The sequence below is a fragment of the Dendrobates tinctorius genome, unplaced genomic scaffold (genome assembly GCF_039654945.1).
Source record: "Dendrobates tinctorius isolate UK_male_01 unplaced genomic scaffold, ASM3965494v1 ptg000011l, whole genome shotgun sequence".
NCBI lineage: Eukaryota > Metazoa > Chordata > Amphibia > Anura > Dendrobatidae > Dendrobates > Dendrobates tinctorius.
The window spans coordinates 36,335,845-36,396,792 of record NW_027361679.1 but is presented as its reverse complement, the minus strand read 5'-3'; the positions used below and the strand labels follow the sequence as shown (position 1 = coordinate 36,396,792).

Below are 60,948 nucleotides of genomic sequence, written 5' to 3'. Positions count from 1 at the left end.
GTCTATCCATATATCTATCTCTAACTATCCCATATTTATCTATCTATTTATCTATCTATTATCATCTGTCTGTGTGTAATGTAGTGTGGGTTGGACAAATGTAAAAGAGGAGGTTGGACAGAAATGACATCACAAATCTTTTTTTTTTTTGTTGTTGTTAAATAACATATCTTTATTTAGCTTACAAAATCGCATACAAATCCGTAGGCAAAACCGCACCTGCGTTTTTGGGGTTTTTGTGCTGAAAAATCGCGGGAGAATCCTCATTGTGTGGACATACCCTTAGAGATCACAGAACTTACAACGCTGAGGAGTGGACTGGATGGAACGTCATTCAAAGGAGGAATGTCAGAGCCAACAGTGTCAGTGGGTGTAACCATGCCTTCAGCACCATCACTGGCCGAGCTGAATCATAGGGGATTGTAGTCCGAGCTTGTCTGTGTGTGCACGCATTTTCACATTGAATATGCCATAATGGGTCCAGAGAAAACAGGTGAAGATGGTATCAAGATGGTGCTGGCCACCTCTACTGAAATGGTTTTGAAAGCGATAACAGAATCAGAAAAAGAGCTGAATCTTGAATAGTTTTACAAATATGATCCCAAGACAAGCATATTTACATAAAGAAGCACTCCCATATTTTGTTTTTTCAAGAATAGTATTTTTTTTAAAATTATTTAATGGTTTCTCATTTGCCTAATATACAGTATATTCTTGCATACAAAGATAGTAAAAAATAATACAATATGTACAATATACAATTGAAATACACCTAATATTGATGACCACATAGATGGGTACAAAAATCTCAGTAAAAGAAAAATGATTCTAATATAAATTATAGAAGAGAAATTCTATCCATAGAGTGTACAGATCTCCGGAGGTTATATATAAGGCCAGACTGCGAACTATCTCTGAATGCCCTCGATGTAAGAATGAAAATGCTGGAATGCTCCATATGTTGTGGATGTGTCCAAGGTTGGCTGCTTTCTGGTTGGTGGTTTTGAGCCGGATAGAAGGGGCTTATAGGTGCATGGTCCCAAGGGAACCGGTGGTTTATCTGTTGGGATATGTGGAGGAGATAAAAGTGGATAACTCCCTCAAAGTGGCAATTGCCAGACTGCTATATATGGCTAGGAAGGTGATAGCGAGGAATTGGATAAAGGAAGATCCACCTTCAAAAGAGGACAATACCTTCATTATGTGAAGCATGTCATTAGTCTGGAGAAGGGGGGGTCTATAAGAAGAGGGGAAAACTGGTGATGTTTGACAAACTGTGGACGCCATGGCTGGAATTAGGTTAAGAGACGGATGTATGGGGAACGGTCTCTGGGATATTCATGTGTGGGAATGCTTGTCCATACTGCTCTCTTAGTTAAAACTGTATGTCTCAAATTTATATATTTGTCCAGATCATGCTGTTGAGAGAATGAGAGCTGTCTAGAGGGGGGGTGGGCTTTCCTTGTTATGTTGGGGTTTGTTTTATTTTGTTAAAAACTGAAAATGATTATCTCTGAATAGGTATTTTGCTGTATTCTTAATAAAAATTTATTTGAGTTAAAAGAAAAAGAGAAATTCTATCCATTCCAGTTTGCCTCGGAGTTAATGTGGGCCTGTTTCTGCACTTGTATTATGGCACTTTCCTGGCCTGACATTGCACTTATTTCTTTGAACTGATGCTGCCAGTTTTGGTCATTAAATCCATGATCAAGCCAGGTCACTGTTAGTAATGTGAGTGCAAAAATGAGCTCTTTCTGGATATCTGAAAAACTGCCAAAGCCTAAACTAGGAAACATGGCCAATTCTTCCGTTGATGTTTATGAAATTGCATAATGATGTATGGTCCAAAGGGCAAGACATTATTATGGTTCATAAACACTAGAGACACAGGGCATCTGGAAGATGGCCGTGGGAAAGATAATTAAAAGATATTGATTATCAGTCAGTATATTTTTATAGATATCCATATTATTGTTGCATTTTTTTTTTATTCAACCATACAATAGTGTTTATTCAGTAACTAAAGTCCGCAAATATAAGACACAGGAATGGGCGCTAAGATTGGGACATCAGGGTCACTTACTGACAAAAAGTTTCTTTATACTGAAAACAGCTTTGCAGATCTTCCAGTGCCATACAAAATCCCATAAAGGGCCCGATTCATTAAGACCAACTTTCTTCACGCCAGTCTTGATGAGGAGGCATTGTGAAGTCAGATGCTCTTGATTCATGAAGCGGCACACACCTCTTTACAAATCAGGATTGCCGGACAAGTGGTGTACACCTGTGTACGCCTTGCCACAAATCCTACTCTAGTCCCTGCTAAAGTAAGATTTGTGCATGGCAAATGCCGCCTATCGTCAGGAGTTTGTCCCCACCCTATATCCGCCTACTTTGTTCTGGCTGAGCGAAAATGGCGTAGAATGGCAAAAGTCACATAATGTTAGCGCAGCTTTGAGTTGTGCTAAAATTAGGCAACTATGTTGTATTATCATAGAGAGATGAATGTAAAGATTAAAGTGGTGGGATCTAAGTTTGTCTACCCAGTTTATAGCTGGACTTACATAAATGCCTATGATATGTTTAAAGAACATTGTTTGCCTGTTCTCTCCCCTTAAACATAAAATATGACCCTATCCTACTCATTTTGTACACAACTAAAATATCACGGTTATAATGTTTTATGACATTTTCTTTAAGATGTCTTTTATAAAAATAAGTAAAAATTTTTTTTTAAAAATGCCCTTTCGATTCTAAAAATATTTAGTTGCAAAAAAAAGGTAAAAAAAAAAGAATAAAGAAATGTAAAATGCACGCAAACTATATATTTAAGATCATGAAAAACATTTAGGCCCAAATTCATCAGGACTTTTCATCCAGTCTTGATGAGGGGGCGTGTAGGAGTTAGACACTCCAGATTCATTAAGAGGCTCGTGCCTCTTAATGATTCAGGAGTGTCTGACGAGTGTCGTGCGCCTCCATGATAGAAATCTTACTCCAGTGACTGCCTGGAGTAAGATTTTTGACATAAAGAATGCCACATTTCATCATGAATTAAACAAGCTGTGGCATCCATCATGCCCCAGCTCCGTCAAACTGGCATTAAAAAGTCAAAGTTTTTAGGGCAACTACACGTTGCTCAAAAACTATGAATTTTCAAAGCAGTTTATGCCACAATTCTGGCAAATTTGATGATTCGGTGCCATAGGATTTAATAGATTAACCTAGAAAATCTTAGATAACTGAAGCGGTGCTTGGGAATTGGCAGGTCAGTGGCGCAAAACTTAGTGCAAGTACATTAACGTTAATTGTAAAGGCGAACCAATAAGGCTGCCCATATCCAACACCTGGTGCCAAGTTAACTATTGTTTCATTTTTCACTACAAATCCTCTATCAGTAATATCACGGAACAGTTCCCAAATCATATAAATTGCTACAATAATATCCTATAACGGTAGTACAAGCTGTAAGCTAAAGCCATTATATACTTCATAGTTGACACCAGAGTAAATATTTTAGATTTCATATCTTTCAACAGCTGTTTTGCCCTATGAAATAAGGGAACCGAACAAAAATCTCATACTTGTACACTATCCATGGTTCAAAGACTGATACATGCAACGTATCTGAACTCTGATGACAATGAAGATTTCAATGAAGTTGCTCGTGTTAGTTCTTTCGTTGCAGCTTTACTTTGTTCTTGATGTCCTGTTAAGGTGAGAATAGAAGGTGTCATTACTTGTTAGGTATTGATATATTTTCATGATTGTAGCTAGAAATATGAACATATTTTGCATATCAAACAGGTCCATTTTAAAAATATTAACTTTTGATGAAGTTCTAATATGATTTTTATTTTCAATTCTTATTTATTTCAATGCCCCTTTCTCTGTTTATGTGTCGGCCATGATAGAAAAAAGGGGGTTGGCTTTGCTAGCGAAATGAGCCTGTGAATCAGCCTTTTACACACACACACACACACACACACACACACACACACACACACACACACACACACACACACACACACCCAATGCCCTGGCACAGGAAACATCTCAATTGATGAGCACAGGACTTAACGTGAAGCTATTGGAATCACAGTGACACCTGAAAATCAGTAAAATAAAAGTATATTTTTAAGTTCTATAACAGAATTAGTTAAATTTTTTTAATGTGGACGACTCCTTTAAGCATTGTGTTAGTTGAATATTTTACTGTAGAATTAAAAAAATAGGCATTAGACCTACCGGTAATTATGTTTCCAGGAGTCCATCCTAACCGCACCAGGGAGGATGTCCCTCGCCTCCTTGCAGGGACAGGAAGAGCACATAAGAGGTTAAAAACAGTCTCCACCCCCATTCCCTCAGTGTTTTTCCAAGTACCACACCGTGGATGATGCAACTGAACACTTTATTTACAGAATCATATTACGACATATGACATCATTAATTCAGGAAGGGAACTATCCGTCCTGTCAGGATGGACTCCTGGAAACATAATTACCGGTAGGTCTAATGCCTATTTTCACCAGGGATAATACCAAAGTATCCCCTTAGGGTGGGATGACTGCCTGGAGAACCATTCTCCCGAAAGCAGTCTGTTGGTTAGATAACACATCTAATTTGCTAAGGCTGAGTTCACATGTGGCGTTTTTTTCGCGTTTCTGCGGCGGTTTTAACCGCGAAAAATAAGCATCCCATGCATTCCTATGGGATTCCGCAATGCTGTGCTAATGCTGCGGTTTGTACCGTGGCAGAATCGCTTCGCGGTAAAAACCGCAGCATGCTCATTAATTTTGCGGAATCGCGGCGATCCCGCACCCATAGGAATGCATTGTTCCGCTTACTTCCCGCATGTGGCTGTGCACACCATGCGGAAAGTAAGCAGAACATTTGCGGATGGTACCCACTGTCTGGAGGAGGGGAGACTGTCCTCGGGGCTTTGGGTACCATAGCCCTGTAAAAAATAGAATGTAAAATAAAAAATATTGTTATTCTTACCTTCCGGCGTCCCGCGCAGCCTTCCCGCCTCTCCACGCTCTCGTTCCCAGTAATCCTTTGCGAAAATGCCCGCGATGACGTCCGTTCTCGCGGGATTGCGAAGTCTCGCGGTCATTCGCGCGACGTCATCACGAATTACCGTGAGACATCGCGATCCCGCGAGAACGGACGTCATCGCGGGCATTTTCGCAAAGGATTACTGGGAACGGATGCGCGGGACGTCGGAAGGTGAGAATAACACCATTTTTTTTTTTTTTTTTACGTTTTATCTTTTACTACTGATGCTGCATAGGCGGCCTCAGTAGTAAAAAGTTGGTCACACTTGTCAAACACTATGTTTGACGAGTGTGACCAACCTGTCAATCAGTTCTCCAAGCGATGCTACAGATCGCTTGGAAAATGCTAGCATTTTGCAAGCTAAATACGCTTGCAAAATGGAAGTTTTTCTGCGGGAAAATCGCAGGAATTTAAAATGCGATTTTTCCGCGGAATGGAATTCCGGAATTCTCGCGGTAACTTCCGCGAGAGTTCCGGTACGTGTGAACTTAGCCTTACAGAATGTGTCCAACCTGGACCAGGTTGCGGCCCTACAGATTTGGTTTACTGAAGCCCCTGCTCTTTCCGCCCAGGAAACCAGTGGCGTATCTAGGGGGGGGCAGCCGGGGCAATTGCCCCGGGTGCAGCCAGCAGGGGGACGCAGACGGGCCGCCTAATGCAGCGGTCTGCAGTGTCCTCCCTGGCGGCTGCGTTCTGCCGCCCCCCCGCCTGAGAGTCAGCGGTTCTCTGTGTCAGCTGTCAAGCTGACAGCCGGCGCAGAGAAGGAGGCCGCGCCGGCTCCCAGGGAGCAATTGTACTGGCGTCTATACAGACGCCTGTACAATTGAAGCTCTGACCGCCGGGCCAGAGCGACATCAGCATCGTGATCAGGTCATGTGATCACGCTGCTGACGTCACTCCCCGGCGCCCAAAGCAAACGCTGGTGGTAAGTGTGCTCCACTGTGTGGAGCTGAAGAACCACCGAAGATGGGAGATGAGGGGGAGTTAATGAGTGGAGATGGGGGGGATTTGTAGAGGGGATGGCGGTTAATGTGTGGGGGTATTTAGAGTGGGGATTGGGGTTAATGAGTGGGGATGCCATGGGGGTTAATGTGTGTGGGGATTTGGAGAGGAGATGGGGGTTATTTAATGTGATGGGGTTAATGAGTGGGGATTGGGTTAATGTGTGCGGGGGTTAATGAATGGGGATGGGGATTAATGTGTGGGGGCGTTAATGAGTGGGGATGGGGGTTAATGTGTGTGTGGGTTAATGTGTGGGGGTATTTGGAGTGCAGATGGTTATTTAATGTGTGGGGGGATTTGGAGTGGTGATGGGGTTAATGAGTGGGGATTGGGTTAATGTGTGCGGGGGTTAATGAATGGGGATGGGGGTTAATGTATGGGGGCGTTAATGAGTGGGGTTGGGGTTAATGTGTGGGGGTATTTGGAGTGCTGATGGGGGTTAATGTGTGGGGGGATTTGGAGTGGGGATGGGGGGTTATTTAATGTGTGTGGGGGATTTGGAATGGGGATGGGGGTACTTAATGTATGTGGGGGATTGGGGATGGGGGGATTTAATGTGTGGGGAGATTTGAGGACACAAAATAAAGAGTATGTATGAGGAAACAGTATGGGGGATTGGTGCAGACAGTATGGGGAGCGAATGGGTTAATGTATGTGGATGGACACAGTATGGGGAGTCGGGGATATGTGTGAGCAGACAGTATAGAGAGTGAGGGGGTAAATATATGAGGAGACAGTATAGTGAACAGGTGGGATGCTAGAGGGGAATATCGTGAGGCGACAGTATATTGCAGATATTTTTATTTAGGAGCATTATAATGACACTTCTATCTTTAAGGGCGTCGTGTGGAGATTTGCTGCAGAAGACCGGAGAAGATGGAAGTCTACAGAGACGAGATGTGGATGAGAAAACTCATCATGGGGTCTAGAAGAAAAGGTGACTGACTGCAGAGACGACGTCATCTATAAGGTACTTGGATGTAAATGTTATTTGTGACACTGACTAATTCTCATGTTTTTATTTGTTAGGAACATTAAAGGGGTTGTCCAGGTTTGTGCTGAGTCTGCAGTCATTCTATGTGACTGCAGACGTCTGAATTCTCACAGTGCTCACTGAACGCTGTCAGGATTCTCTCAAGCCGGTAATTTACATACATGCGGTCACATGCTGACTAGACATGTGTGGCCTCATTCAATGAAAATAAACGGAGCGAGGCCGGGCACGTCTAGTCGGAATGTGGCCAGAAGTATATAAATCACATACTTGTGCTGACATGACTACATCGGCAAGGGAGAATCCTAAAAGTGTGCAGTGCATTCGTTGTGAGAATTCAGAAGCTGCAGTGTCAGGATTCAGCTCTGCAGGTTGCCGTAGTCATCACATGGACACTTCACTCATATGCGATTTTCATAGGTATGGTCCTGTGACAACGAGTTTCTCTTCCTGTGCTTCTCTCAGTTTTTTACTGAACATTGAGAGCATTAGGAGGAGCAGCTCGTGGGTACATGGCTAAGTGTGCAAGTCGCATATGTACTTGGGGGGCGCGCCGAACCGAATTCTTGCCCCGGGTGCCAGAGAGCCTAGATACGCCTCTGCAGGAAACTGATAAAGCTCGTGTTGAGTGAGCTTTTAACCCTTCTGGGGGGGGAGGAACCCCCTGAGAGACATAGGCTAAACTGATTAGCGATGTTATCCATCTCGCGATGGAAGCTTTTGAGGCTTTTCTCCCTTTGTTTTTCCCCCAAAGAGTAGAAATAGGTTATGGTCCTGTCTCCAACCCTGCGTGGCCCTGATGTAATCAATAACTGCCTGGCGTACGTCTAATTCGTGCAGGTCCCTTTCTTTGTCATTTGAGGGGTTCTCACAAAAGGAAGGTAAAATTATTTCCTGGTTTAAGTTTTGGACTGATGCAACTTTGTGCAAAAAGGTGGGGTCTAATCTCATGATTATTCGATCCTCCCAGATTCAGAGATATGGGTCTCGGATAGATAGCGCCTGTATCTCACTTATCCGTTTTGCAGTGGTGATCGCCACTAAGAATGCTACCTTCATGGTTCGATGTGAGATGGGCATCTCCTGACTCTGGATAAAGGGATCTGAGCAAAGGGACCGCAGGACAAGACTAACATCCCATGGGGGGACTGACCTCCTGACTGTGGGACGTAACCTCTGAGTTGCCCTGATAAATCTTATTACCCAGGGATGGGAGGCCAAGGGGTAGTCCAGAAAGGCGCTTAATGCCGAGATCTGGACCTTCAGCGCGCTAGGCCTAAGTACTTTATTAAAGCCTGCCTGAAGAAAATCCAGTATCTTTGGGATGTCTGGCTTTCCATCCGCCGAGTCGGGCCTGCCACAATCCAGACAGAATCTTTTCCAAATTTTGTGGTATATCGCAGAAGTTACTGGTTTTCTGCTGTCCTGAATAGTCGATATGACCTGGTCTGACAGGCCTCGAGCCCTCAGGATCTGCCGCTCAGGATCCAGGCTGACAGGTGAAGTCTCCCTGGATCTTGGTGAAGCACTGGCCCTTGGTGAATGATGTCTTCCCTCTGTGGAAGCAGGAGTGGTCGATCTTCTGCCATAATCCACAGGAGTGGAAACCAGCTCCTTTTCGGCCAATAAGGTGCTATCAGTAGCACTCTTGCCTGATCCTCCTGAATCTTCCTGAGGATGGATGGAATGAGAGCTATCGGGGGAAATGCATATGAGAGAGTCTGCCCCCACTTTTGGCTTAGGGCGTCTACCCCTTCTGGATTGTCCAACGGATTCAGAGAGAAAAACCTGTACGTCTTCGTATTCTTTCTGGTTGCGAAGAGGTCTATCTGCGGTCTTCCCCAGCGCTGGCATAAGTTCTGAAAGATCTCTGTGTTAAGCTCCCACTCCGTAGGACAGATCTTCTGCCTGCTTAAATAATCTGCCACTGTGTTTTGCGACCCTTCGAGATGGACGGCTGTTACTGACAGAACCGTATTTTCTGTCCAGGAAAAGATCTTTTTTGTCAGGTCCTGGAGTGCCCAATGCCTTGTTCCTCCTTGATGCCGGAGGAAGGAAACCGCCGCCACATAGTCCGATAGAATCTTGACGTGTTGATTTCTTAGTTTGTCCTGATTTCTTCTTAGGGCCTCCCATGTGGCGTAAAGTTCCTTGTAGTTGGAGGAGGTGGACTGCATGTTTGCCGGCCATTCTCCCTGAAGAATTCTGCCTTCTAGATGAGCCCCCCAGCCCCATTTCCTGGCGTCCATAGTGATTATGACGCATGGGGAAGTGATCCAGGGGACACCTTTCCTTAGGTTTTGTCGCTGCATCCACCACACCAGGGATCTTTTTACTGCTGGAGACAAGGCCATTTTCTTGTCTAGGGAGGTCTGGTGACGATCCCAGGCGGCCAGTACTTCTTTTTGAAGGGTTCTCGCGTGGAACAGTGCCCATTGGACACAAGGGATGCAGGATGTCATGAGGCCCAGAGCGCATGGCTATTCTGATGGAAACGCGGCCTTTTTGAAGTTCCTTCATGCTGTTCTGGTATCCTTGTCTGTTTTTCTGGTGGTAAGAAGGAAGTTCTGCTTCTGGAATCCAGTAGTACCCCCAAAAAAATCTCTTCTTTCTGGTACTAGGTTTGATTTTTCTTTGTTTATGATCCAGCCCAGAAACTCTAGAACTTCTATTGTCTTCTCCTTGTGTCACCGTAGTTCTTCTGCCGATCGCGCCACCAGGAGGAAGGCGTCTAGGTATGGAATGATTATTCCGCGATTTCTTAGGAACGCCACCACTTCCACGATTAGCTTCGTGAAGACTCGAAGCACCGAGGCCACACCAAAAGGAAGACACTGAAATTGAAAGTGGCAGGTCCGATTCTGAAGTCTTACTGCAAACCTCAGGAATCTCTGTGACATTGGGTGAATTGGCACCTGATAGTAGGCACTTTTCAGGTCCAGGGCACACATCAGGGCATTCTTGTCTATCAAATGGACTGTGGATCTGATTGACTCCATTTGGAATTTTTTGTATGTGACCCAGGCATTTAACCCCTTTACCCCCAAGGGTGGTTTGCACGTTCATGACCGGGCCAATTTTTACAATTCTAACCACTGTCCCTTTATGAGGTAATAACTCTGAAACGCTTCCATGGATCCCGGTGATTCTGACATTTTCTCGTGACATCTTGTACTTCATGTTAGTGGTAAAATTTAATTCATATAACTTACGTTTATTTGTGAAAAAAACGGAAATTTGGCGAGAATTTCGCAACTTTCAAACTGTGATTTAAGGGCATACAAATTCAAAGAGATACGGCACACAAAAAACTTAAGTAACATTTCCCACATGTTTACTTTACATCAGCACAATTTTGGAACCAAATTTTTTTTTGTTAGGAAGTTATAAGGGTTAAAAGTTGACCAGCGATTTCTCATTTTTACAACACCATTTTATTTTTACGGACCACATCACATTTGAAGCCACTTTGAGGGGTCTATAGAAAATACCCAAAAGTGACACCATTCTAAAAACTGCACCCCTCAAGGTGCTCAAAACCACATTCAAGAAGTTTATTAACCCTTCAGGTGCTTCACAGGAATTTTTTTGAATATTTAAAAAAAAAAAATGAACATTTAACTTTTTTTTCACAAAAAAATATTTCAGGTTCAATTTTTTTTATTTTACCAAGGGTAAAAGGAGAAATTGGACTGGAAAAGTTATTGTGCAGTTTGTCCTGAGTACGCAGATACCTGATATGTGGGGGGGGAACCACTGTTTCCGCGCATGGCAGAGCTCAGAAGGGAAGGAGCGCCGTTTGACTTTTTCAATGCAAAATTGGCTGGAATTCTGATTGGACGCCATGTCACGTTTGGAGAGCCCCTGATGTACCTAAACAGTGGAAATCCCCCACAAGTGACCCCATTTTGGAAACTAGACCCCCCAAGGAACTTATCTAGATGTGTGGTGAGAACTTTTAACCCACAAGGGCTTCACAGAAGTTTATAACGTACAGCTGTACAATTAAAAAATCATATTTTTTCCACAAAAAAGATCTTTTCACCCCCAATTTTTATTTTCCCAAGGGTAACAGGACCTAAAGGTTATTGTGCAATTTGTCCGGAGTACGATGATACCCCATATGTGGGTGTAAACGACTATTTGGGCGCATGGCAGAGCTCGGAAGGGAAGCAGCGCCATTTGACTTTTTTTGGCTGGAATTGAGAACGGACACCATGTCGCGTTTGGAAAGCCCCTGATGTAACTAAACAGTGGAATCCCCCCACAAGAGACCCCATTTTGGAAACTAGACCCCCTAAGGAACTTATCTAGATGTGTGGTGAGCACTTTGAACTCCCCCAGTGCTTCACAGAAGTTTATAACGCCCGGGCGTGAAAATAAAAAAATCGTATTTTTTTCCACAAACATGATCTTTTAGTCCCCATTTTTTTTATTTTCCCAAGGGTACCAGTAGAAAATGGACCCCAAAAGTTGTTGTCCAATTTGTCCTGAGTACACTGATACCCCATATGTGGGAGAAAACTACTGTATGGGCACACGTCGGGGCTCGGAAGGGAAGTAGTGATGTTTTGGAATGCAGACTTTGATGGAATGGTCTGTGGGTGTCATGTTGCCTTTGGAGAGCCCCTGATGTACCTAAACAGTGGAAACCCCCCACAAATGACACCATTTTGGAAACTAGACCCCCTAAGGAACTTATCTAGATGTGTGGTGAGCACTTTGAACCCCCAATAGCTTTACAGAAGTTTATAATGCTCGGGTGTGAAAATAAAAAAAATCATTTTTTTCCCACAAAAATGATATTTTTGCCCCCAATTTTTTATTTTCCTAAGGGCAACAGGAGAAATAGGACCCCAAAAGTTGTTTTGCAATTTGACCTGAGTAGGCTGATACCCCATATGTGGGGGTAAAACACTGTTTGGGCGCATGGTAGAGCTTGGAAGGGAATGAGCACCATTTGACTTTTTCAACGCAGAATTGGCTGGAATTTAGATCAGACGCCATGTTGCGTTTGGAGAGCACCTGATGTGCCCAAACTGGAAACCCCCCAATTCTAACTCCAACCCTAACCCCAACACACTCCTAACCCAAATCTCAGCCCTAACCCTAATGGGAAAATGGAAATAAATACTTTTTTTAATTTTATTATTTTTCCCTAACTAAGGGGGTGATAAAGGGGGGTTTGATTTACTATTTATGGCGGTTTTTATTTTTTGCAGCTGTCACATGCTAAAAGACTCTTTTTATTGTAAAAATAGTTTTTGCATAACCACATATTGAGAGCTATAATTTTTCCATATTTTGACCGACCGAGTCATGTGAGGTCTTTTTTGCGGGATGAGTTGACGTTTTTATTGGTATCATGTTCGGGCACGTGACGTTTTTTGATCGCTTTTTATTCTGATTTTTGGGACGCAGAATGAACAAAAACCAGCGTTTCCTGAATTTCTTTTGAGGGATGCGTTTACACCGTTCCGCGTGAGGTAAAATTGATAAAGCGGTTTTATTCTTCGGGTCAGTATGGTTACAGCGATACCTCATTTATGTCAATTTTTTATGTTTTGGCGCTTTTATGCAATAAAACAATTTTATATAAAAAATAATTATTTTTGCATCACTTTATTTTGCGAGCTGTAACTTTTTTATTTTTTCTCTGATGATGCTGTGTGGCAGCTCGTTTTTTGCGGGACAAGATGACGTTTTCAGCGGTACCATGGATATTTATATACGTCTTTTTGATCGCGCGTTATTGCACTTTTTGTTCGGCGGTATGATAATAAATCATTATTTTTTGCTTTGTTTTTTATTTTTTAAGGGGTTCGCTAAAGGGGTTAACTAATGGGACAGTTTTATAGGGCAGGTCGTTACGGACGCGGCGATACCAAATGTGTACTTTTATTGTTTTTGTTTTTTTTTTTATTTCCAAAAAATGAATTTATTAGGGAATATTTTTTTTTTAAATTAGCCATTTTTTTAAAAATTATTTTTACACTTTTTTTTATTTTTTTTTTTAAACTTTATTAGGTTGTCCCAGGGGGGACATCACTGTCCTGTGACAGATCGCTGATCTGTCACATCACAGATCACTGTGACAGATCAGCGATCTGTCACAGGCACCTGCACTTGGCTTCCTCGTGCCTGCGCTTTGCAGGCACTGAGGAAGCCAGCTCCCTGCAGGCCCCCCGAAGGTCCCCGTCACCATCTTGGATCCAGGGACCTGCAGGGAAAGAGCACCCCGCAGAAGCGCTGCATATTGCATTGCTGTGGGGGGCTCAGGGAAGCACAGAGGGAGCCCCCTCCCTGCCGATGCTTCTCTTTAACCCCCGGTACGCCGCGATCGTGTTTGATCGCGGTGTGCAAGGGGTTAACGTGTTGGGGGCGGTCCGTGACCGCCCCTGACACATTGTGCCGGGTGTCAGCTGTGATAATCAGCTGACACCCGGCCACGATCAGCGGCGCTCACCACGTGGGCGCCGCTGATCGCGCTAGACGTACTATCCCGTCCATGGGCACAGGGGCCCGGGTTCCATGGACGGGATAGTACGTCTGATGTCAGAAAGGGGTTAAGAAGGGTTTCAGATTTATAATGGTACGGGATTCTCCGGATGGCTTTGCGATGGCAAATAGGGACGAATAGTGGCCCGCCCCAATTTCTGCCCGGGGAACCGGAATTACCACCCCTAAGATTGCCAGTTCTGTCATATCGACCCACATCTGGGAGTCTTCTTTTATCCTGCGGGGAGAAATGGACCATTTGGGGGAGGGGATGAAAATTCTATTTGGTAACCCTCTGCTATTGTCCTCAGTACCCACTGATTTTTTGTGATCTGAGACCACTGGTAACTGAATTCTCGGAGTCGACCCCCTATGTTGGTATAGTCATGTTCTCCTGGATCTAGTACGTGATCCAGAAGGGGGGGGCTCTAGATCTTCCAGCTCTAGAGTGGGTGCTACCGTAGCAACCCCTCTGAGAGCTCCTCTGGTACCTATAGTACTGCTGCCTTCTATATCCCTCGGGTCTACGAAAGGGTTGGTCCCTAGGTTTCCTTTCCTCAGGGAACCCTTTCTTTACATCGGATACTTTTTCTAATATATCATCCAATGCTGGGCCGAAGACTTTTAACCCAGAGAAGGGAAGGGCACAGAGCTTGTTTTTAGAGGCTCCGTCCCCCGTCCAGGTCTTTAACCAGATGGCTCTGTGTGCCGAATTTGACAAAGAGCCATTCCGGGCGGCAATTCTAACAGATTCCGCCGATGCATCGGCTAGGAGGGCTGTGGCTGACTTCATGATTGGAAGAGAATCTATAATTTCCTCCCTTGGGGTTTTATTTGTTAAATGTTCCTCTAACTGGCCCAACCATAAACACAGACCTTGCTACCGAAGTAGCTGCTACGTTTGTTTTAATTAAGGCTGCTGATGTTTCCCAGGCCCGCCTTAGTAGGTTATCCGCCTTCCTATCCATGGGGTCCCTCAGACTAGACGCATCCTCAAAAGGGATTGTTTTCTTGGCTACTTTTGCCACAGGGACATCAATCTTGGGAACTACCTCCCATTCTTTAATGTCCTCGGGGTCGAAGGGGAGCCGTCTCTTAAAGTTCCGGGATATCACGAGACATTTTTCCGCCTCCTCCCATTCCTCCAGGACCATAGCTCGCACATGGTCGTTCACTGGAAATACTACTTTCCTCTGCGCCCTAAGGCCCCCGAACATCATGTCCTGCTTGGACTGAGGTTTCTGGACCTCCTCAATCTGCATTGTGTCTCTGACCGCCTGAACCAGATTGTCTGTATCATCCGAGGAAAAGAGGTATCTTTTCCCATACTCCGGTTCGCTAGTGCCCAGCTTGCCTTCTTCCTGATCCGACTCTGAGGAGTTGGAACCTTCCTCCTAACTAAGCTCCATCTCCTGTCTGGTTCGCTTAGCACTGGGGCCTGGACTGGCTGGCTGTGCCTGGGGCAAGGTGGCCACGGAAGCCTGGACCTCCTCTCAAATCAGCGATTTCATCTCAGATAGGAGGGACGGCTGTACGCCTTTCATTACTTTGGCCGTACAAGTGTCACACAGCAACTTCTTGTGCTTGCTGGGGAGCTTAACTCTGCATACGGGACACTTATTGGGCTTCCCTGGGTCTTTCTCCGCCTGTTTGGTCGTGGGAATGGGCGCTGTCAGTTGTGCCTTTTCCTGCATAGTGCAAGAAAGGGACAGTCAGGCTCTGATCTGGGCCTTCCGGGTGTCAGTCGGTCGGTCTGCTCTATGCCACTTACCCCATCCGGGTCGAATCTGCCCTGGTTCTCCATCGCTGTTGAGAGTCTCTGCGAGATCAGGACAGGAGGGTGCTGCCTGTCTCGCTGATACCACACTCTGCTCCTTCAGAGCGCCTGCCAGCGGCCTGTATTTCCGGCGCTCTGACGTCACCGGAAGTGCGTCACGGTCTCTCTGCACGCGACTTCCGTCCCCGCGCTGCTGCCGGCGTCGGAGCTGAGAGCCTCCGCTGCGGGACGAAGCAGCTCTACCCAGGGGGCTCGTCCTCCCCTGGTCTCTGTGGCTGAGGGACCCCACCCAGGAGGGTTTCAGCGCCGGGGCCATTTCACAGGAGGAAGGATTGGCAGGGCCGCCCGATCCCCCTGGACCCCTCCAGTAAGCCGACTCTTCTTGTGCGTCCCTCCGTGCAGGGACAGGAAGAAACACTGAGGGAATGGGGGTGGAGACTGTTTTTAACCTCTTGTGTGCTCTTCCTGTCCCTGCAAGGAGGCAAGAGACGGCCTCCCTGGTGCTGTCAGGAGGGACGTCCTGGAAAATACATTTTTAAGTATGGATGAGAAATAAAAATGTAAGATTTTTTGCCATCGCTTTATGAGGGGCATGCATGAAATAATGAGGTGAAAAAGACAGGTTTACAGTATATGTCCTGGTATGCATGGCTCTCCCATCCTGTCCTGGTATGCATGGCTCACCCATCGCTGTCCTGGTATGCATGGTTCATAATCTTCTATCCTTGTATGAATGGTTCCTATTTAAAAAAAAAACAAACAAAAAACCTCCTACTCACCTTCCACGTGCCCTTGCAGCATCTTGTTGGTCCCAATGCCAGCAGCTCTTCCTGTGCCGAGCGATCACGTGGCACCACTCATTAAGGTAATGAATATTCCCTCCACGCTTATGGGAGTGGAGAGGCGTGCACATTCATTACCTTAATGAGCAAGGCCATGTGATTGCTTGGCACAGGAAGAGCTTCTGGCGCCGGAACCAATGAGATGCTGCGAGGGCACGCAGGGGGGTGATGAGGATGTCTTCTGGAAGCTGGCGGCTGCGGGTGTCACTGTGCACGCTATAAGAGAAATGAATATTAATTTCTCTTTAGAAGCAGTGTTCTGTCCCCCCATGAGGCGAATGAAGATAAAAAAAAGAAAATAGACCAGCAGATGGCAGCAGAGCACATGCGAGACTAGATTGTATTATTTTTCCATGCTGTGTCCAATCTATGGAAACCATAGAAGCATAATTTACACGGAACAGCACAAGCTTTAGCCACAGCTGCCGCCTCCTGCCTCTGTCACCCACCGCTCCTCCTCCCCCCGCCGGCTTTCTTGGACAACCGACTCGTGTATAAGCCAGGGAGGAGGGGGGGGGGGCGGTTCTCAGCACAAAAAAAATGTGCTGAAAAACTCGTCTTATACACGAGTATATACGTTATATCTGTATTTATTTTGAGGTCTCATATGATCTCATGTTCTAACTCTGTACTGGCCACATACAGTATATGACCCCCTTATGATTCTTTTCTCGTGAACTTTTGTTCTGTTTTGCTCCTCACATATATTATTAATTTTAGCATTATATGCTTAGTAAAATTATATTGATATTTATAACTGTGCATGTGCCTACATTGCTACTTGTTTTTTGAGTATAGTCCATGAAAAAGGAATTATTTTCCAGATCAGATTCTGGCTGGCCATAAAATGTAAATGAGAAATTTAACACAATTTTTTGATAGCCTTATCTCAGATACAACCTGCTTAATCTGATTGTAGTCACAATCCTGTGTGATGAGATTATAGGGATATGTACGTTTTTCTTTATTGAATATAATTTTCACAAACTGAATATGTTGAGAGAATTTTAAAATACCTTTTTCCTTAACATTTTTTTGACCATGCGTTTCACCCACTTGACTTCTGGATTTAGGCAGTCTTTGCGCCCATTTTTTAATGTCACACTGCAAAAGACAGATAAAATCCTCTTAAAATTATACATTTTTATAGTTTTATTTCTTTATTATAAAATATTTTTTTTACGGCAAAAAATGTCCTCATAAAAAAAATTAATATAAATATTAATTTTCAGAACTGAAGTCAGAGGCGCCTGATTCATTAATGGTGTTTTCTCAAGTTGTCTCTTGAGCACCTCAGAACTATGCAATCTCCTAACAGTTTCCTTCATGGTTTCTGGCTGGGCAGATTCTCTTCCTTGAATGACCGCTGTGGTAAATAAAACTGTAGTGTGACGCTGAGTCACTATCAGACAAACCGAGTGTCAGGAAGTCAAGAAGTCTGAGGTCAAATGCCAGGAGGGTACATCATAAACAGAGGGATGAGACAAAGGCATAGTCAGGTAACAGTCCAGGGTTAGAATACTAGGAGGAAAGCTGATGACAGCAAAGGGAGCAGGCAAAACAGATGGTCAGAACAAGGTCCAAGGTCAGGCAGCAAAAAGATCCACAAGCAGAACACTAGGCACAGAGAAACAAGCCACACAGAGCTAAATATACAACTGGCAGAGATCTGGGAATGACAGCTCAGCTAAGTAGCTGGGCAATCACCTGTGACAGGGAACACCAGAAGGCAGTCCTGAACCTCCCAGTCTCAGATTGGCCAGCCAAGCTGTCAATCAAAGTGCTGACAAATTCAGCACGCCCTGCACCAGACTGAATGGCTAAGCTGTCAGACAGTAACTGCATCCCAGACACTACATTTCACGATTCTACCCTTCAATGTATTAGTAGAACTATAAAGCCCAGCACAAGTTCTGATATAATACATACAGCTATTAGTGATCTGTTCTAAAGGGCCTTTTACACATAGCGAGATCGCTAGCGATATCGCTAAAGCGTCACCGATTGTGACGCAACAGCGAAATCGCTAGCGATCTCGCTACATATGACACGTACCTCCGCTGGATATCGCTGATCGCGCTCGAACGTCCTGGGCCATTTTCTCCTAGTTGGCGCCGACTAGCGACGCATGGACACAGGCGGAAGTCGTCATCATCGCTGCAGTGTGACAGGTAAGAGGGACCGCCGAGCATCGCTGGATCGTTGCTGCGTCGCTGGTGAGATTTGCCTGTTTGGCAGCTCACTAGCGACCATTTCGCGATGCACCAGCGATCCTGACCAGGTCGCATCGTTGTCAGGATCGCTGGTGCATCGCTAAATGTAACGGGACCCTAAAGCCCCCGTCACACTAAGCAAGTATGCTGCTGAGTCACAAGTTTTGTGATGCAACAGCGACCTCAGCAGCGATCTTGCTGTGTGTGACACCTATCGGCAACTGCCCCCCCTACCAGGTATCGCTGATCGTGCAGGAATGTCCTGGGCCTTTTTTGATCGTTGGTCACCCGCTGGCCAGCACGCATCGATCAGCGAGCTCCCAGCGCTGTAAGCAGACGCTGGGAGCTGGTATCCAAGGTAAACAGCGGGTAACTAAGCGCGCGTCGCTTAGTTACCCGCTGTTTACCTTGGATACCAGCTCCCAGCGCGTGCACACTGGAATCCAGGGTACACAGCGGGTAACTAATCGACGCGTGCGCTTATTTACCCGCGTCCTCGCTGGTCCTGATCTCTGGTGAGTCTGCCTGTTTGACAGCTCACCAGCGATCCTGACCAGGTCATATCGTTGTCGGGATCGCTGGTGCGTCACTGTGTGTAACGGGACCCTAAAGAGCCCCTTTACATTTAGCGATGCAACAGCGATCCCAACCACGATACGACCCGGTCAGGATAGCTGGTGCATCGCTAAATGGTCGCTAGTGAGCTGCCACACAGGCAGATCTCACAGCGATGTAGTGATGCAGCAGAGGTCATTACTTACCTTTCAGACGTGACGATCCTGACGTCCTCCCACCCGCGTCCACACGTCGCTCGTCGGCGCCAGCAGGAAGCGCCCGACGAGAAATGGAGCTGCGCGGTCAGCGACAGACAGCGGGGGAGCCGGGCGGAGGTAAGTATCACACATAGCGATATCGCTAGCAATATCTCTGCTGCGTCACAAAATCGGTGATGCTTCAGCGATATTACTAGCGATATCGCTATGTGTAAAACCCCCTTAAGTCTACACTGTTATAACTATTTACACACAGAGATAACAAGCACACAGGTCTGGACAGCCAAACCAGAAAGCCATGATTAGGAGACTTGCTGTGAAATCTGTGGGTTGGTGATTTATAACTGCATCTCTTCAGAAGATGAGGGAGAAGAGAGAGATGAGAAGCTAAATTCTATATACAATTCAAAGTACTGGAGAGATCTGGCTGAGATATTAAGAATTAATACCTCTTCTGGAATGTAACTTGCACATTTTGGTCCAGCACAAGACAACAGGCTCTATGGAAACGAGCTGAACCCATTAAAAGATAAAATTGCTTATTGCAGGAAAATAACAGCAGATAGAAAAAGCAAGTCAATTGTAAACTTGCTTATTTCCATGCTAAGTAAGCTAAAGCATTTTAAAAACTTGAGAATACCCCTTTAAGATGCACATGCTTCATAATGAATCAGGCACGTCTGAAAAGGGGTGGGCATCTTGCCACAATTCTTACTCCAGTCAGAGAAAGGTTGCATCTTAGATTAGATTACACTGTTTGGAAATATCATTTAGAGTGCTACTTCATTATTTACTATTTTTTTATATTCATGTATGGTGGTCTTTTGGGACCATGGTTTCCTGGGTTTGCACGCACCCAGTTTTCTCACAGAAGGACTGAGAGTACTGTTCATGTGACTTTTTTAATGTCAGAATAAGTGACTATTGAAAGGGTTAACATCTTCTGTAATAGTTCAATGAAGTTGGTTCATTCTGGTTCTGTTAGATGACAAAGTCAACAAGATTGGGAATATTGTAATGAGGGAGTATTTTAGAGGGCTTTTTTCCATGTGTTAGGGCATATGTTGGGTTACTCTCTACACTGACCTTTTCTATGAGTGAGCGAAGAGCCGCTGAGTATCAGTGGCTTCCACTTTAACAAACTGGATCATGTATCAATTAAATAGATATCCATTCAAACCTATGACTGACTGACAACAACTTTTTAAAGGAGTGGACCATATATATCCAACATCCAAACAAGTGACAGCAGCTGAAATTATTAACTGGTGTATTAACACTCACATGAGTTCCACTCTGGAGCAGTGAGGACCGCTGCTGATAAGCTGCATATTCATAACTTGTGTCTTTTTAATAGGTTTTGATAGCGTAGCACTTTTTATACATTGACAACGCAGTTCAACTGCCCCAGTCATACCTGTAAAAGAAGAATACCACGTTTAGTATGTATAATTTATTAAAACTGTAGCATTTAAAGTGGTTTAACCCTTTCACATCAGAGCCTGTTTTCACTTTCATGACAAGGACAATTTTTTCATTTCTGACCACTGTCACTTTATGTACTAACTCTTGAATGCTTCAACGGATCCCACTGATTCTGAGATTGTTTTTTTGTGACGTGTTGTACTTCAGTTAGTGCTAAATTTAAGTAGATGTTTTTTGCGTTTATTTGGGAAAGTATTGTAATTTTTGCCCAAATTTTGTAATTTTCAAACGTTTAACCCCTTCACGACATGCGCCGTACATGTACAGCGCCTGTCATGTCTCTCCATTTGATGTGGGCTCAGGCGGTGAACAGGGAAGATATGTACGCCTGTGCAGGACCGCGATGCCGGGGAGCCTGTGAAGCAAGCAGGAGGGCGACATCACAAGAAGATGGGAGACGCCGGACCAGGACCTGCAATACTCATTGGACCGGACCGCCCAGCAGGTGAATATAATAAAAGTTATTTTTCTTCTCTTACAGGTAGGATCGGGGGCTTATCTACCGCATTATACAGTGCGGTAAATAAGCCCTGAAAGGCAGTGGTCGTAACTCGTATCGGCCAAACCTGGTGACAGGTTCCCTTTAAATGTTGTGCTCTTGTATCAGTAATTAATCTATAAAACGCCTGAAGAAGGAACCTCTGTGGTCTGTTAAGCTTACAAATATAATTTCTTTGGTCCAGGGGCGATCCTATCGTTGATTGACAGCTTTCTCTTTATGCACATCTATACATAGAAAGCTGCCATAGGAACACCCACTGAACCAAAAATCTCAGAAAAAGCAGAGGTTTAATTGTTTAAAATAAAAGTTATACTGAATCTTTCCCCACAAAACTATATATCAATCTGTTCCGCTCCCCCTACTCTATAACCTGTCTGTAGAATAGACTGCATTTGTATGGTGACAGGTTCCCTTTAAGACTTAATCTGTCTATCCACATAAGCCAAGTACAATGGACAACCCACAAAACTCGTACAATCAGGAACGAAAATATCTCTTACAACAGCCGATGAGCAGTAATGCGGAGAGTTGAAGCAGGATCATAAATGCAGATATGACTTTGCAGTTCATTTTGATGTCCGTCTGAGTCCCCTTCTGTCTGCTGCAGGTGTTACTTCTGCATAGCTCCACTTTCATTTATACTCCCAGCCTGATTCTTGTCAGATGAGAATAGATTTCCCACAGATTACAGAACCCCGCCTTCTACTCAAGAGCTTACAATTTAGATTTCCTGAATCTTTACTAAGGAAATTCAAGTAACGCTAATTTACATAAGATAGGGAGAAGAAACGCTGACAGACATCTTTCATCACGTTCCTACCATGGCAACAACTTTCAGATTGAGCAACCAAAAGAACGTTGTTGTCTCTTTTGTAAAATTTATAGTGGAGTAATGAACTTTTTTTTTTTTCTGTCAACATTGCCATATGGCTTTTATTTTTTAAGGGATGAGTTGTATTTTATAATGTATAGAAAAATTAAAAATTTGGGGTAGGGTATAAAAAGAATAAATGGCAATTCTTAGAAGGCGTGATTACATTGTTGCAAAATGTATTTAGTTTTTTTTTATGCTTCACTAGTGTTGCATAAGAAAAACACCTTTAGGGCTCGTGGACACAAGGGTGTAACTAGTCAGCGTGCTGTTCGTATGCACAGCACTCTGAGCAATGTAAAGTAATGTGGTCTGCGTGTAAAAAGATTGCAGCATGCAATGTTTGATCCATATTTTGGATCAGACTCGCCCGTTATAAATATTTTATAAAAAAAAGGCACAGCAGCATTCTGTAAGGACCAAGATATATACAAACATGAGATCTAAACTACATTGTTGCTGAATAAAATGTACTAAGAAAAAAAAAAAGTACTTAAAAAAAAAAAGTGAAGGTTCTTAGCGTATAAATTGGCCAATTCATGTGTGCCCATCAACCACGGCAGGGTGACACTTCTCTGATGGGTCCTACCATCATTGGGTTGCATTGGTCACTGACTATATGCTATCAGTCATATTAAACACTCATTAGTGTTAATGAGTGTTTAATATGTCCTTAGATTTTACATTGCCACCATGTGTAGGCCATAACTTTTCATTTGTAAATAGGAATTATTGATAAGATGCGCACCTCTTAAAATTTTGGTTCCCTTGGAACTGTCTGACAGTGAGGGAAATCTACGAGCAGGCAATTCTTTGTGGAAGAAAATAATACAATTCTGCTTACATTTTTGCAGCACTGGTTATGCCAAACACCAAGTGAAAAATGCACCATAAATGTGAACTATTGTCCAGGTAAGCATTTGGCTTCTCCCCAGTGGGGCTCACAATCTAAACTGTGCACTTCACAAATAAAAAGCCAATAAATCAGATTAGTCTTTTTTGGGGAGGTTATGGGGGGTAAGTGAGATACCAATGGTGTGTCTGGCTGAAATCCATAAAACCAAGGAGAGAAAGTACAAGCTCGATATTTCTCAACCTCAAAGTCACAGTTACCTTAAATTCCATTTCTTTTATCCATTGTCAAATTAAAGTCATGCTAAAATTGGTCCTGGGTTCAAATCCCACCAAGGACAACATCTGCAAGGAATTTGTATGTTCTCCCCGTGTTTGCATGGGTTTTCTCTGGGTACTCCGGTTTCCTCCCACATTCCAAACACATACTGATAGGGATTCTAGATTTGTTAGCCCCATCGGGGCCAGCGATAATAATGTCTGTAAAGAGCTGTGGAATTAATGGCGCTATATAAATGAGTAAAATAAATAAAAAATAAAAATGATGTTTTAAGTGATAGTGTGTTTGAAGTTATACTATCACCACTAGATGGAGATGAAGGCTGAGATAAACGTTCTACTATGGAGAAGTACCATCAGTAGTAAGACCATACTTTAGGGAATTTTCAAACGTAAAGGTTGTGTTGCGGTTTCTTGACGTGACTATAGCAAAATTAGGGGAAAATATTGAGGTTTTGTTAATATTTTGCAAAAACAGGTACATTTTTCTGCAACTTGTGGTGTCATGGCAATAAACCGTACATTTGAATGTACCCAAAGATGCATGCTGAAGCCACTCTGGTACCATGAGAATTTATATATCTTACCAATTATCTGGAAAAATATATGTCCCAGCAAGTAAAAATAGCTTCACTACATCTGCCATAACCTATAGTTCATGCAAAAAAATGCGAAAGAAAAGGTTTCCAGTATTGCTGTAATATGTACATAATATCTGATAATGCTTATCCTTCGTACATATTGGGTTTCTCTTCTTCTGAAAGTGCCACTATTTTGGCTCCTGACACTGGCCAGTATAAACCACTATGTCTTTATACTACTGGAGTAAGGACTCGATGTGCAGCAACATATGGAGAGGAAGAGGAATTTGGGGTGAGGAGTGTAAGCATATGGAGAGGTCTTAAGGAGTCTGATATTTTTATGAATCTGGGGTGTTATTCTATTTAGTCTGAGATTTAAATTAATTTTTGTTGCCAATGACACAGCGCACATTATTCTGAGGCTGTGAACCAACAAAGACAGATAAAACTGTTTCTTGCATGAGGTAGGTTTTCATTCATTGCTATGCTCACGCGTAGTCTGTCACTAAGTGACTGGCCCTGTGTGACACTGCCCAACAATAGGTCGGTCACTAAATGATAAAACAAATAAGGGAACACCGGGGAAATAATTACAACAGTGGGCCCTGCGATAGGGAACAGGGAAATGGACACCTCCTGCACTCCCCTGAGGATGTGCCCTGCTCTAACTAGCGTCCCTATACAGGTTCTTTCAATCTGTAGCCGAGCAGGATACCTTAGCCCTCGCTTGCCCTGCACCTATCCCTAAGCAGGGAATTGGCAAGTGAAGACACTGGTCCCACCACTGCACTAATACAACACAAGGTAAGGATAGACAGACAGCAAAAGGAACAGGGTAACAAAAACCACACTTATCTTTCTCTGCTGCAATGCACCGCACAGCAGAGTAAGGCACCAGATAACAGCATTCAGCTGCAGCACTACTGCACCAGCAACCTCCTGTCTTCAGCACGGTTGGTACCCAAAAGGACCTGTATAACCAACAGTCAGCTGATGTATCAGGTGACTTTTTAAAGGAAGGTGGGAGTGGTCACCACCTATATCAGCAAAGTCACCAGCAATGTAATTACACCAGCGGCAACCGGGGGGAAAACAGACATTAACCCCTGATGGCCAGAAAGGAAAAAAGTTTATATGTGAGAATCCAGATCTGCCACGGATCCAAAAATGGATCGTGACAGTCACCACACATTCTATTTTTTTCCATTCTTTGCAGTTAGTGTTAGTGTTATGAATGGGTCACCGAGGAGGAAAACTAAACAAGCTAAGTCACAGAAAACCAGAGAGGTTGGTAACTATGCAGATTGCAGACCCCCTGATCCTAACCACACAACTAGCAGCAGCCGTGGAGCGTTCCTACGATGAATCTAGATGCCTCGTCACAGCCGGAGGACTAAATAAGCCTAAAGCAAGAAAAGGGGAAACTAACTGCCCCAGAGCAGACCCTAAAGGAATAGACAGCCCCCACACATTTATTGACGGTGAAACAAGATGAAAACACAAGCACAGGCAGGAAAATAGGCTGAGCAAACGATCAGGCCCAAACTAACTAGAAAGGACAGGAAAGGAAAGACACTGTCTGCAATCTGCCCAAAAAACCCTATAAAAATAATGTCCAACACTTCTGATAACAAAATTAACCCTGAAGTCACTAGACTTCTCCCACTATATCAGCACTCTGAAATATTCTGAGACAGAGCAAAAAAGAGGCCAATCTAATAAGGGACAAAAAGCAAATTGGCAAATACAGATAAATAAGAGTGGAAATTCGGCACAGCCCCAGCCGGGGCTGGCTGACCACACAAAAAAACTGAATAGACCAACAAAATCAAGTGTGAACATTAGCAGAAACACTTAGCTTGAGATGACTGGAACAGCTGAAAACCAAGACCTGAAAAGCCAGAAGGAATCACCAGCACCAGAATAGGGCGTCGGCTGTCTTAAATCCAGTATGAGATTCCAGTGATCCAATCGTTATCCTCATCATCAGGTGGCAGATCTCTACTAATTAAATCAACCTCACTACCTCCTGTTACCACCAGAGGGAGCCCAGAAGGAGAACTCACAACTGGTAGACCAGAAAATGAGTTCACAACAGTACCCCCCCTTGAGGAGGGGTCACCGAACCCTCATCCACGCCACCAGGCCGATCAGGATGGGCCCGGTGAAAAGCACAAACCAATCTATTGGCATGAATATCAGAGGCAGAGACTCAAGAATTATCCTCCTGGCCATAACCCTTCCATTTGACCAAATACTGGAGTCTCCATCTAACCAAACGAGAATCCAATATTTTCTCTACCTCATATTACACATTGCCTTTAACAAATACAGGGTAAGGAGGTGCTGCCATAGGAACTACTAGCTCAACAAACCTCTTCAACAGTGATTTGTGAAATACGTTATGGATCCTGAACGTAACTGGAAGAGCCAATCGAAAAGAAGCAGGATTAAGAATCTCCAAAATCTTATAAGGTCCAATAAATCTTTGCTTAAGTTTTGGAGATGCAACCTTCATAGGAATATTCTTAGACGACAACCAAACCATATCACCCACTTTAAACCGGGGACCAATGGTCCTATGCCGATTGGAAAATCGCTGGGCCTTTTCCTGAGAGAGTGGCAACTTATCCACCACTTGGTCCCATATCTGCTGCATTCTCTCAACCACAGTGTCCACACCTGGGCAGGACGAAGATTCCACTTGAACTGAAGAGAATCGAGGATGAAACCCAAAATTACAGAAAAAGGGTGACATCAAAGTGGCAGAACTAGCTCTATTGTTCAGCGCGAATTTGGCCAAGGGCAAAAATGAGACCCAATCATCCTGATCAGCAGATATAAAACATCTTAAATAAGACTCCAAGGTCGGGTTTGTTCTCTCAGTCTGCCCATTGGTCTGGGGATGAAACGCGGAGGAGAAGGATAACTGAATTCCCAGATTGGAACAAAATGCTTTCCAGAATCTGGAAACAAACTGGACTCCTCTGTCGGACACAATGTTCTCAGGAATCCCATGTAACCGAACCACCTGTTGTAAAAACAAGGGCACTAGTGTTGAGCGACTTTTGGTTTTTAGGGTCGAGTTTCGTTTCATGAAACCCGACTGGAAAAGTCGGGTCGAGCAAAATCGGCCGACTATAGGGAAAAGTCGGGGTCGTCCCGAAACACGAAACACAATGTAAGTCAATGGAGAATTAAAGTCGGCAGTGAGAGGAGGACAGGAAACACACCAACAGTGTCCATTTGAATGCCAAAAGCATAAATTCTTTTTACTGAAGCTTGTCAACCTTAATTAACTTCATAATTCTAGTTACGCACTGAAAAATGGGGGTTATTTGGCTACAGTTGTGGGGGGGAGGGCTGGCTCCAGGTTTTTGTGGGCCCAGGGCCAAAGAGCGCCCCTTTAACACATACCACAACTCATGATGCTCCGATACGGCAGAGAAATAGCAGTATACTACAATGAAAAATACTTCACTTCTTACATCTCATGACTGATATCCATTTTAAATTCTCCAATACCTCCAAAAACGGACAGTATATAACTCCATACAGTATTATGGCCATCGCTTAGTGCGCTATACAGAGTAATGAGGCCCATATATTTCTCCATACGGAATCATTATTCCCATATAATGTTTCAAACCGTATATGATGAGCTCCACATAATGCTACAGTATATGTTGGTCCCAATGGATGAAGCTCCACTGTCTTATGGGCCCAAATAATGCTACATATATAATGGGCCCCATTTCTACTGCTCTAGTGTATAATGGCCCCTGTAAATGCTGCTCCAGTGTCTGATGTCCACCTTTGGAATGCTCCAGTGTATGGTGGGCCCCATATATCATTCACCAGAGTATAGTGCTCCCCAAAAATTGCTGTCCCAACATTGAAAACAATTACATAAGTCTCCTTGCTAGGGAATCCCTGCACTACTCTGAACTCCTTGTCGTCCCCATCTTCCATCTCACTGCACTTGGCTGTTTAGGCCCTCCCACCGGCAGAGACACTTTTGCGTACTATGCGGTGCCCTGTGCCAGTGCCATCGCCCATGAGTATGCCCCCCTACCTGCTCAAGGAACCTGCACTTTCATCTGCACCTTCCTCTTTGTCACCGTGTAAGGTGGTATAGTATGCGGGAAGGGGAACCTGAGTTTCCTCTGGGTCAGATTCTGGCTGTGTAGAGTGCGAGGGGAATGTAGTGGTCTGGGTCAATGTACCAGCAGCATCATCCAGCAGTGGCTGGGCCTCAGTGCACTTGTTGGCGTCCCCAAGAGTACGGTCACCACTGTGGCATTGCCTTCTTCCTAGGGAGTGTGTTGTCAAGCTTGGGAGCAACGAAGGATCTCTCTAGCAGTGAAACCAACACACAACACATTTCCCACTCCAGGCCAGCAGGGAGACCTCTGAACCTGACTGCTGAGGAGCTGCTCTGTGTGGTCGGGAGGAGGTAAGTTAGGGCACTCTGTGCAGGGAAGGGAAAATGTGTGGACGTGAGAAGGGGAGCTGGAGGATGAGCAGAGTTAAGGCTCACTCCTAGCTGGAGCGCATGGTCCGGATTCCGGTCTCCGAGTTTGTAGGGACACTGACGTTCCTGCAGCAGAAACCGGGGGAAGTAGCAGCTATAAATGCTCTGTACCCAACTAAGGCTCGGAGGCCCCAGCATCGATGTGTGCAAGGCAGAAGAAAAAGGCTACAGCTGTCTGCCATACAAGTAAAGTCTGAGGAACATCTGTTAGACAGGAGGTGTTTCAGTGAACCACGGTCCTGTGAGTGCTTCCCCCACAAGCGCTAGAAAGGAGACGTTCAGGAAGGTACATGTTGGCGGAGTGTTGGAAGGGAGCTTTCCATTCTGGTCCCGGAGGTTGGCAGAGGTCCTGACCCGGAGGACACAGCACGGAGGCAGGCATCTGTGTAACCTGCAGACTGTGAGTAAAGCTTTGGAACTGCACGCTCTGGTGTCCTACAGTTATTCCAGCACCGCTATATCTGGGTACCAGCACCTACGCCGCCTGTGCCTTTCCCCCATCACTACATCTACACTTCCCTGGGACTCCAGCTCCACCTGTGGGGAGCTTCACCATCTTTGCTGCACAACACCATCAGTCCCAGAGGATCTGCATGCAGCGTCGGCGTAACATCTATGTTGCCGAACACCACAGGTGGCGTCAAACTATCTATATAAACTCTTTACCATTATACCACGCCATTTACATGGGCGCCCAGGGCCACCATCCGGGTCACCGCTGCTGTGACACATCCCACTGACACCAGCCCGGTACCGAGTACCCATATGCCGACTGCTGATCGGGCGGCGTTATTCCCACGAACCTCCAAACAGCGTCCCTGAAGGCAAAGTTTTTGGTTTCCGGGGGCAGTATGATTGCAAAGCTGAACCTTAAAGGAATGTCCAAAAGGGCACCACCAGGAGTGGAGCCTGTGGCTTAATTGGACTGCACCCGGGAAACCACTACCATACAAGCTACAGAAAAGATGGACAGATTGCAAGCTTTGTCGATTCTGTGTGTGGTGTGGTATGTCCGTTTGTAGTTGTGCTAGCGATTTCTCAGCTTTATTCCGTTAACAACCGAGACTCCGGCATGGCCCCACAGTACGCGTCAAGCTTACTAGAGGGATACGCGAGGCTGTGGCACGTGGGATCAAGCAATAACAGGTCTAGCATTCCAGTACATGTCCGGGGCTGCATGCACACTACACTGAAAGGACCAGCTTTTGTCGCTTACAGGTGCAGATAACCTGCTGAACTCCGTTAGTGATGGGGATCTGGGATTCAGATTATTCCCTGCGAACGATGATTTCCCAGTAAGTTCAGGTCAACCGCAATTCCGGAGTTAGGCCTAACCGTCATTCCTGAAAAAATTACGTGTCCAAACCACAGGTGCTGTAGCTTGCTTAACAGCTCGGCAGCCGTTCTCAGGCCCAGTATGGATTCAACAACATTGTAGAAAGTTGATAAAGGGTACAGTTTCACCGGATAACACGTATATATGTAGCCTAGTTTACACATTAAAAATATATGTCTATAGATCAGGAGGCAGACTCAGATGTTCTCAGGCCCAGTATGGATTTGACCAGATTGTACAAAGTTGAGAAAGGGTACTTTATCACTGGATAGCAGGTATATATAGCATAGTTTAAACATGTAAAATCTCCGTGTTCTCAGTATGGATTACACAGCAATCTAAAAAGTGGAAAAAAGGAAATGCATTTGAGGCGTACACAACTATATACTTTTGGTGTTATTTTTAAATCTTCATATATATTTCTGTCTCAGTAATACAGTCCAGCCTCTCCGCAATAGGAAATGAGATGCATACAATTAGTGACATAAAGGCTATTGATTGCAGAAATCTAGGAATTATTATTCACGGGAAAAACTTCCATCACAATTCTCATAGGCGATGCTGACCCTCAATTAATTTGTGTGTTGAGACAGTGAAAACATTTTTTTGTGAATAAAGTCTTGCTGTATCGCACTTCCGTTGATTCCATCACTGTTACTCATCTCAATCCAATTTTTATCACAGGGAGCGATGTAAACATGGTGCTCACTGGCTATCATGATCTGTCACGTAACTTTGGAGTGCAAAAGACAGAAGCCACAGGCCGTAGGCGATTCTATTTGATTGGCATGAGAGGGCACATTTTGAAACGTGCGCCGGAATGTCACACGTTTGTGAGTAGGAAAACTGTGAAAGCTGATGATAAACCACCACTGCATGTAATTGTGAGTCGACATCCATAAGAAATGGAAGCCACTGATCATCTGGAGCTAGAGCCTGGCCAGCAGGACAGGGCATAGCTACATCTTAACCATCATCTTTCAGTTCAATCAATTTGTAGTGGCAGTCCCAGTGAAGGATTTGACAGCCCAGACTACACAGCGGAGGAGCAGGGAGAGGTAAACATTGCAAATGCTGGGGCCCTGCCCAAGCAAGGGGGGCACACTCGTGGGCGTCGGTACTGGCACTGGGCCCCTCATAGTACGGCGGTGTGTCTGACGGCGGGTGTGCACCCCCACTGTCAGAGACACTTGATTGCACTATGAGGGACCCTATGCCAGTGCCCGCGCCCAAGAGTCGGCCTACCCACCTGTCCAGGGCAACGGCACTCGCACGGTTTTGTGCACTAGGTGGTGACCCCGGCCATGGGGGGGGGCCACCCACTTAGGGAGGTTTACAAAGTGGCATATGTAGATGTGGGTCATTCAGCTGCTGCAAAAGGCGAAATAGGTCAAGTTCGCGGAATAGGAGGAGGACCAAAGCAAGCCATTTTTCTGGCAACCTATGTGTCATCAAGGGAAGGTGGGACAAAATCCTTGGAAACCCATGCATGGTTCATTTTAATGAAGGTTAGATCATCCACATTTTGGGTTGACAGGCGGGTCCTTTTTTCTGTCAGGATTGATCCAGCTGCACTGAAGACTCTTTCCGATAGCACACTTGCAGCTGGGCAAGCGAGCTCCTGTAAGGCATATTGAGCCAATTCAGGCCAGGTGTCCAGTTTAGCGGCCCAATAGTCAAAGGGGAATGACCTGTGCGGGAGAACATCGATATGGGAGGAAAAGTGGTTGTTAACCATAGTTGACAACTGCTGTCTCCTGTCACTTTCCATCGATGCAGTATTACCAGTTGTGTGAGTGGTCCGTGAAAAATCAGTCCACAACATTGTCATGAAACCCCTGTCTCCAACGCCACTTCTGCTGTGTGCACCACAAACACCTCTGCCAAGCTGCCCCCCGGCCCGTACGGCTCGTGTGAGAACCATCACCGCTGCTGTGTGCTGGGAATGCCTCAACTGACCGGTTAACCAGAGTTGCTTGTTTAGTAGCCAATATTAGGTCAAGGTTCTCCTGTGGCATGATGTTTTGTAATTTGCCTTTATACCGTAGATCTAGGATGCTGGCCAACCAGTAGTCGTCATCGTTCATCATTTTGGCAATGCGTGGGTCCCTTTTTAGGATCTGCAAGGCATAATCTGACATGTGGGCCAATGTTCCCGGTGTCAATGATGCACTGCGAGTGCTGGGTGGAGGAGCACTTTCTGGCAAATCCACATCCCTCCAGTCACGCACAAACCCTGTACCAGACCTTGCCACGCCAACATTTTCACTTGCCCCACGAGATGCATCCTCCTCCCCTAAGTAATCATCCCCATCATCATCCTCCTCTTCTTCCTCCACCTCGTCCAGGAGAGGTCCCTGAGCAGACAATGGCTGAATGTCATCAAGGATTCCCTCCACCTCTTCCTCCTTGTCAACATTGGCTGCAGACACCTGCTCCTTAAGGTGCGTCAAAGTTTGCATGAGCAGACGCATAAGTGGGATGCTCATGCTTAGGATGGCGTCGTCTGCGCTTACCAGCCGTGTGCATTCCTCAAAACACTGAAGGACTTTACAGAGGTCTTTCAGCTTCGACCACTGCACACCTGTCAACTCCATGTCTGCTCTCAAAGTGCCTGGCCGTGTATCCTCCCACAAATGCATTATGGCCTGCCTCTGCTCGCACAGCCGCTCAACCATGTGCAGGGTGGAGTTCCACCTTGTTGCAATGTCGATAATGAGGCGGTGGTTGGGAAGGTGGAGCAATCGCTGCAGCTTCTGCATACGAATGGAGTGTACAGGCGACCGGCGGATATGCGCGCACAGTCTTCGCACCGTCTGGAGCAGGGCTGTTACCTCCGGATAATTATAGAGGAAGCACTGCACCACCAGGTTCAAGGTGTGAGCCAAGCAAGGTATGTGGCTGAGTTTTGAAAGGGCTATGGCTGCCACAAAATTACGGCCGTTATCACTAACTACCTTGCCTGCCTCAAGATGTACACTGCCCAGCCATGACTCAGTTTGTCGCTGAAAGTACTCGGCCAGCACCTCGGCGGTGTGTCTGTCGCCCAAACACATCATCTGCAACACAGCCTGCTGACGCTTTCCACTAGTTGCTCGATAGGGGGACACCTCGTGTGCAACAGTGGCAGCTGCAGATGGAGTGCTCGTACGACTGCGCTCTGTGGACGAGCTTTCGCTTCTGGAGGAGGAGGAGGGTCGAACGCCTACAGCCAACTGTTTCCTATACCGTGGGCTAGGCAGCACTGTCCCACCACCGCTGTCCCCTGTGGACCCTGCATCCACCACATTAACCCAGTGCGCAGTGATGGACACGTAACGGCCCTGGCCATGCCGACTGGACCATGCATCAGTTGTGAGGTGCACCTTTCCACTCACTGACTGCTTGAGTGCATGGACAATGCGGTCTTTCACATGATGGTGGAGGGCTGGGATGGCTTTGCGAGAGAAGTGGCGACTGGGTAGGTCATAGCATGGTTCTGCATAGGCCATGAGTTTGCGGAAAGCTGCGCTTTCCACCAACCGACAGGGCATCATCTCTAACAAGATTAGTTTGGCAATGTGGGCGTTCAAACCCAGTGTACGCGGATGAGAGACTGAGTACTATCTTGACCTACTCATAGTGTCTGGGAGGGTGAGCTGGACTTGAGAGCTGCATATAGTGGAAGTAGCGGTGGACAGGGCGGACTGAGAGAGGGTTGATGATGGTGATGGAGTTGGTGTTCTTTCTGATGGCCTAGATTCAGTCTTTCGTTGATATAACAGTGGGATTCCCTGACTGCTGTGGCCTTGCAACGACACCTCAACATTTGCTGCTGTGCTAACCGGTGGGCTTACAGTGGGGGAAACAAAGTAGCGTTGCTGACTACCTTCTTTGTGATCAGTTGCACATGTGGTACTTGAGGTTTGGTGTTGTGTCCATGCTTGCAAGTGCATGCTGGTTAAATGTCTAAGCATGCAACTGGTATTCAAATTTTTCAGATTTTTCCCTCGGCTAAAGGTCTTTGCGCACTTCTTACAGATAACCTTGGCCTGATCATGAGGATTTTGTTCAAAAAAGTGCCACACTGCACTCTTCCTACTTTGGCAGACATTTTGCGGCCTAGCACGCTGTGATATTTTGACCCTCTAGACAAGCTGTCCAGCAACTCTTTTGATTTTTGGAACCTGTCTTTGGAGTGCTCCGGGCCTGCCAGATAACAGCTGTTGCGATGTCGATATCTGCTGTGGATGCTCCTCCTCCTCATCTGAGCTATTGGAAGCAGCACCCTCTTCCCCCAATGGATGCCAATCTGGGTCAACAACTGGGTCATCCATCACCTCCTCTTCAATGTCGTGTGCACCTTTCTCTGTGTCACCGTGTATGGTGGTATAGTGTGCGGGAAGGGGCACCTGAGTCTCATCAGGGTCAGAATCTGGCTCTGTACACTGCGAGGACAATGTAGTGCTCTGAGTGAATGTACCAGCAGAATCATCTATCAGTGGCTGTGCATCAGTGCACTCCATGTCAGATTCATCTTGGCCTGGGTAATGCACCATTTCACTTGATAATCCAGGCATGGTATGTGAAAACAGCTCCATAGAGTAATCAGTAGTATGGCCTGCGTCATCCTTCAATCTTGGTTGGGGTGAAGGACACAAGGAAAGGTGTGGTTCATGAACATGAGCCTCCAATGACGACTCAGCGCTTTTAGTTTTTACAACTTCAGAAGAGGAGGCGATAGAGCTTGAGGCTGAGTCAGCAATGTAAGCCAAAACTTTTTCCTGAAGCTCTGGCTTTAAAAGCGGTTTGCCAACTCCTAGAAAACTAAGCCTTCGAGGCCTTCTGGAGCCAGACGATGACGCAGGCTCAACACCTCCTGCATTCGGTCCTATTTTGCTTTTGCCACTACCATCAGATCCACCACCAACACCATCATTACCAGCTGCCAACCCCCGCCCAATTCCACGGCCTCTTCCACCAGCCTTCCTCATTTTTGGTAGAAATGTAGACAAAATCCAACAAACTATATAGTAATGTAAAACAAGGTACAAGGTGTCTATAGGACAGGGGAGATTTTGAAATTCTGCACACACTTGTGGACACCGGACACTTTTGGATTGTGTGAGGCCCACTGAATATCACAGAGCTATGTCACAGGCTCGATGTCGCAGGTGTGAAAAATGTCAATAGAGGATAACAGAGATTTTGAATTTCTGCACACACTTGTGGACACTGGACACTTTTGGATTGTGTGAGGCCCACTGAATATCACAGCGCTATGTCACAGGCTCGATGTCGCAGGTGTGAAAAATGTCACTAGAGGATAACGGAGATTTTGAATTTCTGCACACACTTGTGGACACTGGACACTTTTGGATTGTGTGAGGCCCACTGAATATCACAGCGCTATGTCACAGGCTCGATGTCGCAGGTGTGAAAAATGTCACTAGAGGATAACGGAGATTTTGAATTTCTGCACACACTTGTGGACACTGGACACTTTTGGATTGTGTGAGGCCCACTGAATATCACAGAGCTATGTCACAGGCTCGATGTCGCAGGTGTGAAAAATGTCACTAGAGGATAACAGAGATTTTGAATTTCTGCACACACTTGTGGACACTGGACACTTTTGGATTGTGTGAGGCCCACTGAATATCACAGCGCTATGTCACAGGCTCGATGTCGCAGGTGTGAAAAATGTCACTAGAGGATAACGGAGATTTTGAATTTCTGCACACATTTGTGGACACTGGACACTTTTGGATTGTGTGAGGCCCACTGAATATCACAGCGCTATGTCACAGGCTCAATGTCGCAGGTGTGAAAAATGTCACTAGAGGATAACGGAGATTTTGAATTTCTGCACACACTTGTGGACACTGGACACTTTTGGATTGTGTGAGGCCCACTGAATATCACAGCGCTATGTCACAGGCTCGATGTCGCAGGTGTGAAAAATGTGACTAGAGGATAACGGAGATTTTGAATTTCAGCACACACTTGTGGACACTGGACACTTTTGGATTGTATGAGGCCCAGTGAATATCACAGCGCTATGTCACAGGCAGAAATTGGCTAGTGTATGACAAACTACAAGGTGTATATAGAATTGGGCAGAATAGGAATCTCCCTAGAGTGTAGGTCTGTAAGAACGGAACAAGTCCTCGACTTATCCTTACAGATAGCTTCACTGTGGCCGTGATAACAGCCGTTACACGGTACTGAGAGAGGAGCGTGAACGTACACGGCTGTCCGGTGTACGTAAAATTGTCAAGCTCCGTGTTTTTTAAGTATACGGACTGACACACGCTGTCTCTCTATAGTTTGAATGTGATCAAACAGCAAATATATTTAACTGTTTGAAAACTAGACAAAACTAGAAGGTGCAGGTCTGTAAGAACGGAACATGTCCTCGACTTATCCTTACAGAGCGACACATAGATAGCTTCACTGTGGCCGTGATAACAGCCGTTACACGGTACTGAGAGAGGAGCGTGCACGTACAGATAGTTTTGAATGTGATCAAACAGCAAATATATTTAACTGTTTGAGAACTAAACAAAACTAGAAGGTGCAGGTCTGTAAGAACGGAACATGTCCTCGACTTATCCTTACAGAGCGACACACAGCTTTACTGTGGCCGTGATAACAGCCGTTACACGGTACTGAGAGAGGAGCGTGCACGTACACGGCTGTCCGGTGTATGTAAAATTGTCAAGCTCCGTGTTTTTTAAGTATACGGACTGACACACGCTGTCTCTCTATAGTTTTGAATGTGATCAAACAGCAAATATATTTAACTGTTTGAAAACTAGACAAAACTAGAATGTGCAGGTCTGTAAGAACGGAACATGTCCTCGACTTATCCTTACAGAGCGACACACAGCTTCACTGTGGCCGTGATAACAGCCGTTACACGGTGCTGAGAGAGGAGCGTGCACGTACATGGCTGTCCGGTGTACGTAAAATTGTCAAGCTCCGTGTTTTTTAAGTATACGGACTGACACACGCTGTCTCTCTATATTTTTGAATGTGATCAAACAGCAAATATATTTAACTGTTTGAAAGCTAGACAAAACTAGAAGGTGCAGGTCTGTAAGAACGGAACATGTCCTCGACTTATCCTTACAGAGTGACACACAGATAGCTTCACTGTGGCTGTGATAACAGCCGTTACACGGTACTGTGTGAGGAGTGTGCACCGCTGTATGGTGTGAAACAATGCACGCTCAGTAACTCACCAGGACAAAAAAAAAATTGGGATTGCTTTCAAAAAAGCAGTTTGCAGAGCAGTGGGTAAACAGCAATGCAGCTGTCAGGAAGCCTTAGAAGGCAGCCTAACAACCAACACCGCTGATCCAGCAAAATATAGCCTCCACTTGCACTGCACACACAGTGACTGGTGTGTTGTACAGGCAAAATCGCTAGCAGCAGAAGCAGTTTTTGGTGTCTTCTTCCCTGCCTAACGCTCTCCCTACAAAATCAGAAGCAGCAGCAGCTCTCCCTGTTCTGAGATCAGCATGAGTAACATGGCGGTCGGCGTGCACGCCGTTTTATACCCCCTGTGACGCCCACCAAAGCAAGCCAATCACTTGCATGCCCTTCTGAAAGATGGTGGTGACCCCTGCCTATGTCATCACGTTGCCCACAGTGTCCGTGGATCCTGATGGCTGAAAAAGAGCGCAAAACAAACTTTTGAAACGCGACTTTGGCGCTTAAGTCACCGACCTCGTGGCCGACCTCATCCTAGGGTCCGGTTTTGTTTCATGAAACCCAACTTTGCCAAAAGTGGTCGACTTTTTAAATTTTTCGACCCGTTTCGCTCAACTCTAAAGGGCACCAACTCAGCGGAAGATGGCAATTTTGGGAGTGGTACAAGATGGACCATCTTCGAAAATCTATCACAAATCACCCAGATAACAGTCATTCTCTGAGAGACAGGAAGATCAGAAATAAAATCCATTGAGATATGGGTCCATGGCCTCTTGGGCACCGGCAGGGGCATCAGCAACCCGCTAGAACGAAAACAGGGTTTAGACCGAGAACAAGTCCCACAGGACTGTACAAAATTCCTGACATCACGAGATAAGGCAGGCCACCAAAAAGACCGACTCACCAAATCTCTGGTACCAAAAATACCTGGATGACCAGCCAATGCGGAGCAATGAACTTCAGACATCACTCTTTCTCCACTGGTCAGGAACATACAATTTTCCCATAGGGCAACGCTCAGGTTTATCCTCCTGAAATTCCTCCAGGGCGCGTCTCAAATCGGGCGAAATGGCAGAAAGAACTACCCCCTCACCTAGGATGGTAGTAGGCTCGGTCACATTAAGAGAATCAGCAAAGAAACTCCTAGAAAGGGCGTCTGCCTTAACATTCTTAGAGCCCGGAAGAAAAGAGACCACAAAATTAAAATGCGTGAAAAACAAGGCCCATCTAGCCTGTCTAGGATTCAAGCGTTTGGCCGACTCCAGATAAATCAAATTCTTGTGATCGGTGAGGACCACAACTTGATGTCTAGCTCCCTCCAACCAATGTCTCCACTCCTCAAATGCCCATTTCATGGCCAACAATTCCCGATTCCCCACGTCATAGTTACATTCAGATGGGGAGAACTTTCGAGAAAAGAAGGCACAGGGATTCATCTTAGAAGTCACAGCGTCTTTTTGGGACAAAACAGCTCCTGCACCAATCTCAGAAGCATCTACCTCCACCTGAAATGGAAGTGAGACATCAGGTTGCCGTAAAACTAGAGCTGAAGTAAATCTCCGCTTAAGCTCCTGAAATGCTGAGACAGCCTCAGGAGACCAATTCAGCACATCAGCGCCCTTCTTGGTCAGATCAGTCAGTGGTTTGACAATACCAGAAAAATTACCTATAAATTTAAGATAGAAATTAGCAAAACCCAAACACTTCTGGAGAGCCTTCAAAGAAGCAGGCTGAACCCAATCATAAATGGCCTGTACCTTGGCCGGGTCCATTTCAATAGTCGATGGAGACAAGATAAATCCCAAAAATGAAATCTTCTGTACACCAAAGAGGCATTTTGATCCCTTAACAAACAAGGAATTCTCCCTCAAAATCCGGAACACAGTCTAGACATTTTCCACATGAGAATCCCAATCACTAGAAAAGATCAAAATATCATCCAGATAGATGATCAAAAACTTATCCACAAAGTCTCGGAAAGTATCATTCATAATGGACTGGAAGACAGAAGGGGCATTAGTGAGCCCAAAAGGCATCACCAGGTACTCAAAATGTCCCTCCGGAGTATTAAACGTCATCTTCCATTCATCCCCGTGCTTGATGCGAATAAGATTATACGCCCCCCTGAGGTCAAGCTTAGTAAACCAGCAGGCACTCTTAACTCTGGAGAATAAATCAGAGGTAACGGGTACTGATATTTAACCATCATCTTGTTAAGGGAACGATAATCAATACACGGTCTTAATGAACCATCTTTCTTGGCCACAAAAAAACCCCCAGCACCTAAAGGTGACGAGGATGGTCTAATATGACCCTTCTCCAACGACTCCTTAATATAGGATCGCATAGCATCATGTTCGGGTACTGATAAGTTGAAAAGCCAACCCTTGGGAAATTTACACCCAGACATCAACTCAATTGTACAGTCATAACTCCTATGAGGAGGCAAAGATGCAGACTTAGGCTAGTTTCACATTAGCGTTTTTTTGCGCAGCGCATCGTGCGCATAAAAAACGCAACGAAAAACGCATGCAAACGCGCGTTTTTTAAGCGTCATGCATTCGCTGATGCGTAAAAAAAACAACGTTTCTTGCGTTTTACATGCGTTTTTGCATGCGTTTGCGTTTTTTGGCGCATGCGTTTCTAGGCGTTACAGTTCACATTCCTTTAAAAACAATAGAAACAGAGTACACCAATGGGACACCAGTGGGCGTGTGTTATTGGAATGTTTTATATAGACCCTGTAATATGAATTCCTCAGATTTTGCTGCTGTTTCCGGTGTCAAGATGGACCTGAGTCTGGATAATTTCCGATTTCAAGTTGGATCTTGACATTGCGCTGTCTCAGGCGTATGCCTTTTCTTGCCAGCAACAAAGGGAGAGGGAGAGACAGCATAGACTGCAGCGGCGTCGGTTTTGGAGGCATCCAATAATTGAACTCCAGGAAAGCCGTGGAGCGTATCACACGCTGTACAGCGAGCTCCAGGAAAACCAGGAGAAATTTGCAGAGTATACCCGGATGTCCCAGCAAAGCTTCCTGGACTTGCTGGGTATGGTTGAAGGAATCATCCGGAGATGGGACACTCAGCTCCGGCGTGCCATTCCTCCCGAAGAAAGGCTCCTTGTCACCTTACGGTATGTAATGTTTTTATGTTTGCATAATTTTGTTTTTTTTCATTTTTTTTTTTTTTGTTGGCGAAAAAATTCTGTGTTTTTTGGTAATGAATTTTAACATTATTTTTGGGAAATTGCTTTTTTGCATAATGTTTTTTCTTCTGTCATGTACTAACCACAAACCTTTATAAAATGTTTTTCTGCTATGTTGTATTAAAAAAACATGCAAAATAGTTATGCCATGTACTTTTTATTTTCAGTGTTTTTATTAATATCCTAGACAGGAATATAAATTGTTTTTCTTTTTATGTTTTGCAGGTTCCTGGCAACTGGAGAGAGTCTTTCATCCCTGCATTTCCAGTACCGGCTGGGAATCTCCACTTTATCCGGGATTGTTGCCGACACCTGCAGGGCTCTGTGGGATGTTCTGTGTCCGGAGTTTCTGCCCTTGCCCACCGCCGAAAAGTGGCTTCAAATAGCGGACAAATTCTGGGAAGTCTGCAATTTCCCGAACTGCCTAGGAGCGGTGGACGGGAAGCACATCCGCATCACAAAACCTGCAAGAAGTGGCTCTGAGTACTACAATTACAAGAAGTACTTTTCGACAGTACTCATGGCCATTGCGGATGCAGACTGCCGGTTTGTGGCGGTGGACATAGGGGCATTCGGATGGGGCAACGATTCCCAGACTTTTAAAAACTCTGATATGGGCCGGAGGTTGTACGGCAACCAGTTCAATTTTCCACTGGCACGGCCTCTTCCCCAAACCCAAGCTCCACCACTGCCATTTGTAGTGGTTGGGGATGAGGCATTTCAGATGTGCCAAAACCTGCTCAAGCCGTACTCCAGCCGTGACTTGGACCACTCCAAGAAAGTATTCAACTACAGGCTTACGATGGCACGCAGAACTGTAGAGTGCGCCTTTGGCATTCTAGTGTCCAGATGGCGAATTCTCAGCACCGCCATCAATCTTAAACTTGAAACAGTGGATGAGGTGGTGAAGGCATGCGTGGTTCTGCACAATTTTGCTATGGCAAAAGAGCGGCCAAACTTTGACATGGATGAACCTGCTGCCAACCCTTTGCCAGATTTTACTGAGCATCCTCTTCGGTCATCAGTCGAAGTTGCCCAAATGAGGGACCAATTTGTGGACGTCTTCTTATCCGATGTGGGTCGTGTAGCATGGCAGGATCAAATGGTGTAATAGCTTTGTTGTTTGTTAATAATAAAATACCGTTTTTTTTCCTGTACCCAGTGTACTGTGTCTTAATACACTCCACTACTCGCCTGCCCAGGTGTCCAGTGAAATCAGGATGCTGTGCTTCCTGACTTTACTAGGACTCCTGACCAGGTGACCCTACATATAAAAGTTGTATGACCTTCCTCATTTCTCCAGTCCGTGTTCATAAGGCATATTGGTGAGAAGGTGTAGATAATACAGCTAATATTTATATCACCTGGCCTAAGTATATTGATTTTGGGATGCAGTAACATCCTTCACTCTGTCTGATAACTGACCATGTGATTAAAACTATTAGCTTTAGTATCTCCACTGTCGAACGCAGACTGGAGAGATGATAAAGGTTTATACAACTTTTACAATCCCCTGGCCTGGTGTCATGATGAATTGATGATGCCCCCAAAAAACGCATCCTGACTTCAGAAATTTTGGACACCTGGCCAGGTGAATACACATAGCCGTTAACCTCCAGCATCTCTACAGTCTGTGTGCAACAGATAATAAAGACTGAAGCGACGCTGCAGATTACAACTCATAGGTATACTCACCTGGCCAGGTGTGCTAAATAGTTATGACACCAGGCCAGGGTATTTGTAGATATGGTCTGTAATTTCTCCATCATCTATTCAGTCTATTTGCCACAGACTGTATAGATGATGTGGTTCATGACAAGGTATCTAGGATCCCCTGGCCTTGTGTCACAAAGAGTGAAATGGGGATGGGCAAAACACACCATCCTCAATTCACTCTTTATGACACCTGGAAAGGTGAGAATAGATATGCCTTGCACCCTCCACCATCAGTCTGACCAATATTAGCAGACTGAAGAGCCTGGTGGATGAAAATACAAGCCATATATTTGTGTTTTTGACATCACATTGCTCCAGGACTGACACAAGAAACATGTGTCAGTACTGGAGCTATGAGGTGTCAAAAACATAAAGTGTACGGCACAGTGTGTGCAGGCGGCGAAAGACACAATAACCAAACATTATTTTCAAATCAAACGTTAAACTTTATTTAAATAAAAGAATTTAAGATTTAAAAAAAAAATAAATAAATTTACTTGGGGTCAGTTAGTGGAAACTGGGGGGTGTGGAGGGATGAGGAACGGCTTAGGGTGGAGGAAGGGGTTCTAGGGGAAGGAGGAACCAAAGAAGTGGGGGAAGGCAGTGGAGGCAAGGAAAGTTGGGAAGTGGGAGGTGAGGGAGTAGGGAGGGTTAGAGTCCTCCTCTTTTTTTTTTTTTATGATGGTGGCCCATCGGCGTGCTGCTGTCCTGCCTGGAGTGCCTGGAGCCTGAGGACTGGCTTGACCCCGGGGACCGCCTTGAGCCTGTGGACCGCCTGGAGGCCGTGGACCGGCTGGAGCTGGGGGACCGCCTGGAGCTTGTGAACCGCCTGCCAGGATCCTGTAGCTGCTGTAGCATGCTGGTGGTGGTGGTGGATGTCCTGGCAGGGGCCGTAAATAGTGAATGCGGGTCCCTCAGCTGATGCTGCTCAGAGGTGGTGGTGCTGGTGGTGGTGGCGGTCCATGCAGGCGTGTTGGCGGTGGCAGTCCATACCGGGGTGGTCCTCCCGGTGGTGATGTTGTTGGCGGCGGTGTTGCCCCAGTCAGGGGTGGTGCTCCGGGTGGTGGTGCTGGTGGTGGTGGCGCTCCAGGCAGGGGTAGCGACGACGGGCCATCCGGTGGTGGTGGTGGCGGCAGCAGTGGTGGGCCAGGCAGGAGCAGCGCTTGGCATGGTGTTGGCGGGGAAGTGTCCAGCTGCACTCGGACTTGGGGCGGTATATTGGTGTCCGGCGTGGCTTGGAAGTGTGGTAGCCGTGCAGTGATATGCAGCAGAAATAGGTAATGCTGTGAATCGAGTCAGCGGTGACACCGGTGGAAATGCCATGCGCACCTTTTATAGCAGCCGGGACCTTCTGCACGCTTCCAGATCTCTGAGATGGACCAATGAGAACTGGAGCGGGAACTGAGCACATGACTCCCGATCCATGAGCATGCCCAGTAAGAGGACAGGAGGACTTAGCCTCAGGAGAGATTTGCTGCAAGGCAATCTACTCTGCAATCTCCTCTGCAGTGGAAAAATAGGAGGAGAGTGCAGAATGTGAGGATCTGGATCTCTGCTGAGTAAACACAGAAATCCGACTCCTAACAATGGGTGCACTGAGGTGATGGCTGCACTAGGGAGATGGGTGCACTGGGGAGATGGGTGCACTGGAGAGAAAGGCTACTTTCACATCAGCAATTTTTGCCAAAGTGTCTGCATTAGTCATACTCACCAATGGGGAGGCAGCACTAAAAGTGCCTAGGGCAGCATAAACTCTAAATATGGCCCTGGTTGCCATGATGGCTGCAGGCAAAATATGACTTTGCGCAAAACACTGTAGTGGTCATAAGTCATAATGGCAGTCTGGGCAGCCTGGAGAAGAAAAGCAAAGAAAATGTCTACAATCAGAGAAAACCTCACCTTTTACTTACTGGATTTATGGAACAACTATCACTTTTCCTGACATGTTTTTTTTATAATAAACTAGCTAAAGAGCCCGGCGTTACATGGGCATAGTAACCAGCTGTGGTTAGTTATAACAAATTATAATGATTATATTGCACATAAAAACATTTCACATCACATATTCAACACTACAGATTTGCAACACAAATTAACTAAACGATTACCCAAGTATTAATAGTATTTTATTTTCAACTCATTCAAGAGCCTTTTGATAAACAACATGTTTGGTTTTTCCTTTCAGTGCAAAGATGAACAGATTTTTGGCAGTTCCAACTCTTGAACAGATCACGTAAAGTTGACCATGAGAAAAGCATGGAGATTGCAAATCGATCCCTACTGCTTTCAAGGACTCTCCCTGAGCATTGTTAATGGACATTGCAAATAGCAGTTGAACTGGAAACTGGAGGCGTTTAAAATCAAAAAACAAATCAGATGGAATGAGTGGAATTCTTGGAATGAAAATGTCCTCTCCTTTGGCACATCCTGTTTCTGAGCTGTGTATCTAACCCTATCCTGTGTGATAATGTCTGCTGAGGTGTGTACCTAATCCTCTCCTGTGTGATATTGACTGCTGAGCCATGTATCTAATCCTATTCTGTGTGATATTGTCTGCTGAGCCCTGTATCTAATACTATTCTGTGATACTGTGTGCTGAGCTGTGTATCTAATCCTATCCTGTGTAATACTGTCTGCTGAGCCATGTATCTATTCCTATCCTGTGTGATACTGACTGCTGATGTGTGTATCTAAACCTATCCTGTGTGATACTGACTGCTGAGCCCTGTGTCTAATCCTCTCCTGTGTGATACTGACTGCTGAGCTGTGTATCTAATCCTATCCTGTGTAATACTGACTGCTGAGCTGTGTATCTAATCCTATCGTGTGTTACTGAGTGCTCAGCCATGTATCTAATCCTATCCTGTGTGATACTGCCTGCTGAGCCGTGTATCTAATCCTATCCTGTGTGATATTGACTGCTGAGCCATGTATCTAATCCTATTCTGTGTGATATTGTCTGCTGAGCCCTGTATCTAATACTATTCTGTGTAATACTGTGTGCTGAGCTGTGTATCTAATCCTATCCTGTGTAATACTGTCTGCTGAGCCATGTATCTATTCCTATCCTGTGTGATACTGACTGCTGATGTGTGTATCTAAACCTATCCTGTGTGATACTGACTGCTGAGCCCTGTGTCTAATCCTCTCCTGTGTGATACTGACTGCTGAGCTGTGTATCTAATCCTATCCTGTGTGATACTGACTGCTGAGCCGTGTATCTAATCCTATCCTGTGTGATACTGGGCTCCCCCTGCAGTCTGTGTCAGAGTGTGGTCTGTGGTGGCACGGTAATAAATTGTGTTATTTCCAGCTTTACAGAAAGACGATAACACCATAGAAATGATAAGAATAATAGGCCTCAGTTACCACAACTGTCTACAAAGAAAACTGTTGCTGATAGCAAACAATCACAGCTCATTTTTCATCTTTTAAACAGCTCTGGGACAGTGTGGCGAGTTTTGAGTGGCGCCTTTTGTGTTTCGACTTTTATGTGGCGAGGTTGGTGTATGTGTGGTGAAATGTGTGCTGAGGGTGGTATATGTGTTGAAGCACGTGGTAGTGTGTGGCGCATTTTGTGTGTGTGTTCATATCCCCGTGTGTGGTGAGTATCCCATGTCAGGGCCCCACCTTAGCAACTGTACGGTATATACCGTTTGGCGCCATCGCTCTCATTCTTTAAGTCCCCCTTGTTAACATCTGGCAGCTGTCAATTTGCCTCCAACACTTTTCCTTTCACTTTTTCCCCATTATGTAGATAGGGGCAAAATTGTTTGGTGAATTGGAACGCGTGGGGTTAAATTTTCACCTCACAACATAGCCTATGACGCTATCGGGTCCAGACGTGTGACTGTGCAAAATTTTGTGGCAGTAGCTGCAACGGTGCAGATGCCAATCCTGGACATACATACATACATACACACATTGAGCTTTATATATTAGATGAGAATACAGATTTGGCCTTTTGTAGCGCAACTATTTAATGTTAAATAGTACAAAGCAATATAAAACAAGTTGTATGCAATATTAAGGATAATAATAATAATCTATATACAGCCCAAGCCTAGTTGACAATGGGTGTTATCATTTACAGTTATGCTCAAAAGTTTACATACCCCAGCAGAATTTTTGCTTTCTTGGCCTTTTTTCAAAGAATATGAATGATAACTCCAAAACTTTTTCTCCACTCATGGTTATTGGTTGGGTGAAGCCATTTATTATCAAACTGCCATGTTTTCTCTTTTAAAATCATAATGACAACCCAAAACATCCAAATGACCCTGATCAAAAATCCACATACCCTGGTGATTTTGGCCTGATAACATGCACAGAAGTTGACACGAATGGGTTTGACTGGCTACTAAAGGTAACATCCTCACCTGTGACCTGTTTGCTTGTAATCAGTGTGTGTGCATAAAAGCTGAGTGAGTTTCTGGGATCCAGACAGACTTGCATCTTTCATCCAGTCACTGACGGTTCTGGACTGTTGGGATTGTATTGGGCAGGTGATGAGCAGTGGCTGGTTTTCTCCACACATACCGCTTAGAATTATCACCAAAAAGGTCTATCTCCGTCTCATCAGACCAGAGAATCTTATTTCTCATAGTCTGGGAGTCCTTCATGTGTTTTTGTAGCAAACTCTATGCAGACTTTCATATGTTTTGCACTGAGTAGACGCTTCTGTCGGGCCACTCTGCAATAAAGGCCCGACTGGTGGAGGGCTGCAGTGATAGTTGACTTTGTGGTACTTTCTCCCATCTCCCTACTGAATCTGTGGAACTCAGCCACAGTGATCTTGGGGTTCTTCTTTACCTCTCTCACCAAGGTTCTTCTCCCACGATTGGTCAGTTTGGCTGGACGGCCAGGTCTAGGAAGACTTCTGGTGGTCCCAAACTTCTGCCATTTAAGGATTATGGAGGCCACTGTGCTCTTCGGAACCTCGAGTACTGCAGAAATTCTTTTGTAACCTTGGCCAGATCTGTGCCTTGCTGCAATTCTGTCCTTGGCCAGTTCCTTTGACCTCATTACTATTATTATTTATTTATATAGCACCATTAATTCCATGGTGCTGTACATGGGAAGGGGTTACATACAAAGTTATAGATATCGTTTACAGTAAACAAATTTGTAATGACAGACTGGTACAGAGGGGAAAGGACCCTTTTCTTGCGGACTTACATTCTATGGGACAATGGGGAAGAGACAGAAGGTTTGGGCTGGGAGGTCTTATATAGACAGGTGTGTGCCTTTACAAATCAAGTCAATCAGTTGAATTATACACAGCTGGACTCCAATGAAGGAGTAGAACCATCTCAAAGAGGATCACAAGAAAATGGCCAGCATGTGACTTAAATATGTGTGTCTGAGCAAAGGGTCTGAATACTTATGACCATGTGAAATTTCAGTTTTTCTTTTTTGATAAATTTGCAAAAAATGCTACATTTCTGTTTTTCTCAGAGTGTACATCAATGAGAACAAAAATGAATTTTTTGAATTTACCAAATGGCTGCAATGAAACAAAGTGAAAAATTCAAAGGAGTCTGAATAATTTCCCTACCCACTGTGTGTATATATATATATATTACATAGATAGAAGAAAAGCTGACAAATCATCTGCCTTGTACTGTAAAATCACAGCAGGAGCCAAACAGGAAAGAAGAGATTGATTACATGCAGTAAATACAAATAGAATAGGTAGATATACAGATGTCTGTGACAAATACAATGAGTACAGTGTGTGCAGCTAAGGCTAGTTTCACATTAGCGTTTAAACGACGCGCGCACGGCGCCGCTTAAGCCCCGCCCCGAGCCAGCTCCCTGCCCGCCCCATCCGGGATCACCGCCTACTTTAGCATTTGCACGCATGCGATCGGCGCACCCTATCTTTAGCATAGGGTGCGCAGATCATGCGCTGCCAGTGTGAAAGTAGCGTGCGCGCACTTTTGACGGCGCGCCATGCGCGCCAAAATGCAACATGCTGCATTTCCGCGCGCATGGCGCACCGTCAAGAGTGCGCAGCACGCTACTTTCACACTGGCAGCGCATGATCTGCGCACCCTATGCTAAAGATAGGGTGCGCCGATCGCATGTGTGCAAATGCGAAAGTAGGCGGTGATCCCGGATGGGGCGGGCAGGGAGCCGGCTCGGGGCGGGGCTTAAGCGGCGCCGTGCGTGCGTCGTTTAAACGCTAATGTGAAACTAGCCTTACTGTACAAGATGGGCCATTCATATGGATAAACCTAAATGAAATGGGAATGGTTAATGATATCAACTTCCTGTTTGTGGCACATTAGTATATGGGAGGGGGAAAACTTTTCAAGATGGATGGTGGCCATTTTGAAGTCAGCCATTTTGGATCCAAATTTATTTTTTTCAGTGGGAAGAGGGTCATGTGACATATCAAACTTATTGATAATTTCACAAGAAAAACAATGGTGTGCTTGGATTTAACATAACTTTATTCTTTCATGAGTTATTTACAAGTTTATGACCACTTATAAAATGTCTTCAAAGTGCTGCCCATTGTGTTGCATTGTTAATGCAACCCTCTTCTCCCACTCTTGACACACTGATAGCAACACCGCAGAAGAAATGCTAGCACAGGCTTCCAGTATCTGTTGTTTCAGATGCTGCACATCTCGTATCTTCACAGCATAGACAATTGCCTTCAGATGACCCCAAAGATAAAAGTATAAGGGGGTCAGATTGGGAGACCTTGGTGGCCATACAACTGGTCCACGAAGACCTATCCACTTTCCAGGAAACTGTTCATGTAGGAATGCTCGGGCCTGACACCCATAATTGATGGTATTGTATATGGGGTACAAAGACACTGGGGCCATTCTTCATCAATGGAAACCTCAATGCCACTAGATATCTTAAATTGCTACATGATGATGTGTTGCCCTCTTTATGTACTGAAGATGGCACGTTCCCTGAGTTTTTTCCAGCAAGATGGTGCACCACCATATTATGGGTGTCAGGTCCAAGCATTCCTACAAGGAATCTGACCCCCTTAGACTAGCATTTCTTCTGCAGTGTTGCTATCAGTGTGTCAAGAGTGGAAGAAGAGGGTTGCATTGACAATCCAACACAAGTGGTAACAAACTTGTAAATAACTCATGAAAGAATAAAGTTACGTTAAAACCAAGAGCACCATTATTTTTCTCGTGAAATTCTCAATAAGTTTGATGTGTCACATGACCCTCTTCCCATTGAAAAAAATTAAGTTGGATCCAAAATGGCCAACTTCAAAATGGCCACATGGTCACCACCCATTTTGAAAATTTCCCCCCTCCCATATACTAATGTGTCACAAACATGAAGTTGATATCACTAACCATTCCCATTTTATTTAGGTGTATCCATATAAATGGCCCACCCTGTACATGTATTTAATTAATAAAAGATTATTTTTTTGGAAAAAAAAATGGCATGGGCTTCCACACAATTTTTGTAACCAGCAGAGGGAAAGCCAACAGCTAGGGTCTATGTTTATAGCCGGGAAGGGGGTAAAACCCATGGAGTTTCCCAGGCTATTTATATCAGTTCACAACTGTATACTTAGCCTTTACTGGCTATTAAAATCGGGAACCTTAAAAAAATGACATAGGGTCCCCCTATAATTAATAACCAGCAAAGGCTATGTAGACAACTGCAGGCTGATATTAATAGCCTAGGAAGGGGCCATGGATACTGGCCTCACCAGACTAAAAACATCAGCTCTCAGCTGCCCCAGAAAAGGCGCATCTCTAAGATGCGCCAATTCTGCCACTTAACCTTGCTCTTCTCACTTGCCCTGTAGCGGTGGTAAGTAGGGTCATAGTCGGGGGTTGATGTCACCTTTGTATTGTCAGGTGACATCAAGCCCCGAGGTTAGTAATGGAGAGGCATCAATAAGATGCCCCAATTACTAACCCCATAGTTCAATTGTATGAAAACACAGACACCCAGAAAAAAGTCATTTAATTGAAAGAATGACACAGACTCCTTTAATAATCTTAGTTAAACCATGCTTACGATCTTACCCATTCTCCCCGATGCCCTTGTCATCTTCAAAAGAGTTAAAAATGCAAATAATATTACTCACCTTTCCGCAGAGATGCTGCTTATCCATTTGTCCCACGACGGGTCTAGCTCTGCTACATCTAAATGACAGGCTGCATGATTGTATGATGTGACCATACAGTGTGCTCAGTGCCTTCCTGTGAACTCTTATTACCTATCTGACAGCGCCGCGAGCGTGAGAAAGTTCTCGTGATCGAGGTGCCGTCAGAAAGGTCACAGGAGTTCACAGCCAGTGAACTAACTTCACCTTTCTGATGTCAGCGCGAGCACCATGGAAAAATTTCCCACTGCTCTTTCCCACCCTTTAAAGTAAGTGAATGTGAATGCAAAGCATGAGCTTCAGTGGAGTACACACCTGAAAAACCTGGAAAGATCTGAGGCTCCTCCTGCTCCCTTGTCTGCTGCTATCTCAGCCTCTTCCTTCTGCTCCTAAGCAACAGGGCCACCTGGATTCCTGCAAAGAGTCCACCAGCAGTGTCACCAAAGCATCTCCACGCTGTCCCATGGGAAGCGTTCAGCTGTCCATCCCACAAACTCTCGAGAGAAAGAGTAAGTACCCACCTATCCACACACGAGCCCTGGTCCTTAATGGGGTACTAACCACATAGTTCAATTGTATGAAAACACAGACACCCAGAAAAAAGTAATTGAAAGAATGACACAGACTCCTTTAATAATCTTAATTAAACCATGCTTACGATCTCACCCATTCCCCTTGATGCCCTTGTCATCTTCAAAAGAGTTAAAAAAAACCCAATATTCCTCACCTTTCCGCAGAGATGCTGCTAATCCATTTGTCCCACAATGGGTCTAGCTCTGCTACATCTAGATGTCAGGCTGCATGATTGCATGATTGTATGATGTGACCATACAGTCTGTCATCCAACAGACACTGAGCACCGTGTGCTCAGTGTCTTCCTGTGAACTCCTATTACCTATCTTATGGCCCCGCGAGCGTGAGAAAGTTCCCGTGATCGAGGTGCCGTCAGAAAAGTCACAGGAATTCACAGCCAGTGAATTTACTTCACCTTTCTGATGTAAGCGCGAGCACCATGGAAAAATTTCCCACTGCTCTTTCCCACCCTTTAAAGGAAGTGAATGTGAATGCAAAGCATGAGCTGCAGTGGAGTACACACCTGAAAAACCTGGAAAGATATGAGGCTCCTCCTGCTCCCTCGTCTGCTGCTATCTCAGCCTCTTCCTTCTGCTCCTAAGCAACAAGGCCACCTGGGTTCCCGCAAAGAGTCCACCAGCAGTGTCACCAAAGCATCTCCACACTGTCCCATGGGAAGCATTCAGCTGTCCATCCCACAAACTCTCGAGAGAAAGAGTAAGTACCCACCTACCCACACACGAGCCCTGGTTCTTAATGCCAGCATTTCAAAATTCATGGTCTTTGAAATGCTGCGATTCCAGCTGGTAGAAACGGACACTTTTAAAAAACTTATGGTGGTGGCTGACCCACAGTAAGTGGTTCCCATCCGCCACTACATTTCCAGGCGTGCCATCCTTGCCCTTCTTGAACATGACAAAATGAGGTGTGCACTGCAACGCCATCAGTGGCACGGATCATATAACCACTGAGACATGATCAGTAAGCATGTTCAGAAATGTTATATCTCCTTAACTGCCCACTGGGTAAATGTAGTGGTGGATGGGCCTGAGGCAGAAAACATGTTGTATCATATCATCGTGAGGATTGATGGATATTTCTCTGTCCATGTTGCCTCCTCCTACTCCCTTCCTCCACCTCTTCCTCATCCGGTCAACATGTCACCTGCAGCACCAACTTCAGCAAAGCAAGGGCAAAAGGACAGCAGGCTGTTCTTTAACTCATCTGATTGGGTGAAAAATCCCACACTGAGCAGAAGCTGTGGGCGGGGATCAATCAACAGACAGACCAATCACACCATTATCAGACCAGTTGTCCACCCATGGCTCAGAGGATGGGTTCCTGTGCTAACAATGGCCTGATACACAACTGTCCAGCCAAGGGACAGTTTTGGAGGAGGAACCGTGTTCACAGCAGGATGGCAATCAAATCAGCTCATGAGCATTACTGGAGCATGGCTGGGGAATACAGTGGACACAAACGATACACCTCCCACCGAGGACAGCTTGCCATTGCCTCTGGGTAGCCTTGCACACATGATCGAATAAATGCTGCTGTATCTGCGACCGCTGAGTTTCCTGGATTGTTACCAGTGCTGATTACTGGCTAGCCACCCTGCTAGATGAAGGACAATGTGCCATCCTTTTTTTTTTTGATCAAATAGATTTTTATTAATCAGAATTCAAAATACAGAATATACAGTAAATCTTCCCCAAACAATAGATTTACAAATTGAACATCCCTGTTCCCCCCCCCCACGTAGACAGCATATATACAGTGGGGCAAAAAAGTATTTAGTCAGTCAGCAATAGTGCAAGTTCCACCACTTAAAAAGATGAGAGGCGTCTGTAATTTACATCATAGGTAGACCTCAACTATGGGAGACAAACTGAGAAAAAAAAATCCAGAAAATCACATTGTCTGTTTTTTTTTCATTTTATTTGCATTTTATGGTGGAAAATAAGTATTTGGTCAGAAACAAGCAATCAAGATTTCTGGCTCTCACAGACCTGTAACTTCTTCTTTAAGAGTCTCCTCTTTCCTCCACTCATTACCTGTAGTAATGGCACCTGTTTAAACTTGTTATCAGTATAAAAAGACACCTGTGCACACCCTCAAACAGTCTGACTCCAAACTCCACTATGGTGAAGACCAAAGAGCTGTCAAAGGACACCAGAAACAAAATTGTAGCCCTGCACCAGGCTGGGAAGACTGAATCTGCAATAGCCAACCAGCTTGGAGTGAAGAAATCAACTGTGGGAGCAATAATTAGAAAATGGAAGACATACAAGACCACTGATAATCTCCCTCGATCTGGTGCTCCACGCAAAATCCCACCCCGTGGGGTCAGAATTAGAGTTGAGCGATACCAGCCGATACTTGAAAATATCGGATCGGAATGGATCGGCCGATCTTAAAAAAAAGTATCGGTATCGCCGATTCCGATACCGGGAACCAATGCAAGTCAATGGGGCCAAAATATCGGAATTAAAAAAAACCCTTTCTTTCCTTGTAGGTTAATTCTACATGAAGAAAAACAACTAAGAATAATGTAGAATGTATTGTGGGAGGTGGAGGAGACATTAAAGCCATAGAGGTTTAGCCCAATCAAATGGAATAGCAGGAATTAAACTTTTTTTTTAAAGACGTTAGGAGTTACAAAGATATTGACTATGTTAGCCTCATTTATATTTTGCCAGACATGTATGTCTTCTTCTTCTTTCTTCTTTCTTCTTCTTTGTTCTTCTTCTTCTTCCTTTTTTTACCTTCTTCTTCTTCTTATTCCTTTTTTTACATTCTTCTTCTTCTTCTTCTTCCTTTTTTTACATTCTTCTACTTCCTTTTTTTACATTCTTCTTCTTATTCCTTTTTTTACATTCTTCTTCTTCCTTTTTTTAAATTCTTCTACTTCCTTTTTTTACATTCTTCTTCTTCCTTTTCTTACATTCTTCATATTCTTCTTATTCAACAATTATTATTCTACATATTCAACTTCATCTTCTTCCTATTCTTCTTCATCATATTCTTGCTTGTGTCAGGCATTCCTGTAGTTGTTATCTAGTTACAACTGGTCCACGAAGACCTATCCACTTTCCAGGAAACTGTTCATGTAGGAATGCTCGGGCCTGACACCCATAATTGATGGTATTGTATATGGGGTACAAAGACACTGGGGCCATTCTTCATCAATGGAAACCTCAATGCCACTAGATATCTTAAATTGCTACATGATGATGTGTTGCCCTCTTTATGTACTGAAGATGGCACGTTCCCTGAGTTTTTTCCAGCAAGATGGTGCACCACCATATTATGGGTGTCAGGTCCAAGCATTCCTACAAGGAATCTGACCCCCTTAGACTAGCATTTCTTCTGCAGTGTTGCTATCAGTGTGTCAAGAGTGGAAGAAGAGGGTTGCATTGACAATCCAACACAAGTGGTAACAAACTTGTAAATAACTCATGAAAGAATAAAGTTACGTTAAAACCAAGAGCACCTTTATTTTTCTCGTGAAATTCTCAATAAGTTTGATGTGTCACATGACCCTCTTCCCATTGAAAAAAATTAAGTTGGATCCAAAATGGCCAACTTCAAAATGGCCACCATGGTCACCACCCATTTTGAAAATTTCCCCCCTCCCATATACTAATGTGCCACAAACAGGAAGTTGATATCACTAACCATTCCCATTTTATTTAGGTGTATCCATATAAATGGCCCACCCTGTACATGTATTTAATTAATAAAAGATTATTTTTTTGGAAAAAAAAATGGCATGGGCTTCCACACAATTTTTGTAACCAGCAGAGGGAAAGCCAACAGCTAGGGTCTATGTTTATAGCCGGGAAGGGGGTAAAACCCATGGAGTTTCCCAGGCTATTTATATCAGTTCACAACTGTATACTTAGCCTTTACTGGCTATTAAAATCGGGAACCTTAAAAAAATGACATAGGGTCCCCCTATAATTAATAACCAGCAAAGGCTATGTAGACAACTGCAGGCTGATATTAATAGCCTAGGAAGGGGCCATGGATACTGGCCTCACCAGACTAAAAACATCAGCTCTCAGCTGCCCCAGAAAAGGCGCATCTCTAAGATGCGCCAATTCTGCCACTTAACCTTGCTCTTCTCACTTGCCCTGTAGCGGTGGTAAGTAGGGTCATAGTCGGGGGTTGATGTCACCTTTGTATTGTCAGGTGACATCAAGCCCCGAGGTTAGTAATGGAGAGGCATCAATAAGATGCCCCAATTACTAACCCCATAGTTCAATTGTATGAAAACACAGACACCCAGAAAAAAGTCATTTAATTGAAAGAATGACACAGACTCCTTTAATAATCTTAGTTAAACCATGCTTACGATCTTACCCATTCTCCCCGATGCCCTTGTCATCTTCAAAAGAGTTAAAAATGCAAATAATATTACTCACCTTTCCGCAGAGATGCTGCTTATCCATTTGTCCCACGACGGGTCTAGCTCTGCTACATCTAAATGACAGGCTGCATGATTGTATGATGTGACCATACAGTGTGCTCAGTGCCTTCCTGTGAACTCTTATTACCTATCTGACAGCGCCGCGAGCGTGAGAAAGTTCTCGTGATCGAGGTGCCGTCAGAAAGGTCACAGGAGTTCACAGCCAGTGAACTTACTTCACCTTTCTGATGTCAGCGCGAGCACCATGGAAAAATTTCCCACTGCTCTTTCCCACCCTTTAAAGTAAGTGAATGTGAATGCAAAGCATGAGCTTCAGTGGAGTACACACCTGAAAAACCTGGAAAGATCTGAGGCTCCTCCTGCTCCCTTGTCTGCAGCTTTCTCAGCCTCTTCCTTCTGCTCCTAAGCAACAGGGCCACCTGGATTCCTGCAAAGAGTCCACCAGCAGTGTCACCAAAGCATCTCCACGCTGTCCCATGGGAAGCGTTCAGCTGCCAATCCCACAAACTCTCGAGAGAAAGAGTAAGTACCCACCTATCCACACACGAGCCCTGGTCCTTAATGGGGTACTAACCACATAGTTCAATTGTATGAAAACACAGACACCCAGAAAAAAGTAATTGAAAGAATGACACAGACTCCTTTAATAATCTTAATTAAACCATGCTTACGATCTCACCCATTCCCCTTGATGCCCTTGTCATCTTCAAAAGAGTTAAAAAAAAACCAATATTCCTCACCTTTCCGCAGAGATGCTGCTAATCCATTTGTCCCACAATGGGTCTAGCTCTGCTACATCTAGATGTCAGGCTGCATGATTGCATGATTGTATCATGTGACCATACAGTCTGTCATCCAACAGACACTGAGCACCGTGTGCTCAGTATCTTCCTGTGAACTCCTATTACCTATCTTATGGCCCAGCGAGCGTGAGAAAGTTCCCGTGATCGAGGTGCCGTCAGAAAAGTCACAGGAATTCACAGCCAGTGAATTTACTTCACCTTTCTGATGTAAGCGCGAGCACCATGGAAAAATTTCCCACTGCTCTTTCCCACCCTTAAAAGGAAGTGAATGTGAATGCAAAGCATGAGCTGCAGTGGAGTACACACCTGAAAAACCTGGAAAGATATGAGGCTCCTCCTGCTCCCTCATCTGCTGCTATCTCAGCCTCTTCCTTCTGCTCCTAAGCAACAAGGCCACCTGGGTTCCCGCAAAGAGTCCACCAGCAGTGTCACCAAAGCATCTCCACACTGTCCCATGGGAAGCATTCAGCTGTCCATCCCACAAACTCTCGAGAGAAAGAGTAAGTACCCACCTACCCACACACGAGCCCTGGTTCTTAATGCCAGCATTTCAAAATTCATGGTCTTTGAAATGCTGCGATTCCAGCTGGTGGAAACGGACACTTTTAAAAAACTTATGGTGGTGGCTGACCCACAGTAAGTGGTTCCCATCCGCCACTACATTTCCAGGCGTGCCATCCTTTCCCTTCTTGAACATGACAAAATGAGGTGTGCACTGCAACGCCAACAGTGGCACGGATCATATAACCACTGAGACATGATCAGTAAGCATGTTCAGAAATGTTATATCTCCTTAACTGCCCACTGGGTAAATGTAGTGGTGGATGGGCCTGAGGCAGAAAACATGTTGTATCATATCATCGTGAGGATTGATGGATATTTCTCTGTCCATGTTGCCTCCTCCTACTCCCTTCCTCCACCTCTTCCTCATCCGGTCAACATGTCACCTGCAGCACCAACTTCAGCAAAGCAAGGGCAAAAGGACAGCAGGCTGTTCTTTAACTCATCTGATTGGGTGAAAAATCCCACACTGAGCAGAAGCTGTGGGCGGGGATCAATCAACAGACAGACCAATCACACCATTATCAGACCAGTTGTCCACCCATGGCTCAGAGGATGGGTTCCTGTGCTAACAATGGCCTGATACACAACTGTCCAGCCAAGGGACAGTTTTGGAGGAGGAACCGTGTTCACAGCAGGATGGCAATCAAATCAGCTCATGAGCATTACTGGAGCATGGCTGGGGAATACAGTGGACACAAACGATACACCTCCCACCGAGGACAGCTTGCCATTGCCTCTGGGTAGCCTTGCACACATGATCGAATAAATGCTGCTGTATCTGCGACCGCTGAGTTTCCTGGATTGTTACCAGTGCTGATTACTGGCTAGCCACCCTGCTAGATGAAGGACAATGTGCCATCCTTTTTTTTTTTTGATCAAATAGATTTTTATTAATCAGAATTCAAAATACAGAATATACAGTAAATCTTCCCCAAACAATAGATTTACAAATTGAACATCCCTGTTCCCCCCCTCCCCCCCCCCCACGTAGACAGCATATATACAGTGGGGCAAAAAAGTATTTAGTCAGTCAGCAATAGTGCAAGTTCCACCACTTAAAAAGATGAGAGGCGTCTGTAATTTACATCATAGGTAGACCTCAACTATGGGAGACAAACTGAGAAAAAAAAATCCAGAAAATCACATTGTCTGTTTTTTTTTCATTTTATTTGCATATTATGGTGGAAAATAAGTATTTGGTCAGAAACAAGCAATCAAGATTTCTGGCTCTCACAGACCTGTAACTTCTTCTTTAAGAGTCTCCTCTTTCCTCCACTCATTACCTGTAGTAATGGCACCTGTTTAAACTTGTTATCAGTATAAAAAGACACCTGTGCACACCCTCAAACAGTCTGACTCCAAACTCCACTATGGTGAAGACCAAAGAGCTGTCAAAGGACACCAGAAACAAAATTGTAGCCCTGCACCAGGCTGGGAAGACTGAATCTGCAATAGCCAACCAGCTTGGAGTGAAGAAATCAACTGTGGGAGCAATAATTAGAAAATGGAAGACATACAAGACCACTGATAATCTCCCTCGATCTGGTGCTCCACGCAAAATCCCACCCCGTGGGGTCAGAATTAGAGTTGAGCGATACCAGCCGATACTTGAAAATATCGGATCGGAATGGATCGGCCGATCTTAAAAAAAAGTATCGGTATCGCCGATTCCGATACCGGGAACCAATGCAAGTCAATGGGGCCAAAATATCGGAATTAAAAAAAACCCTTTCTTTCCTTGTAGATTAATTCTACATGAAGAAAAACAACTAAGAATAATGTAGAATGTATTGTGGGAGGTGGAGGAGACATTAAAGCCATAGTGGTTTAGCCCAATCAAATGGAATAGCAGGAATTAAACTTTTTTTTTAAAGACGTTAGGAGTTACAAAGATATTGACTATGTTAGCCTCATTTATATTTTGCCAGACATGTATGTCTTCTTCTTCTTTCTTCTTTCTTCTTCTTTCTTCTTCTTCTTCCTTTTTTTACCTTCTTCTTCTTCTTCTTATTCCTTTTTTTACATTCTTCTTCTTCTTCTTCTTCCTTTTTTTACATTCTTCTACTTCCTTTTTTTACATTCTTCTTCTTATTCCTTTTTTTACATTCTTCTTCTTCTTCCTTTTTTTAAATTCTTCTACTTCCTTTTTTTACATTCTTCTTCTTCTTCCTTTTCTTACATTCTTCATATTCTTCTTATTCAACAATTATTATTCTACATATTCAACTTCTTCATCTTCTTCCTATTCTTCTTCATCATATTCTTGTTTGTGTCAGGCATTCCTGTAGTTGTTATCTAGAAAAGTTAGAAGTTTACACCTTCCGTTCTGCCTGTCACAAAAGATTTACAACAGGATTTGTCCGCGTTCAGTTTGGCCTGCAGTAGCAGGCCTTTCCCAGGGGCACCACGAGGAGGAACGGACTCACCCCCATACACTGCTTAGTCTTCTTCTGCTTATAAATAAGATAGTATCATTTGCTCAGAGTATTAGTCTTATGCTTAATGTTCTTCTGCTTTGTTTTTTTATGCTTCTTTGTCTTCTCTCTCTTGTTGTTCTGCATCTTGGTGGTTGTCTTCCTGTTCTTTGTCCTCTTGAACCAGCTGACGGTACTGGCACCCGGAGGGGCAGCAGAAGGAACAAGAGCCAATGGCACAACCGAGGACCAGCTGACGGTGCTGGAACCCGGTTACTAAGCAGGAGGTACCTGTGCTACAAAGCACTACCAAGGACCAGCAGACGTTGCCGGAACTCGGATACCGAGATGGAGGCACCTAGGCCAAAGGCTCTGACGAGAACCAGCTGATGGTGCTGGAACCCGGAGGGGTAGCATAAGCTGCAAGAGCAAATGGAAATTGCGAGGACCAGCTGACAGTGCTGGCACCCGGAGGGGCAGCAGAAGGAATAAGAGCCAATGGCACAACCGAGGACCAGCTGACGGTGCTGGAACCTGGTTACTAAGCAGGAGGTACCTGTGCTACAAAGCACTACCAAGGACCAGCAGACGTTGCCGGAACTCGGATACCGAGATGGAGGCACCTAGGCCAAAGGCTCTGATGAGAACCAGCTGACGGTGCTGGAACCCAGAGGGGTAGCATAAGCTGCAAGAGCAAATGGAAATAGCGAGGACCAGCTGACAGTGCTGGCACCCGGAGGGGCAGCAGAAGGAATAAGAGCCAATGGCACAACCAAGGACCAGCTGACGGTGCTGGAACCCGGTTACTAAGCAGGAGGTACCTGTGCTACAAAGCACTACCAAGGACCAGCAGACGTTGCCGGAACTCGGATACCGAGATGGAGGCACCTAGGCCAAAGGCTCTGACGAGAACCAGCTGACGGTGCTGGAACCCGGAGGGGTAGCATAAGCTGCAAGAGCAAATGGAAATAGCGAGGACCAGCTGACAGTGCTGGCACCCGGAGGGGCAGCAGAAGGAATAAGAGCCAATGGCACAACCGAGGACCAGCTGACGGTGCTGGAACCCGGTTACTAAGCAGGAGGTACCTGTGCTACAAAGCACTACCAAGGACCAGCAGACGTTGCCGGAACTCGGATACCGAGATGGAGGCACCTAGGCCAAAGGCTCTGACGAGAACCAGCTGACGGTGCTGGAACCCAGAGGGGTAGCATAAGCTGCAAGAGCAAATGGAAATAGCGAGGACCAGCTGACAGTGCTGGCACCCGGAGGGGCAGCAGAAGGAATAAGAGCCAATGGCACAACCGAGGACCAGCTGACGGTGCTGGAACCCGGTTACTAAGCAGGAGGTACCTGTGCTACAAAGCTCTACCAAGGACCAGCAGACGTTGCCGGAACTCGGATACCGAGATGGAGGCACCTAGGCCAAAGGCTCTGATGAGAACCAGCTGACGGTGCTGGAACCCGGAGGGGTAGCAGAAGTTACCCCTGAAAAGCAAAGTTGGCATGCCGCAAGCTGGCCGCAGTTACCGAATCACACAGTCCTACAGGGGGTGCTTGTCCTACTGGCACTACGGAACAAGCCTTTCTTACCAGAACCCGCAGTCCACATAGGAAGCACCTAAGTGCTGGCACCCTAGCCTCGGCTAACCCAACCGCAACACGACATGGCAACTTGGGGTGGCAAACTGACATTGACACTTCCTGGAAACAGCAGGCAGGGCTGGAACCAAGCTGGGCAGGAGGGAGTACCCGTGCCAAAGTCAGTTATGAGCAGCAACTGGCGATGTTGGAGCCCAGGGACAAGCACTTAGCAGGCTGAGGCCTGATGTGCTGTCAATTGGGAGGCAGCAGGACAGATTGCCATCAAAACAGCAGGGGAACAGCTGACGTTACTGAACCCCACAAACACAGGAGCTAGTGTTTTACTCTGTGAAGACGGCACTTCCGAGCAACAACTGGCTGTGTTGAAGCCCAGGGACAAGCACGGAGCAGGCTGAGGCTGCATTGAAGAAATTTTAAGATCGGTTGTAGACTTCTACTAATTTTAACCAAGCTCCACTTAGGCCTGTGGCTTCACTGATTTTCGTATTTCCCCTGTCCTCCAACCCTGCCAGTTACAGCTCCGAAGTGGCGTCTGCACAATCCACACTTGTTCCTGTGTTACAGGTGTTCAGTCCGGTCAGTTAATCCCCTGATGTGTGTCCGGCAATGTCGCCTGCTCTGTCCACATTCCCATAACTAGTGGACAGAGCCTACAGCCTACTGTCTTTGGAATGTGGTGACAGCAGGAGAGACTGCCATCCACACAGCAGGGGATCAGCTGACGTTACTGAACCC

At 45.2% G+C, this 60,948-nt stretch overlaps 1 protein-coding gene across 2 annotated transcripts; it reads right to left on the bottom strand.

Moving 5' to 3' along the window:
- Positions 1-639: 639 nt before the first annotated feature.
- On the bottom strand, positions 640-21,841 carry LOC141101696 (interleukin-8-like). 2 transcript variants are annotated; one of them, XM_073590981.1, is made up of 5 exons: positions 21,645-21,841; positions 20,442-20,574; positions 17,188-17,275; positions 4,249-4,307; positions 640-3,709 (listed from the first exon to the last, which is right to left on the bottom strand). In XM_073590981.1, the coding sequence occupies exons 1-5, from the start codon at positions 21,778-21,780 to the stop codon at positions 3,691-3,693; spliced, it is 435 nt and encodes a 144-aa protein (XP_073447082.1). In that variant the 5' UTR covers positions 21,781-21,841; the 3' UTR covers positions 640-3,690. The 2 variants fall into 2 exon arrangements, with proteins under 2 accessions (XP_073447082.1, XP_073397040.1); XM_073540939.1 differs by lacking the exon at positions 4,249-4,307 and having other exon boundaries at positions 21,645-21,835.
- Between the last annotated feature and the right edge of the window lie 39,107 nt (positions 21,842-60,948).

Bases quoted from the DNA above. Each gene is read 5' to 3' on its own strand.
- LOC141101696 (XM_073590981.1), bottom strand. From the start codon at position 21,780: ATGAAAGTGGAGCTATGCAGAAGTAACACCTGCAGCAGACAGAAGGGG. The intron at 20,575-21,644 runs GTAAGAGATATT...CTTCTTTTACAG, and splicing joins ATTACTGCTCATCGGCTGTT to GTATGACTGGGGCAGTTGAA. The intron at 17,276-20,441 runs GTGAGTGTTAAT...TGTCTTTTGCAG, and splicing joins TGCTCCAGAGTGGAACTCAT to TGTGACATTAAAAAATGGGC.